This window comes from Prinia subflava, chromosome 7 (genome assembly GCF_021018805.1).
Source record: "Prinia subflava isolate CZ2003 ecotype Zambia chromosome 7, Cam_Psub_1.2, whole genome shotgun sequence".
Lineage (NCBI taxonomy): Eukaryota > Metazoa > Chordata > Aves > Passeriformes > Cisticolidae > Prinia > Prinia subflava.
In genome coordinates, this window is record NC_086253.1 from 13,867,972 (window position 1) to 13,940,060 (window position 72,089).

General features: G+C 39.4%; 1 protein-coding gene across 2 annotated transcripts; it reads right to left on the reverse strand.

Moving 5' to 3' along the window:
- Window positions 1-7,722: 7,722 nt before the first annotated feature.
- On the reverse strand, window positions 7,723-44,429 carry BOD1L1 (biorientation of chromosomes in cell division 1 like 1). 2 transcript variants are annotated; one of them, XM_063401630.1, is made up of 25 exons: window positions 43,889-44,429; window positions 43,392-43,516; window positions 41,928-42,118; window positions 40,156-40,767; window positions 39,569-39,715; window positions 38,089-38,258; window positions 37,084-37,207; window positions 36,564-36,708; window positions 35,832-35,907; window positions 29,191-34,930; window positions 26,603-26,664; window positions 25,155-25,224; window positions 22,625-22,662; window positions 21,652-21,739; window positions 20,493-20,572; window positions 19,778-19,862; window positions 18,714-18,787; window positions 17,313-17,388; window positions 17,198-17,232; window positions 15,280-15,325; window positions 12,423-12,457; window positions 12,233-12,317; window positions 11,631-11,784; window positions 9,829-9,972; window positions 7,723-8,862 (listed from the first exon to the last, which is right to left on the reverse strand). In XM_063401630.1, the coding sequence occupies exons 1-25, from the start codon at window positions 44,081-44,083 to the stop codon at window positions 8,754-8,756; spliced, it is 8,706 nt and encodes a 2,901-aa protein (XP_063257700.1). In that variant the 5' UTR covers window positions 44,084-44,429; the 3' UTR covers window positions 7,723-8,753. The 2 variants fall into 2 exon arrangements, with proteins under 2 accessions (XP_063257700.1, XP_063257699.1); XM_063401629.1 differs by having other exon boundaries at window positions 28,801-34,930; window positions 43,889-44,428.
- Between the last annotated feature and the right edge of the window lie 27,660 nt (window positions 44,430-72,089).

Genomic DNA, 72,089 nt, shown 5'->3' on the forward strand with positions numbered 1-72,089 from the left:
ACAGTAGGAGAAGGCTGGGAAAATCCCCAAAGCAGCCGAATGAGACCTCAGCCCTGCTGGGCTGGCTCCCAAACTGGCAAACGGGAGCTCAGCAAGGCAGTGTGAAGATCTCACCTCTCACTTTTGATGATTCTGGCCAGATTATTGGAATAGGCTGCAAGTTTTTTGTCAGTATATTTTAGTATGTTCACCCTCGCTAGATACCAGCTGGACCAAGACAAAATACTCTAGCAGTTGGGCAAGCACAGAGCAAATACTGGTTCAATGGGTATGCTGCACTGGCTCCAGTGAGAACTGAAGACATGGTGCAGATGCACAGTTAAAGACTGATGCCCTTGAGTGAAAACAAAAATAATGGGACTCCTTATCCTTTTAGAGCTGCCAGTATCTTTCCATTTTTTTTCCCTGAAGAAAAGAGATTATAAAAGCTGAGAAAATTTAGAAAGGTAGGAAAAGGAGAGGAGTGAAGGAATGAGATCTGTGAAGCATGCCCTCTGTTCACTGGTGTCTTTGAAAAATCCCATTACCAAAAAGAAAAGAATTAGGAGAACTTACTTGGAAAAGTGGAGTATTTCCCTTGTCCATTATACTACTTTCTTGAAAGGGAGACCACTATGAAGGAATGGAAGAATTTTTCTTCTTTGTCCCATAGAGTGCCTCAGTACAGAACATCCCCACACCCTTTGCTGTGGTAGCATCCACTTGTCTTTGTGTTCACTTGTGATGGATTATTCAGGTTTGGGTTATTGCCACTGTGATGCATAATGATCACAGCAAATAATAACCAATTGTACTTTGAGTACTTATCACTTACACACTGAGCTTATGGTTGTTTTCAGAAGAAAAACTTCCCCAATTCTGGAAATAAAACAAAACTGTATGAACATCCGTCACGAGGTGACAGTGGTAACTGGACAGTATTTTGTTCATGCAAGAAAAATGAAGCTGACAATAAGTCTGTAACAGCAAAGCTTTGTGCATGTGTTACACAGCACAGCTGCCCTTCCTCTTTCTTGGATGCACTTGAAGAGGATCCTTGTGTCTGGTAGCTCCAGGCTAAGGCAAACCAATGTATTCCTGCAATGTATGACTGCAGGGCAAAAATCTGAAGCTGTTGGATGAAGCCCACCCCCACCATAGATGTTTTATAATGAAAAAAATCCCCAACCTTCTTTTCTTGGTGCAGAATTCTGTCCTTTTTAATATGTTTATTTCAAAACAGAAGAAACCTTTGCTGTATGCTTCTGCCTAAATTGAGGGTTTCATGCTGTTCTGTCTATTCTTTTTTTTCACATTGGAAAAGAAGGAAGGAAAATATGTGAGCCACTGAAAGTTGAGAACAAATACTGCTTTGGTTTTTGAAAACAGAAAAGTAACAAAACTTGACCAAGCAAAGTGCAGCTCTTAAGGGAGTGGAATCCTGCTGTAAAGAGATACAGTCATACAGGGAATAAAATGCAGAAATTGCAACAGAGAATTTCAGGTTAGAAATAAATTATTTCAATCTAATCAGCAACAAGGGCTGAATGACATGGGGTGGTGTGTGTTTTACCATCACTGGGTACCTGTGGGATCTGGTTGGACATCATGTACTTGGAACAACCTGGAGCCACCTGCCCAGTGGATCAGGCAGTCTTTTCCTCCCCCCATGACAGTGGCTGTCCCGTGGCTGACTTCCAGAGGTGCCAAAACTTCATAAACAAATGGAGCAGCTTCTCACAGCTTCCAGCCCCCTCTCTGGTGGTCCTGTTCCACCCAGCACTGTTGGCAGCAGCGTGTGGAAAGGGCACAACCTCCAGGGCCTCCCTGGGCTCAGTGGCCCCTCTTGTTTATATCTGGTGGCTCTTTTGCACTTTCATGCCAGTCTCTGTCCCCAGGCCCTCCTCTGATCCGGAAAAGGAGGTGGCATCTTACTGGGAGTGAATGACTACCCTTGTACTTTGATTAGAGCTTCCCCAAGGGGATATTTCCTATCAGTGAGGGCCACATAGAGTTCTAAGTTCAAAATTAGTTGAAAGACGTTTTACCATGTTTTATTTTTTTTTTTTAAGTGGCCTTATATTGCCTATTTACTTAGCCTGAAAAATCCTGAATAAATAGAGTTAAATAAGCACTATATTACTGAGCAATTCTTAGCTCTTGTTGATATAAAAGGAGCAGAGTGAACCTATCGTTGTCTGAAAGGAAACTCACATTCCAAATCTCTGCTTGCTTTGGGCACCAAAGCGGGAATGACTATTTAATTTTAACATTTTCAAGTTTATATACTGGAACTAATGCTGGAGTATCATGAATGTGATCACAGAGCATTTTTCTTTCATGTATTCCTCTTTATTAATTCATTTTAATGTATGTTGACTTATATAAATCACTGCACAGCATGTGTGACACATTACAATGAAATCTAGAAAAGAACAAGGCATCATTGGAGGGCTGAGTTCTCCAGCTGACCGTAGGACTGATAGCTTGGATACTCCTCTGTTATTCATTCTCAGTTACATCCTCAATACATGTACAGAGGTACAGCCAGTGCTGTCTGGCTCTGTGACCAGCAAAGGAATTGTGTTTAAAAATATGGCTCAATTTTGGTCTATTTGTGGTTTGTGAGGGTGCAAATCATTCTGAAATACATTGTAGACCTTTTTCTACTTTAGCTATATTCCCACCAGCTAGTTAAGATGGATAAGAGCTGCACTTTGTGTATGGCTTAGCTGGAGCCACATGTAAGCATTGTCCTTCCACAAGGAAAAGCCTCAAATGGAGCTCACCAGGGCTGCAACAGGCACTTGATCTCCAAACTGAACTGACAGAAAGGTTTATGTTTCCCCAGTGGAAAGCACAGTTATTTTCAGCATATTTGGTGACATCAGGGACCAGGGCTCTGACACAGCTTTTCTACCTTTCAGGGCACCTGAGCTTGCTGATGAGAGATGTTGATGGTCAGGGCAGAGATGCACGCCTGTCAGTTGCCAGTGTAATTTGTTGTCAACCCTAAACAAATACACGAAATAAAAAAATAAACCCTCACCCTTCATGACGCATAATCCATCCTTCTTTCAAGAAGCCTCTTTGTTTTGTCACTAGAAAGGATAAACCCCACAAATTACCTCACTGTTCACTTATACAGCAATTATTGATAGAGAGGTACCATAAATGCATGGGAGATCTAATGGTGCATCTGGATGATGAACATAGGGGCACTCCAATCCATGGGACTATGGGAAGGTGATTTCACAGACCCCCTCTGCCACATGGACATCTGTGCAGGCAGAAGTATTTGCCAAGTTTCAGCAGCAGCTGGTTTAATAAAATGATCACATTAAAAGCTAATCTGCAGTTTTGTTCTGTAATTTCAAGGTAATTTCAAGCTCCCTGATGCAGCAGTCTGTGACTGTACAACTCAACACTGGCATGGAGAAAGGCACTGGCCAAGGGACAGAAGATGGAAGGTGAAAAGTGCCTTGCAGTCACAGCCTGAGCATGCAACCTCACCCTTTTGACACCCAGTGCCAAAAATCTATTCCTGCCCTACTAAGTTACGGCCATTTCAAATCATATTTTTCTTCCTCAGTTGTTTGGCGAGGGTGTTATGTTCCTAGCTTTAAATACTGCTATCCAGGGACTCCCAGCAAGACATTTATTTTTATTATGTTTTTCTTTTGGACTTGATTCACAAAGCCAGCAAGGATAACTAAAAAACTGAGATTTGAAAGAGGAAGGGGGTTTAAGTGAGAAATACCCTTTCAAAGAATTTTGGTGAAACATCTTGAAATGGAGATTAAAATGGAGATAGAATTTCCTTGGTGTTTAAACTTTCATGTTTTAGTAGAAAAAAAACCCATCCTGTTTGAAACAACCTCCAGACTTTTGAGAAGCTGATGGAAGTAATGGAGTGTGACGTACATAGTTGGGACAAGGAATATACTGGAAGAAGCGAGCACAGTATCTTTAAGAAGTTGCCAAGACCTGCAGAAGGCTGACATGGGCAATTTCCTCCAAACTGAAGCTACAAGCAAATGAAATAGATGGAAGGTTATTGAAACTGAAGGTATGAGTCTTCTGAGCTCTATAGAAAATGAATGAGCAGGCAATTATGAGGATAACGGAGTTATCAAGAATTTGGAGTGGGTGTATGCTGTATGGATGTGCAGTCATCTTTGTCAAGATGGTCCCATTAAACCTTAAAACTGAAAATTTTAATGGGAAGAGAATAAAAGTATACCAGTTACTTTCACTCTTTACAATATAAACTGGTACAGCTTCAAGGAAATCAAATGCTGCTTTGGAAGGATCTGTAAAGGCACTCAGTGCATGCCAGATTCAGGGCAGCAACTCTCTCTCTTCAGACCAGTGACACTCAGTGTTGCAGAGGTCCTGCAACAAAAAGCAAGGGAGTACCATAGGTCTATGGTGGCAAATGATCTTTTCCTAATGCAGAACCTGATATAGGGATCAGACTGAGGCCACTTTTAGGTGTAGACACCCAGGCTGGTGTTGGACTTGCATCCCAGGGGACATCTGCTGATTGTCACTACGACCAGCAGCACCTGGGGCTCCTGGTTGCCAAGTGCTGTGTGACAAGTTTTTACTGAGTTTCTGGAGAGATTAAAGCAGCTCAAGACCTTATGCAGCCTCTGAGGGATCAGGGCCAGAGATTTTTCTGTATAGGATAGTCTTGGAACATTGGTTGAGAGAGAAGGAACAGTAGATATGTATTTGGGATGGATGTCACAGACTAACCCCTGCTTCCCTCAAGAGAGAAGTAGATGTGTTACTAGAGAGGCTGGAACAGAAAACTGAGGCACTCAGAGATCTGCCAACATCAGCAAAACCCTTGCCCCAGCTGCTGAGTGCACCTACTGACTTTGGATCAGGCTCTAGAGGGAAATTTCAGCAGTTGCAAGGCTTACAAGCTTGCCAGACCCCACCTAAAAATGAAAACTGCAAACTTGTAACTGGTGACCCTCTATCTGGTTTAAAAACCCACCACAAAGAAAAACAACCAAAAAAATCCATTTATGTGATTTAAAATCTACATAGTACATAATCCCATAGTATTTCAAGTTGAAGACAGTTCAGTGGAGTAAATAACCTTTAAGAAGGAATGCATTAGAAATATGAAGAGATCCTGGGAACCTGCCAACTGCCAGCTGGTAACACAGGCAGCTGAGGTATGGCAAGGAGGACTCAAGATCCTGTTCTGCAAAACTCTGGGAGAAGTTGAACTCAGTCTTCCACCAGCACATCTCTGCACACTCAGTATTTTATTATTCAGAGAAATGAAGTTGTTCCAAGAGAAGGAAATGGAGGAAGAAATAGCCACTAAGACATAAAAACCAGCCAAGTGGTTTGGAAATTTACTGTGATTGAAGCCTAGCCATGTTTTTGCACCAAACAACCCTGAGCAAATCTCTCCACAAAACACTTTCAGGACATTGTTTCATCACAGTGCAGGACAGTATTTTTCTCCTGATCTCTCTAAATTTGCATGGGCTAGGAAAGTATCATTGCTTTATACATATGTCATGATTCAAGCTGGAGTACAAACCTAACTTCTGAAGAGGATTGGTGTGTGTGATTGTGGCAAAAGATAGTCTTCCTCACATCCTCCATCTCCCACTCTGGGACTGTTTTTGATGGGCAATATGATTTGTCCCAAGATGCAAAACAGGTGAGAATTGCAGGAGGAGCTGTCACATAAGGAGATAAAATCCTAGAGTAGCTGCAGAGATGCTTGTTGCATTGTAATTGTGCATTCTGCAAAGCCAAAGACTGTAAGCACTTCTAGCTCTTCCTGCTTATGTATAAACTCTTTAGACCTGCTTGTCTTACACTGGTGATATTCAGATACTGTATCAGCAATAAATCCAATCATAATCATCCACACAACCAGTATGTGTGAGCCTTCTCTCTGCCACAATGTGACTCCTGCTGCACCCAAGGAAAACTGATTCTTCTTCCCCTCCCTGTCTTGTGCTCTGAAGGGCCCTGGGAGGCAGAAGATACAAAAGAATTGGAAGTTGAGAACGTTCAGTCATAGAATCATGAGGGCTGGAAAAGATCTCCAAGATCATTGAGCCCAACCCTTGATCAAACACCACCATGTGAACTCCACCAGAGCACAGGGCCACGTCCAGTCATTCCTGGAACAGATCCAGGGATTGTGATTCCACCACCTCCCGGGGCAGCCTGCTCCAATGCTTTACCACCCTTCCGGTGAAGAAACTCCTCCTTATGTCCAACCTGAACCTCTCAAGTTTTGCTTAACTACAGCAGATCAGTACTGTCCCTGTAAAGTGAAATAGTAATTTAGATGACACTTTGAAGCTACTAAGCAAAAAAATTAAGAAATTTCCAATATGGATTGGCAATGATGTGGCTTAGCATAAATGTCCATTTCATAGACAAGAAAGATGCTGGCAGCAAGTGGAATATGCATAAGCTGAAAGTTTGTGGAATTGGCAGTTTTTACCCTCTCTTTAAGTAAAAGTGGCTGTCATGCAGAAAGATAATTCCTTTAATGCTTTCATATTATGGAATAATTTAACCAATGACCAAGACACAGACGTGTCCAAATGTTATTCCTCAATGCTATCCATCACTAGAGAGAAGGACAGAAGGCCACTTCCTAGGAGCTTAGCTTTGAGAGACTGACAGATCTTCAGAGCTGTTTATCTACTGAGATACCAGACAAGAACCAGTCAAAATGATTTGACACAAGTCAGGGCTTTGTCAATCACTATAATCCATCAGAAGAGCTCTGTCTGTGAAACAGGCAAATATGAACTGTCCTGGGGCAGGACAGGTGCTACCAGCAGAGAGATTAAATGATAATAAAGTACAGGGCAGTGGCAAGGCTTCCTCAGGAACCTCCTGAGCAAGCTCACCACTGAATCCAGGCTGAAGGAAACAAATGGAACAGGTGCAGGGAAGGACTCCAAATCCCACCTGAAGGCTGGAAAGCACCCATGGAAAAACAAGCAGCTGAGCCTGTTCAGCCTTACAGAACAAAGGCTGAGACAAAATAGACAACTTCGGTTTATGCATACTGCAGGGTGCAAAGAGAAAAAAATGGGAAAAAAAAGCAAAGATTCAACTTATCCTACAACTGTGCAGAAACACCAGTATTAGTAACATACAGGAATATACCAATCAGTATGCCAGCAAGGTATGCATTATTATGGCAGCAGAGTTAAGGTAGAAAGTAAAAGGAATTAATTTCTAGAGCTAAGGTATTTTCTTCTTTCAAACTAATGTGTTAGAGAAGTATTATGTGAGCACTTTTACAGTGTACTAAGGCAGGCAAACAGTTACACACTTTCCCTACTGTTTACATACCTAAAATACAAGCACCTGTGAACATTTTTTGAAGACACAAACCAGGTAAAGCTTATAGACATGACTCCAACAAGACACATTTGTAAAGACAAGTTCCACAGTAAAACAATTAAAGGAAAATAAAATATGGCAACTCAGATTTTTGGCAAACATTTTATATTTTTTATATAAAAATCTCAGTAAGAAACCTAGCAGAATATCTGACTGAAACATCTGCCTTACAACAAGTCAAAAAAAAAACCTCACAAAAAAAAAGAGAAATAAGAAAAAAAAGTAAAATTCCAACCCCCAAAATATTTTTTAATTATAAACCAGAATATCAACAAAACACTTAAAATAATCTCAGATTGTTTGGCAATTCATCACATCATAACAAGAGACACATTTGATCATAAGAAAAGTTTAACTTTATATACAACTTCACTTGAACATTTGCTCTTACCAGAGTTCATATACATTAAAAAAGATTCTGGCAATAATACCAGCTTCTATTTTTAATACCTGTGTATAAAATGTAACATAAAATGCTGAAGCTCTATAGTTAGAAGTGACTTTTCATTTCAATGGGTCCCTCTTTGTTGAAAAAGATAAATACTGAAAGAACAGGTATTTAGTTGCAAAATAAAACTGTTTCATTTTCGGATGATATTGGTTGACTGTGAATAAATCTAACCTAGTACTATTTACTTTTTGAAGTTGGTAGTAAATTTATAAGTGAAAATATAATCTAGTAAGATTACATTTTAAATGTCATACTTTGTCACAAATGTGAACAGAAAGGAGCCAAGTCCCTTTCACTATGCTAAACTACTTTAAAGCATGCGAGAAAAATATTTTACCAACTGTCTGAGCATATTTTAGAGAACTTCAGATTTTAGACAGCCCTGGGGGAGCAGAGGGGAAGTTTCCTACTGACATCTGCATAGAATGTAAAATATATAATTAAAAAACCCTAAGGTATATACTAAAGTTTACAGACCAATGCTTTCCATATAATAAATAAAATGTCCATCATTGATTAGATTCATACACAGAGTAAAATACAACCTATTTTTACAAGTTTATGTACAAAGTGTATTAGTAGGCACATGGGGGTGCCTTATGGGTTGGAAGCATCTGCATTAGCATGTCACATTGGGAAACTCCAACTTTCCAAGTCAGTGATAAAATATATAACTACTTTGTTTTTCATTCAGTTACAAAGTAAACTTATTTTTCATCTGAAATAAATGTACATAATATTCTGTATAAACAATAGTTTATAAAGCTGTTTAAAATGTAACTTAAAAGTACTGCATTGTTTAACTTAGAGCTCCGAAACAAGCACGTGCAAATCCCTTTCCTTTAAAAAAAATAGAAGCACAGATGTTTGTTTTCCTTTTGACTCTTCCAAGAAGAGTACTGGCTGGTAGAGATTATCGTTTTGCTTTCTTCAGTGGCGTCTCCTCTGTTTTCTGCTGGCCTTTTCTCCGTACCACTGTCGGGCTGTCCTCCCTTTTACGCTTGGCAGACTGCACCTTTAACCTGAAAAACATATTAATAATTATTTTCACAATGGCAGAGCCTGTAAAAAAAGAGTGGTCAAACACAATTCTGTTCAGAGGGCTGAACTAAACTGTCTATCTCTGATGAACTGTCCATCTCTGATATTTTATATAAAAGCTTACTACTAAAACACACTTCTTAATAGGATATGGGGTACTAACTCTGTGTGTTGGAGAGTGCTCCATATGCAGAATTTGGGGCTAGAATTTTCCTTCTTCCTTCTCTTTCTCTGGAAAGATTTGTGGATTCATAACAGAACATAATGGACTTCACTACCCTGTCCCCTGGCTCACAAAGACAGAACAGCAATCTCAAGCCCTGCATACACAAGAGGGAGTAAAGGGCAGACATCACACACTCTTACCCTGTGCATTCACACACCCATCCATATGCTCACCATATCTCAGCTCTAAGTAACTGTAAATGGGCTTAAACTCCTGGCCATTCACCACCACACACAAAAACGGAGCTTTACAAATTAAAAAGTGTACCAGGAAAGGTGGGAGAGGGAAATACATTCCAAACTTGGTATGAGGGCTCTCAGAATTTACTCTCTTTTTATCAGCTGATCTTAGCTCTTCGAAGCATTAGAATCATGTCATCATATTTAGCTTTAACCCAAACTGCCAATGCTCTTACCCCCTATCCAGGAAAGTATCACAGCTGAAGTTAAAATACTACATAAACAGCATTTTCAGATTCTCCCAAGAGGTTTCCAAGGATATAAAGAAAAAAAAATCTAGTCTTCCAAATGTCAAATAAAGGAAGAAAAAGAAAAAAATGTAAACAGAAGAAAATCCTTTAAAAGCTTTTATATATCACACAAGAACAGAACAAAACTAGTCTGCTGTTCAGATTTTGAAGTGGTATGTTACATATAAGGAAAGGATCACTGCAGCAGCTTCCAAAACAAATACTCAAAGTAGATTCAACTTTAATACTTACTGTGTCAATGGATGAGATTTATTCATTTTTGTATCACTTGGAGATCTTTTTTTAGCTGCTAGTTTCTGTCGTTTTCTAGGAGAAACTGAACTTGGACTGCTGCCTTTAGAAGTTGCACGTGTGGTTGGCTTGCTGGACTGTTTTCTGTAACACAAAAGAATGATGAATTTATATATAACAAAATACTTTTACCAAGTCAATTTCTTCTTGCATTCCAAGTGCAGATAATTAAGACTGCACAGTATTTGCAACAAGTAAATGAAAGTTGCCAAAATAAACAGTGAAAAAAACGTGTTTGCCTGCTTCAAGACACACAGTGATGCCAAGCTGTGTATTTTTTATCAAACGTAGAATCAAAACGCTGCTTTACTGACAACATTTGGTATTTACAAAAAACCCCACCAAACCAATCCATTCCAAATCTTGCAATAATTTTTGTAAGCATCTATGTTTAATAGAATATCTTGTAGTCTGAATTCACTCATGTAAGCCTTGGTATCCACAAGTTCAGAAACATGAAAAACTGGTTATTGGTGATTAATTTCATAGTTTAGAAAACAGGTGACTCAAGTCACAGAAATCCAGCAACGTTGAATATGAAGAAGCATCCTCTTCCACAGAATTATTCCCAAATGCTACTTATAAAATGCAGACTGTATGCAGCACCTTAAGGCAGAGATGCTTTGTTCCAATCAGAGCTAGAAAGGTAGCACTGGGAAATCTGAGACACAACCCCAAATCTATAAAAAATTAGATGCTTCCACAAGCAAGCACAACAAACCCACAAATACTTAAACCTTTATTGTAATTTTAGAGTTAATAACTATGTGAGATTAAAGGAAGTGCCCTTCCTTTTACCAAAACAAAACTGTTGTTTACTAAGTGCTAGTGGTAACTCTTCAATTTTTATGTAAACAAAGAATCATCTAACTACTTTCAGCTTCAGTTCTGAAATTCAGTTCAAGAGCACTGTGGCAACTGTGCTTCAAGTACTGCATACAGTCTAACATGTAATATATACAATATAACATATAATAGCCTTAAGAGGGAAGTAGATATGGTCAATTGAAAGTAATCCCACCACCAGCATAACAACAAGTCTAGACTCCAATTTTTTCCTGGACGACAGCAACACAAATCAAAACTTCCCAAAGCTGCTATGTTTCATTGTTTTCACAGTAAGATCAAGAGGATGAGCTCTGCTAGGATTCAGTGTGCCTACAAAAAGGCAGTGCTAAGGCAGATGAAGAATGGCTTCCTGAAAACAGAACTCTAGCTACCCACACTTGTCTTTAAGAGCAAGATTGCTCTCCAAGCATGCAGATCACCATACCAGAAATTAAATCCTCCAGTACTGCAGATTCATGTATTTAACTTGGACAGTACTTAAAGAAACAGAGAGGAATAACTGTATTTTCATCTTGTTCCAACACCAAATGGTGAATTGTACAGTCAACCCCCATGTCCCATTTCACCCATGAGAACCAACTGTCCTTACTCTCAAACTCTGAGGCATCATTAGGGTGAAGAATGCCAACAGGATCAATTCTCACCCTGTTACATATTCAAGTATGCCTTTTGAGACCCCAACAGTTTCCCTTAGCCTCACCTTTTGTCTCTTCGTTCCTAGAAGAGGGGTACTAGAATTAGAATCAAAATTATTTGGGAAGCTCTTATCAACTTAAAACAAACAAATAGAAAAAGGCAAAAAGAGGAAGTAACAACCTCTTCCTGCAACAAACTCCACAACAACCGAGAACAATATAGAAAAAAGCTTGTTATTGGAGTCTCTACACAGTTACCTTTGAGCCTCTAATCTTGTAGCTGATCTAGTCGTGGCCCCAGAATGTGCATCATCATCTTCCTCTCCATCCTCTTCCTCACATTCCTCTTGCTCTTTTAGTTCATCTTCAGAAGATGTTAATTTCCGACGTTTCTTCTCTGGCTCCGGTGTTTCTGTCCATTTAAAATTTTACACATATGCTATAATTTTCCAAAAGGCCTCCAAAAGGACAGGAACACTTAATTTAGAAAAGGTATTCTAGTCACAAGTCCCACTTTCAGTAAGTAATTTTCCACTTCCTTCGTATTTCAACATTTTTAATTCACACTTGTTTAACTTAATCTTGCTAACACATTCACCACAGTTTACTTACACAGCTCATAGCTAGAATTCACAGAAAATTCATGAGGCTTTATAGAAGCATCTGGGATGTCGCAATTCTGACATGAGATTACAGCAATTTACACATATTTACATAATATTTACACTAGCTGTAACTCAATGATTTTTACTCAAGAAAGGAAAATTGAATAAAGCTTATCTTGGTGCTGTTAGTAAACAGAAAGGCACAGCAGTATTTTGCTATTCTGTTAGGAGCAGCACAGTTTCTCATGCTTTTACCCGTTTCCTCTGACTGAGGCAGAGAACGCCTGGGCTTTCTTCCCCTTTTACGCACAACCATTTCTGCTTTCTCAGCTTCATCTTCCTGAAGAAACAAAATGGAACCATGTAAGTCAAGAACTATTTACTTTACATAGAAGACAGACATTTTTCATTACATACTGCTCGTAAATTTACAAATTACACTTACATTTGTTGTCTCTTTCTTATTAGATATATCTGTACCTAAAAAGAAAGGAAAAAACAAGATTTGATCCTCAACTTCAATTCTTTCACCAAGCAACTTAAAGGGAGCTCCTTCATACTCTCTCAACTTTGCATAAACATCACAGTAGCTCAAAAAACATTTAAAGTCTCTTTCCAATTTAGAAGACAGCTTTGCTGTATTTTGTTATATACAGAGACTGGGACAATGATTATTTTTTTTTAAGTACTAAGGCTTTATATGACTGACAGTACTTATTGCTTTGTTGCATACGCTGTTTTGTTTTAATGGAAAAGCAGAAGTTATTTACCCCTTTAACTATTGTCAACCAATTACAGAATCATAGAAAAATTTGGCTTAGAGGGGGTCTCTAGAGATCATCTAGTCCAATCTCCCGTTCAAAGAATGGCTAAATTAACTGATCTACTCATACTGCACAATTGTTCAGTCCAATTTTGAAACTCTCCAACAACATGGTCCCTCCAGGTGATCTGTTCTCATGCTTAACCTTGGTGCTCATGCTAAAGGACCAAGATGACTGAGATGAAACTCGAAAGGACACTACTTAAAAACTTTCTGGTATGCAAATTACATGACTTCCTCTGCTGAAATACTTCTTACTTCCAACTCAGTAATTTTTACAGGCTAGCTTATACATGTTAAAGCAGATTTTTAACTCTACATCCCATGTCTCAAGTTGGCTTCTCTCCATGGTTACTACTTCTACCCTAACTCTGTGATGAGAGATTTTTCTACAAATCTTTTGAACTCTCTCAAACAGAATTATCTCTAGCACTGCAAGAATAAAAAATCCTTAGCAATAGAAAAGAGAAAAAAACTAAAAAAAAGTAAGATTTTGATCTTTTTTTCCCTGCCATGAAATTGCTGTCTAATTTTTGAAAGCTAAATAAAAGAAGACACAAACTCTAAAACCCTCACCAATTAGACTGAGAGAACAAACAAAAGAATGTCAATGGACAGGATCTAAAATAGATCTCAGAGAGCAGAAATATAGTCTAAAACTCACATGTAAGGTTATGGGGAAAACTATACAAAAGTAAATGAAGTAAAACACAAATACATTTAAGTATTCAAAAATAAGTGAAATAAAACATAGGACTGTCCAGGGTATTAAGTTCTTCACACAACATAAGCACATACATAATACAACCATCATGAATTAATTCTCTTGTGTTCAAAAGAGATACTTCATAATTCTGGTACATTTTGGCAAATTTGTAGCAAAAGGGGTTTTGACTGAAGAATAATCCCATCTAGATCCATGACATGCCTTTAACAGACAACCCTCTGCAAGACATGAAAATGCAGTGCTTTTGCCTAAAGGTAAGTATAAAAATAGTATCTGAGAACAGTACTAATTTCAGAGCAGCAACTGTTGATTAGTGCTAAGTAGTTAGTTTCAAGTTCAGTGTCAGTGTTACGGGAGGATGACACTTTCAGAAAATGTATGTCTCTTAACTGCATGTGCTGTAGTGACTAAAAATAAAACTCTGCATCCCACTCCACATGTGGATTTGTCCCTACTGCAAATCCTTCCGAAGAACACCCAGAAACTACCAGAGTAAGTGAACGGCACAGAGGGTTTCAACTTGGTTTCCTTTTCATTGCCAGGGGTTCTCAACCCCTTCATGCCCACGAATGTTAATACAGGATGAAAAATGTAACAGTACATTCCACTTTACACACTGCTCTTGACATTGCTGTGATATCAACAGCCTTTTACCTGGAACACAGAAATGTTACACAATACTCTCAAACTTTAGGGACACAGTCAGGTGTCTGTCCTTTCGAATAAAAAGCAAAGCAGAATGCACTTTTATTATTGCACATTCTTGTCTGTTCTCTTTGCAGTTCACAGAAGTACCACACAACGAGCTAACCCTCCAGAGACAGTTCTGAACCATATGGATTAAAGCTGACATTTTAACAAATGTGGAGAAAATAGGAAATAGACCATATGTGCAGTGCAGCCAGATTAGTGCATCTGTAGAAACCTAAACTTTTGGAAACTCCAGATTTTTTTTTGAAGATTTGGGTTTTCATATTTTTTGCATGTTTGTTTGCATTTATTTACAAGCCATTTTTTAACCTACTCTTCAGTTCACCTGCTTCCTAAAATGGGTTTTAAAAGTTTTTTTAATGAAAGGACATAATCAAAAAGACACATTTAAACAACCAGTACAGTACAGAATCTATACACAAGAAAAATTATGAAAAAGAAATAGGTATTTCACTTAATTCTATTTTAGTTTGAAGCACTTCAAAGTACATTTTTGAGTCAAGCTAAGCAACCATGTTCCAAAGATCTTACAGCAGTTGTGAAACGGGGAAGAAATATCCCCTCAAGATCTCTCTAAGATCTCTAGATATATATCCACAGATAAAACAAGTAACTGGACAAAAGTTGAAATGTAACGTAGTAAGTGTGATTGATAGTCCCTGTATGAAACAAAACAAGCAGAAATGGAAAAGAGTCACTGAGAGCCAGTCTGATGGGGCACCCACCTTCCTCCGAAGCTCTGCCATGTACTTAGCCCACTCAATCATTTGGTATAGTCTGCAATGCATTATTCAGCACTGAGCAGTGCTGCTGCATCTTTGAACTAAGTTCTTATCAAGCTGCTCTTTTTTGGAAAGAAAAACTTGGTAGCAATTAGGGACAAGTCTTCACTTCATCTCTTTCTTCAGATGTTTTCATTCATTAATAACACTGCCAGTGATGATGTCAGGACTAAGAAGAACCCATGTGATTTTTGTGAAAACCTTCTTCTATTTCTTCCATCATCCATTTTGTAAGTTGAAGCAGGTATCATTTGCTTACCTGTTTGAGGTGTTTTCCCTCTACTTGCAGAGGTAGGAGTTTGCAGCTGAAATTAAAAAAAAGTGGTTTTTTAATTTAAAGAAAATCAGAAAAATTCAGCATTGTGTTTGTTACATAATCGCAGCATTGTAGAATGAATCTGTAAATCTAGAAAACATGAACACTAACGAGTACACAAAATTTGTACTGAGTTTAAGAGTAGGATGCATTTTTCCATTTTGATAAATGACTGACACAAGTCAAATCAGCCCATAAACAAATCACAGCACTTTCAGTAACCTGACACTAAAGTCATTGCAATAAGACATGAAAGATAACAGCAGTTTCAGTCAAACACATTTCTGAGTATTTAATTATCAACAAAGAAGTTTAGTACAGTCACTTTAAGTAATCCCACATACAGATCTACGGAACTACAAGTCACCAGAAATTGTTTATTTACTCACAATGCAGAAAAAGCTATATACAATGACACAATGTCCTACCATGACAGTCCAAAAACTTCAGTGCTTTCACCACTGAATGACTACACCAGGATGCCAATGGTTCCTCTAAAGTAGCACATGTTCCCAAAGCAGCCCTGGGGAAAGTGTCATGCAAAGGCATCTCACCCTAGAGAACCCTGTCTCAGCTGGAGGGCAGGTATCACTCCTCCCTGAGCCAGCCTGCAGCTGACACCAACCACTCACTCATCACTAGAAAGTACCAGACCTTTAAACACTTGAACCAGAATAAGATGATTCTGTTCTACCACACATCTATTTCTGAGCGTGATTTTAAAATTAATTTTAATCCTGAACTGGACAAAAAAAACGCCCCAAAAAACAACCAAACAAAAAACAATCCATAACACCAAAACAGAAAAACCAAATACCAAAATCCACACCAGTTCAAATTATGTTTCATTAAATTAATATTGAAAAAAAAATAAATAGGAAAGACTAGGAATTCTGACACAGAATTCCAGACAACCTGTAAAAAGGGACAGGACTCAAAGGGCTGCCTGAAATATGAGGACAGAACAAGCAGAGACAATAATTCCTTTTATCCATAAACTGGGTAAATTCCCAAGATGTCCAATAGCCATGCCAGCTGGTGCCTCACCAGGCAAGCAGGAAGAAAACCTGTTTCAACACAACTTCATTTTTAAAATCCTCCCTTTTCTATGCAGTAACATTGATTCTGAAATAGAGGAATTCCCTAGAGAGAAGCCTTTAACCAGAATGAATCCAACTGGCTGTACTCTACAAACATGCCTGATCCATCACTGCCCTGTGCTGTAATCCAACTGCATTGCAGAAACAACACCACCACACCACTCTCTTAGCTGTGAATAACCTTCACAGGTGTCAGGAAATAAAACTACCCCTGAGCTTTAAAAGACAGACATTTTTCATGAGCTCCTTACTCACCAGTGTCTCTATCTCTTGCATGAACTGCCATGTTGCAATATATATATAATACAACTGCTTTACGTAATATTTTATTTTACAGCTATGAGGAGATTCTATGTGCTACTATTATGATACATTCAGTAGAGGGGAAAAATTCTTTTTGAAATAAAGTCACCCTTGCTCTTCAGGTCAAAATTACTCTCAGCACAAGCTAAAAGACACATATGCACACCACCAAAAATTCACCCTGCACACAGGTATATATTGCTAGCATAACACTTAGATTTGTATTAAGTGAACCAACTGTGAAGCTGATAGGTAATTTGCTATGTTCTGACTTAACACTACATTTTGATTAAAAAGTTCAGCTTTATTAAGAGATACTATTAATAATTTTTATTGGCTTAGACTGCACTCAATTAGGTTTCCTTAAGATGTTTCTGAAATGCTTTTAACTGTTAAACAGATAAATGGCTCTTGAAATACTGTGTTTAAATGCACCCAAACAAAATAAAGGCACTTACATTCCCAGTGCTCATATCAGCTTTTGACTCCCCACCTGAGGGAAGAAATATGAGTTCAGAACTTGAATGTCACTATTATCCTTGTTTTTGCACACAGCTGTTATGAACTACTTACCACCAGGCTGTACTGCTTCAAGAGGGTATTTACGAGGCCGTCCCCTTTTGCGTTTCACTACTACAGGCTGATTTTCCTATTAAAAATAAAAGACAAAAGTATTTCAAATATTGTAACTGACATTTGGCATTTGAGCAATACAATACAAAGAGCTAACTGAATTCATAATATGACAGTGGCAGAAGTAATGCTTTTCAGTTAAAAAATAGATGAGGCAAGTTTAATAGCAGGAGACACTGCCTGTTACGAAATCGACTAATACAGCTGAAAAGCAACACGACAACTCCCAAATATACACAATTCTCAGTGGTTTGACTCAGGCACAGTGTATCTGAGAATGGAGTGTCTTCTGCTCCCTCAGCCCCAAAATCTCTATCACTAGGTCTCACAAATGCTGCTGGCTTACCCCATACAAGAACTCCAGACTTTACATCCCATGAGCCCCTTTCCCTAATGCCACCTAGCACAGGCTACATCCTGTATGTTAAGCACATGCTTCAAACAGTTAATATCCTAATTATCCCAACACACAGATTGCTGATATTCTTTATATAAACAAGATCTTCAGCAAAAAAGGCCCCTTCCTTTGAAGTTTTAAGCTTTGAAAGAGAACTTTTAAGTAACAAATACGGTCAGATGCTCAGATTGCTCAAATCCCCAGTAACAGACTTTCTCTTACATACAAGGAAAGATTAAATGCCTCATTCAGCATTTACTGAAGTTTAGCAGTACCTCCCCCATATTGGTTCTTAGAGACTAAAGCCTTGAGTGAACAAATATAAAAACATATTCTTAAATTTTCTTCTACTTCCAAATTTGAGGCAAAACCCCCCAAATTATGAAATCCAAGACCTTTCTGAGAACAGTGTCTATTTCTAGAGGCTAGCATCAATTTTAATCTTGAAGGTTAAGACAATTGTTTACAACCCATACTGTAGAATATCTCCAATATGTGCCCAGGAGATAATATAAAGAACAATTAAAATTTCATTAAATAATAAAAACTGTTGAAAGGTAGTATTTTTTTAAAGGCAAGTTGAATTTGTTAATTACTAAACTTCCATATCAAATACAGAGTTTTCAGAAAACATGATTTCTATACAGTACAACTCTATGTAATTGCTTTCTAGACATTCTGTAAGCACTATCAAGCCTAGGAAGGGAGTTAGTCCTACTTCGGTAATGAGACATTGATGCCTCATGGTCTTGTGAGTTTATACTTTGTGACAGAGCTACATAAATCCTTGATATTTTACAGTACCAAACAAATCTTCACAACTATTTCCTAGTAGGTAAAGACAATTTTAATATTAATATTGATGTCAACAAAATACAAAGTAGCAAAAACAGAGTACTGTGAACCTGCACTATCTCAGTGAGTTAATATTTAAGACCACTCACCTCTGGAGAATTTTCATTTGATTCTAGACTGTGCTTTTTCTTTTCAGACATTTCCTGTTCAACGTTAAATTCATCTTCACACATACAAAAGAAATAAAAAAGAAAAAAAAAAAAAAGAAATTGTATACCTTTGTTTTGTTAGGCAAAAGAAATAGTAAAAGCCACAACCTTCACACCAAAAATGTTATTTCATTCTTTAGCCCAAAATTCCCTAAAACACCCATCAGAAATCAACACTGTTTGCCTTGCGGTGACAGTGCATTTGTCTGCCAAAATGCTTCCCCCTAGCACCAGATGAGTTAGGGAGGTCTTCTATTTTTAAGGTAAAAACTAAAGCTCACAATTGTGACATAGTATAAAATGGTAGGACAAATACAAGCCCCTATTCCATTTTCTCACATGTTCCACAAAACAGGAAGCTGAGGATATAAGCACACTGCAGAACAGATTCAGACTTGTCAACTTGCTCACATGAGAAACAAAACTAATAATAGATCAAACTAAGATCAAGCAACATTCTCAGACTGTTCCCACAAAGACAGACTGAAGTAACATCAAAGCCACACTAATAATGTGGACACACCATCTTCTATTATTTATTTTAGTGCAATTAAGTCAATTACAACAGTGCAACTTGCACTCTTTTCTGGTTGGTTACTCTACACAAACAAAATTGATTTGATAGTCATGTCATGGATTTTTTACACAGGACAGCTCTTGCTTGTGGTCAGAGTCAGGAGATGTTATCAGATAATGCTGATTGCTCTGTTTTCCCCACTTACCTCTTTATTTCCCATTAGCTTTCCTACCCAAGATACATACTGAAGCAATAATGGTGCAAATGGGTGGTAACAGCAGAAACACCAAAACTTTTCTCACCATTAAAGAAACTAAGATTAATGCGTTATTTGATAGCAGTAATAGAGCAGAAATCAACTAGACAATACATTCAAATATATTTCCTGGGATCAAGTCCCCAGTTTCTCTCAGAAGTCATTCAAATGAAAAGAAATGAACATTCAGCACGGGTTCAGAAAACCTGCCATAATGGGCGGTTTAATTACCTTTTTCTTCTACAGTACTTCTAGGAGGTGTTTGTGTTACATCAATTTCTTTGGATGCTTCTGCTGCATCACCTGAAGTAACTTCCTACATTATTTTGAAACAAGAGAGGAAAGATGTTTTACTATACATTAAAAATCGCCAGTTACACTAAAAAATCACCTCACCCTGATATATGAGCACTTATTCTACTCAGCAAGATTTTGTACTGTCTCTTAAAAACTCTGATGCTGAGAAGCTTCATCACAAATCAGTGGGTGAGATGGTCCCAAATACACTGCATGTATTCCTAAAAAGAACATCTGTTTTGTCTTAATTCCTGTTTTGATTTAGCAGGAATCAGCACAAAGTCAGAACTCAGGTGAAGTGCAATATACTCTCTTGAAGATCTCAGATCAGCATGTCCATGCAGATGCTGAACTGACTGGAGATCCAACAATGCTCCATCAGATCCCAAGCTCCTAACTATTGTGCAACTCAGTCCTCTTAGTCTTCCACACCTCAAAGAGGTTCAACACAGACCTCTGCCTTTTAAATATGTTTTAACTGTCTCCCCCACTGAAAAGTATCATCTGCTGGTCAGTTCTTTTGTACTCAATACAATGCAAAAGTAGCTTTATTATGGAAACACCTCCCAAAATAACCTGCTGAGGAAATAATGACTAAAATTTTAATCTTATTTACAACTGCGGAACATAAAAGAGTTCTTGAAAATACCTTGACGTTACCAGGTTTCATTTTGAAACATTGACTTTGTTCATCATCTTTTAGCACATCCTGAGCAATCAGCTGGTTGCCTGCAAAAGCAAGTGACAATCAAAGTGTTTAAAAAGTGTCTTCTGCATTTGTCACACCTTCGTGTCACTTTCATACCAGCTCACCACTACCGAGATTCAAAAGTCTGTAAAGCAGCCTCTTACAACAATATAAACAGAAAGTTATTCTAACACTCTCTGAAATGGGAAAACAATACAATAACAAAAGTAAATTACATGTTTCTTGTACATTACAGGTGTAGTTTGGTTTGTTTGCTTCTTTGTTTTTAAAGATAAGCTCAAAATTGAAATTTGGTAGGTAACACATCAAGAAATGTTATCAAGAATCAAAACATCAACTTCAGCTCACCCAGAGACAGGGAAAGCAGTTAATGCAACATGGGATACTAATGATTACACGACTTTTATTCACTCACTTCATCAAATCAAAATTCTTAGAAGAGAAATAAAAGCTTTCATAAAAACATGTTATTAATGATACTAACTTTTTTCTAAATTGTTCTGATATTGAAAAGACAAAAGAAGTTGAATCCAGAGTTTGAAGAGATACTACACTGTCAGACTTGTAATTACTGTATCAACAAAATGCCCAACTTATTTTCATGTTACCTGGGTCTAAATTTAATTTAGAAATGTTTATGCCATTCAATGCCATTCATTCCTTCACACTTTTTGCTTCCAGACAAATAAAAGGCTACACTAAAACTTATTTCTTTCCAATCTAAGAAAAGGACACATCCATCCCCACAAAGTCTATTGAATGTTTATATTTTCCTGATGATTAGCTTCTTTATCTTTTATTTTAAAAGGATAAAATTAGTAATTATTTTATAGACTAAACAAAAAATGTTTTTTCACTTATGATTGAAAAAATGACTATAATGCTATCCTGTGTAGTAATTAAATCCATTATAATATTTTTATCAAATACATTAACTGTAATATTAGAAGTTGTTTTGGGAATATAAATTGCTTTGGTGTTTAGGATTCCCCTATTCCGTTCTTTTCTCAAAAATACCATTTTAAGGCCTAACCACAGTAGAACCTGGTTTTGCCCCAGAAAAGCTTTGCACAAATTCGTGTACTTCTGTATCACCTACATTTTTCTTTATCCATTGTTTCTGAAGATTTACATTGCGTTCCTCTAGATCTATGTTCTTCAGTTATCTGGGTAGCCAAGTTTTCCACCTACACACAAAACACAAAGAAAGAACTTTTTTCTCCATGAAGCTTATAAACACAGAAGAGAGAACCTTTTCCCTTCCAACTACAACATACATTAAAATGGAAAGCAGCTGTTACAAAAGGAATTTATTCCTAGAATTCGAATAACATTCCTACTACACAACAGCATTACCAAAGAACTTCAAACTTGCAGTATTTTCAGAATTTTTGACTGATATTTTTATTGAAAAAAGTCTCAGAATTAAGCGCTCTACTACATGTTTTAAAAGTAGTTCATCACAGTAAATCACACAGAATATCTCTGGATTTAAAGAGACATGCAGGAAAACCAGAATTATCTCATTAGCATCAGAAATGTGGCCAACCAGCATTTCAATATAGTAATAACTAAATTTACTACCAAAGTTTAAGCAACCAAAACACAATTTCAGCCTGCTACTTGTACTAAATGTCTTGGTTTTGCTCCTTAAGATAAACTTCACATTTGCAAGTTTCCCAGTTATCCCTCTTATAAATTCTTGTGAAAGACAACAAACTGCATTAAAGTAGGTTTCTAATTGTGATCAAAACCTCCAAGAATAATCCCTATTTTTTTTCCTCTACTCTCATGGAGATCAGTCAAGCTTCTTTTTTTTTTACTGTCAGTTAACAGTCTTGAAATAGTCATAGACTATGGAACAACAATACAAGATTTTATTTATTTACTGGCAGATTTGAAAGAATAATTAGACATCAACATACACAGCTGCAGAGTCTCAATAAATGTAGGCTCTGCATTTACAAAAATAATATTTTCCTTTAGAGAATATTTAATGTAAATAGAAGTAAATTCAAGTATGAGAAAAGCAGCACAGATTTAGAGAATAAATTTAAAAAACAAGTACTTACATGAGAAGTTTCTAAAGGAATATTCCTCTGCAGCACATCTATCAAAAGAAATTTTAAAACAGTTAGAAGAACTAAGCAAGCACCAAGTATCACAAAACCCTCTACTTCACCTCCCTGAAGATTCCAGAGAACCTGAAACTATGTAAAACTTATTTTCAATGCTGGAAGGAAGAGACATCCAACCTTCTCTTTAACAATACACCCACAAAACAAGAATATGAACTTCTGAGCACAGGATAACTAAAAATCACATTATGTTTGAAATACAGGCAATGAAGGGGCTGTCATCTTTGAAATTCATGGTGATTTTGACATTTCAAATATACTTCTACAATTGGAATCAGAATTTCATCCATCACAATCTTAGATACTGGATCATGGGATGAACTAAAACCTGATTAAGCTTATTAGGCTTCCAGAGAACTAAAGTTTGCATAATTGTACTACTGAGACCTGGAGCTGATAGAATGCATGTAAAGAAATTGTCCAGTTGCTAAACTCTACTATACTCTAAACTCTGATGAAGTAGAGCCTCAGCCTTCCATATCACAAAAAAAAGGAAAATAATTATCAGAGTTGATGAGTGGTCTGGAGCTTTGAAAGAATTAAGTAACTTTCAATACACCCAGAGAATTATAAAGAAGCTGCTCCATCAAGTGTTCTTAAAATCTGATTCATAAAAGCACCAAATTAATACCTTGATTTAAAAGAGCTGCTAAAACATTCCAAGCAACTTTCCTTTTAGCTACAGTAAAAACATAAACCTAAAATCAAACAAATCCTTTTTTTTTTTACACAGCATTTTATGTATTTTGTAGCTTGTTTCTTAAAACTCCACATTTTTGCAATGATTCTCCCACAGCTACTGCTGAGTTGCACATCTTTCAATTTTTAAAGCAGTGTCAAATGAAGAGCTAGTTCCTACCCATTCAAACAGCAATGATTTGTTTACATTCCAAAGAATCTTGGACTACTAAACTAGTGTGTCTGCTGTTCATACTCGTGACAGGACACACATTTGTCTTTTAAACAACTTCCTTTTACGTATGTTGAGCTGTATGTATATATGCACGCATATATACATACAAGAGAGATTATTGTGGGGGAGAAAAAACCTCTCTACCAAGATCTACAAAGCATTAGTCTTTAGAATGTCATATCCAACATGATTTACACAACAAATGGACTTTTGTTAAACATTTTACAAGAAACAAGATTATCTCAGCTAGTTCAATCTGCACATTTAAAATTATAAGTATGGTCTGTCTGTGTGACTGAGTGATGGGAAGTGGCAGAGTTTTAAAGACACTTCAAAGAAACCTCACAGTACAGAAAAACCTGTTCAGATTTTAGATCTAGTGTTCTGAAGTCTACATTCTTCCAACCAATTCTCAGGGTTTCCATTTGCTTTCTTGTGAGCAGAGCATGTCTCTTACCACTCAGCTGAATATACATCAGCTGATAACCAGGCATATGAATCTGACCTACCTGAGAATAAAAACAGAATTCTAAAGTTTTATAGCAATGCTCATTTCTCACCTTACTGCTGTTTTTGTTTTCTATTTGGTATGTCTAAAAGCTTAGAAGTGAGCTTAACAGTGTGTCCCTTCATAGCATGCAGGCTTTCAGCTGCAACTTTCTGTTAGAGGAAAAGTTTCTTTAACCTCCCTGGACAATATAAGCAGCGGTGACACTGGTACCTCTTGGGATTCATTTTAGTTCTGCTTGTTATTCCAATAACTGAGGATTAGCTCTCATCTGGTAGTGCTGTAAACATCTTTGTAATGCATCTGGAGCACAAAATCCATCAAGATGGGCACAAAGCAGGCATTTGTTTCTGCTTTAACAGAAAAGCCAAACAATTGCAATGCATAATTTGGGTTTGGGAAGAATGGATTTTTTTTCAGTTTTGGTCCTACTGACGATTAGTTTAAGTTCATGGAAAAGGAATTACTGATCAAAGATCCAAGTTGACTAACTGAGGTTTCTAACTACATGATTACCTACTTAAAACTGCTCTTCAAATTTGAGTGGATGGCCACAATTATTTTAATCTTTTGGCAAGTAAGAAGAAAAAAAAACCCAGAAATTTTCTGTAAAGTCTCTGTGACTTGTCATATAATACTTACTATTTTCTTATCCTCACAAGGCCTGTCACAGCACTCTAAAACCAGGATGTTCTAAACCTATAAGCAAGAAAGCCATTCCTTGGGGAAGTTTCTGTATCTGTCCTGGACAAATGTTTTTCTTTATTTATTGATTTTAAGTAGAACATTAGCAGCCTACTTTTTTTAAAATCTCAAATTTAAAAATCCTTTCCTACTTTCAGCATATCATGTTGAAAGAAAAGTCTGACCCTCCTTTCCCATAAACCAAATTCAAGGCCCCCTGAACTCCCAAATACATTTAAAGACTTCTGAAGGCTTTCTTTAATTCCTTTATGTGTCATATACAACAAATCTGCAACCCTCCCATTATAAGTAGTAGTCCCCTCAGCATGAAAGTAAGTTGCTATCAATACAAAAATCACCTTTTTGCAATTCCTTAGTTTGAAGATCCACACATCCCTCTTCCCTTCTTGCACTTTCAGGCTGTTGTGACTAAATGCAAAATCAAAAGAAACAAATATTGCAGATATTCAGAACAAGTACGTCTCACTCCGCGCCTTCATGTCATGATGAACATTGTCTTACCATGAACTATAAAAGTCTTCAAAAGCTTTCTTATTAAGACATCATTATATATATTAAGAAGGAACAGTCAGAGCTAAGTTCAACAGTATAGTATTTAGATTTGACCTTAGAGTTAACATTAGTACCAGAGATGAGCTTAAAAAAGCAGATTTCAGAAATTCATAGTGCAACACCTACTCTGAGTTCCAAATACAAACAATAGCCGAGAAATGTTCATCTATACAAGGAAGAAAAGATCTGCTATGTGCAACAAAGTACAGTGATCTGTCTTCAACTTGTGTTTTGGGTGGATTTTTTAGGTTTTCTTGCTTAAAAAAAAAAAAAAAAAGGTGCCTATCAGCTCAAAGTTACCATTGCATAAATAATGCTATATGGAGCTAAGTGAATTAATTCTGATCTGAACATTGTAAACTCAGCTACAGATTCCACATTATGGCTATACTGATCTAGAACTATGTTATGCTGGTGAACAGTGCAGCTGTTTGCAGATGGAATTATCAATAATTCCCACCAGACTGAAGCTGACTTCCACTTTTCTGAAGTCCACCCCTTCGTAGATGCTTGAATCCCTGAACCATATTATCCCTCAAAAAACTATTCTCAGACCTTGGGAAGATACATAGATGGACTCCTGTGTCTGAATGAAGAAGAATTAAACCGTGTGGAATCCTGCCTACTATGGAACACAGCCCAGCCACACAGACTCAGCTTTGGTCCTACACAAGCTGACCATGAGCCCAAACACCCTGGATTATCCAGGGCACCCAGTCTTGTGTGACAGCAGATAACGGGCTGCAGTTATCAGCACACAACAGCAGCAAGCATTGCTCAAACACACACGGATGTGAGAGTCTCAAGACTGGCCAGGATGCAATGCAATGAACAGCACTGTAGGTTTGCTTACTGGTTCAGAGGTTTACTGGTTCAATACTTGCCAGCTCAAAGAGCTGGGGTGTGGGTGACTATTTTACAAGCACTATCAAGCAACATGCACAGAGTATGACCAATTTTTAAAAAAATCAAACTTCAATGTCTCAGTCACAGAAGGAGTATGGGTGAAGGAGGGAATTATTCCTAACACAGAATAACACACAGCTCACAATTTAAAAGCCAGCTGCTTAGAAAACTACAGCTGAATAATCTGAAAAAGTACTCTATCAAAATTCTCCAGTTTAAGTTTTTAAATCTACATTTTTGCTGTACAAAAAGGTACAGGAAGAAACCCTAGCAAGTTGTATGAATAAGCAAGAAACAGTGCAGTAAAAATTTTCAAAATAACAAATACCTTGTCAGTTCTCACGGTACTTTCCAGGTCTTCTGCCAACTTTGGTACGGCTGCATTATTGCCTAACGAAATACAAATATGTTAAAATTATCAGATTATATTATGCATTTATCTCATGCTACAGGAGAATGTTATTTCTCAGTACTACCTCATGAATTCAGCACATGAATTTAAATCCTTCTTGTGGACAGCAGAAACAATCGCCAGTCTGTTTACAGCAAACCAGCTCAACAAAACCCAAACTTGGCATTTGCAAGAACACAAGTACTGCTGTATTTTCCTTAAATACAAAAGGCTTGGAAAATATGGGCTATCAGGATTTACCACAGCTTACTTATGAATTCTGACTTATGCTTTTTTTTCTTGCTTGTTTATGAATTCTAACATTGTTTTTTCTTCTTGCTTAGCCTTCAAAAAAGAAACCATCAACAGATTTTTTAGACTAAATTCCAAACAGCAAACTACCTCTGTATTAATATATGCAGAGCCAAGAGTTAATGCTAAGGATACATTTTGCTTTAAGTGACAGTTATGTCTGAATCTGTCAGCTCTAGAACCATAACCACTGCAAATGTCCAATTTCTACAGAGACTGAAAGCTCAGTAGCTCCTGTTAGTATCCATGTGGTTTCAGAAAATCATAACACCCCTTCCCATTTCATTCCCCAAGGAATCAAGTGTATACTTATAACATCTTAAAAACAGGCCATGGCAACACCACTGTCATGTGACTTCCACAGCATTTTTGGAAACCTATTTCAGAAGTCTGTTTAGACAGCTTTTCTAAACAAAAAGAAGTAGTTACAACACGGTAATTGATGAATTATGCACGTGAAGTGATTAAATTATGATTGCAGTTCACAGAATAAGTACCATTACCATTTACAAAAGCTAACTCAATGGACAAGGATTGAGGCAAGCACTGAGATAGGAACACTTTTACTGTATAGCATTTTACACTTTCAGGGCTCATTTGCCTCTTGTATAAACAGCAAGTAACACTTTTCAAGCTTACTAAGCCAGCATCTTTCCTAGAAAAATTCCTTAAATCCCAAAATGTGCAGAGACAAGTTTCTAAACCCAAATGTCAAATAAAACTAGAGAATAAAGTTAGTCTTTGAGAAACTGGACTTAAACCTACATTATAACATGTTTTTTGAAATTATAGCAAAGACAGACCTGAGAAGGAAAAGACTTAAAAAATAGTACTTGATGAACATCATTCCACTTTCTGTGGCATAAACAGATTTTTCTACAGTTTAATTTCTCAAAAATTTATAATGAAGTCACAATCTTGACTTCATTATAGCATCTACACAAATTCATTTATTTTCAACAAAATTGGTGCTTCAGCTACTTCAGAGGATCAAAGAGATGCAAGGTCAAAAATAGCAGGATGTTCATTACACCGTATTTTAGGAACCAATAACCATGCAGATTCACTTCAAATATTAGCATAGAAAAACAGATCTGGATATAGAGTATGATATCCTTAATGCGATATAATTTTCTATTTAAAATAGATATTTTAAATATCATTTATCATTTTCTCTTTAAAATAGATATCTACCGCATACTTAAAATACTTATTTAGGATAACAGGCTGATTCCTTTGTAACACAAAGCAGAACCATTTCAAGTGTATTCACAAGACAAAAACTAAGTGTAATACAGTGAATCTGAACATGACCACTAAATAATGACCCAGAGAAAATCTGCAGTTATGATTAAGGATGGCCAATCTTAACCTCCAAAATCACTATGACGTTACCTTTCTAAAATGATGAACATAGGTCAAAATGAAATGCATCCTCTTTCTTAAAAAGCTTTTTGAATTTTGTAACACATTAGTAACAAAACCCACGTGTACCTCCACAATAATAACCTTTTGCAAGTAACTTTATATATTAGCTGACAACTTTAAGTCAATGTATTTTAATAATTTTTTGCACTCTAATATTTGTTTTTCAACACAACGTAGGTAATTGTGCTCACTTGGTCTTGTTCACACAGAATCACAAGCTTTTTTATTTGTCACCAATTCTGAAGTGTATTAATAGCCATTTTGCAATTAATGAAGAAGTGAGGTATATTTGAACAGTTATTATTTGAAGTTATTTCTAACTGTAATGGTAAAATGCATCTGCTTATAACAAATTATAAACTGAAGAATTAAAAAAAAAAAAAAGAAATCCTCACCTGATTTAAAGGTTGCATTACTTTTCTGAAAAGTAACTTCAATGCCAGTATCATCTGTTTTAACCAAGTTGGTTTTGTCATCACTGTCATTTAGCTTTTCTACATGCAACAAAGTGAGGTCCCTTTTTTTCCCTAGTCCTGCTTCTATTGTTACTTCACCATGGCTGGTGTTTACAGTCACTTCATTTGCAGAAACTAAGGAAAGATCCTGTGTCTTAGGCAGGGGAGTTCTTATTTCAGAAAAGTCACTTTCTGAAAGTGTGTTTGAATTTAATTTATCGTTTACATTCTTTACAGCTTCGCTGTCTCTCACTGCTTCTGAAATCCTACTAGAGGGTTCCGAGGAAACATCCTCATGCAAAACATCTTCAGCTTGCTCACTGTCCTCACCTGCCTCTGGGGAAGGGCTCTCAGCAGTTTCTGTACTAATCTCCACGCAAAGGGCCTCATCTACACTCATGAGGTTGACTGCATTTTCATCTGTTTCTGTGATTTCACTGTCTGCTGTGGCCTGAGATGCTGCCGATTCAGTCCTCACCCCACTCTCATGTGTCTCATTCTCTCTACCAACAACAAGCAAAGAATTCCCACTTTTTTCTGGGTCTGGAGTTGAAAGGATGCATTCAATCTGGTTCGAAGTATTAAAAATTTCTTCACTTTTGTCTTTTACTTCTGTACTTTCAGTAGCAAGTTGACTTTCTTCTATGACTGTAAAGGTGAAGAGACTATCACATTCTTCCATTGTGCTCAGAGTGATCACTGCCCCCTCCTCCTTCTCTTCTATATTTGAAGCAGTGTGTTGATCTTCACTGTCAGTTGCAACTCCTAGCACAGGAGCTCCACATTTTCCCACAAAAATCACAGAACCTTTGCTTTTCCCATCTGCATTGAAAGCAGTTAGTCCAAACTGTTCATCTACAGTTGCAGTGGTCTCCACCACCCTACATTCCTCTGATGCATTTGGTGAGAGAATAGCACCTTCATCTCCTGCTACAATGAGCTGACTTTCAGCTTGTGGTGCTGCACTGATCAGGACTATCTCACATTCTTCTGTCATGCTTGTAGTGATCATAGCAGCTTCATATCTCCCTTCTGTTTCTGAAGCAGTGAGTTTGTTTTCATCTTGCATAGCTACACTAGACATAGGAGCTTCAAAACATTCTGCTGTACTTGTAGAGATCATTAGCGTTTCATTCTTCGACTCAGTGTCTGAGATACTTTGAATCACCTCTTCTGTGACTTCACTTGACATCAGGATTACTTGCTCTTCCACAACACTTGTGGAAATCATAGCACACTCATCCTTTTCTTCCTTACCACTAGCAGTTGGGTGACTTCCATCACCACTGTTATCATCTCCTCCTGTGCTGGGTTCACTAGGCATGGGAACCTCATACACCTCCATATCTATGGAAACCATAGCATTCCCATCTGTTTCTTCTGTTTTCACAGAGGGGAGCTGACCATCATACTCAACAGCTGCACTTGACATAGGAGCCTCAAATTCCTCCACAATACTGGTGGAAATCATAGTGCACTCATCTTTATCCTGCTTACTGCTAGAAGTATTCACACACTCTTTAAACTCTGTAGCTGTGCTGGGCATAGGCACTGTGTCTTCAGTGTCTACTAAGATCATAGAGCTTTCCCCACTTTCATTTACTCTTGCAACAGCAAGTGGACCTTCCTCAGCATCTGTGGCTGAATGTAAAGGAGCATCTTCCACTGTGCTGGTAGAGATGACATCACCTTTTACTTTTACTTCTCTGTCAGCAGGAGCAAGAGTAGTCTCATCTTTCTTTGGAACTGCACTACTTATAGAGGCATCAAGTTCTCTGCTGTCAAAGGAAGTCATGGCATTCTCATGTTTGTCTTCAGCACCAAACTGTGTCTTATCTTGCACTGCCATAGCACTAGTCATGGGACCCTCACATTCCTCAGCATCTGAGGGAAGCAAGCTACCTTCGTGCTTTCCTTTCTGTGCGGCTAAGGCACCCTCATCTGCAGCACTCACACTGGTCACACTGCTTTCAACAATGCCTTTATCATTTTTGTAGTCTGTTCCACAATTAGCTTCTTTCTCTGCACTTGTCATGCTGTCGACAGTAAGCTTATTCATATCTGTGCCAGCCACTCCTGACTCAGCTTCCATTTGTTCAGCAACTATGCAGATAATGGAACTTTCTCCTTCTTCTGCACCTATACAAATTAGGGCACTTTCACTTTCCACTCCTGTACAAGTAGAAGCATGCTCATTTTCTTCATTTCCTCTTCCTGTACTGGTCACAATATCCTCTCCTTCTTCATCCTCTTCTTTTGAGCCTGTACTAGTCACAAAACCCTCATCATCACACAGACCTACACTGACTGTAGTGATACTGGCTTCTTCCTTTGCTCTTGTACTGTCCATTAGACTTTCACATTTTTCAGCTTCTAAACAAACTACAAATCCCTCGCTGCTGTCTTCTAGCCCTGTGCAGACTGCTGAAATTTCAGCATCATCTTCTGGGGTTATGCCTGTGCTGGTAACTGCACTTTCACCAGTTACAGTATCCTCAGATTTGTCACTGCTAGTTCCAGCCGAAGCACTGTTGTTTGCGACCACTGCAATACATGCACCTGTAACAGTGTTTTCTCCTTGGGTGTCTGTTCCAGTCACAGAGCAGATGATGAAGTTACGACCTCTTTCTTCTGCTCCTGTGCAAGTCACAGTACCTTCATGTTCTTTTACTTGGCCAGCTGTTACATTGCCCCTAAATTCACCTGAATTATCACCACTGGTTGACCCTTCACCTGTTTCTGTCCCTGCACTAGTTACAGCTCCATCGCTCTCCATTTCAGCTAAGCAGGACACAGAACTTTCAAATTTGCCTGTATCTACACAAGTTGAGGTCTTTTGCTTTTCTTCAGAGCCTGCACTAGTCACAGCATCATCTTTTTCTTCTGTCCCAGCACTATTCACACTGTCTTCAATTTCGACTCCACTTGGGTTCACTGAATCCTTACCATCTTCTTCTGCATCAACCATGGTACTATCACCATTTTCTTCTCCTTCTGTACTTGTTAGGAAGCTTTCACTTTGTGCTAATCCTTCAGTGACAACACTGCCACCACCTTCTTCAGCTGCTGCAACAGTACAATCACCAATATCTGCTCCCGTGACAGAACTGCAGCCCTCACTGTGTTTTACCCATGTGCCTGTTGTGAAACCTTCATCAGCCTCTATGCTTGTGCAGATTACTGTCACCTCACTTTCTTCTTCTGAGCAAGTGGTTGTAGCAACACTGTCCTTCCCAGAATGTGATGCACCCTCAGCTCTTTCTCCTCCTGTGCTAGTTGCCATTGCAGTGCTTTCAGTGATATTTTCTGTGCTAGTTCCTATCACACTGGCTGGATTTTTTTGTAGGCTGCTGTACAATGAACTGAGTTTACTACTTCCTGCACTGGTACCTACAGCATTACTTTCATTTTTGTCTTCCATGCCAACCACATTAGTCCCTTCTTGCCCATTGGCTATAGCAGAGCCTTTGAAACTTTCCTCAGGAATTCTTTCAGGCACTAAAACAGAGGAAGACTGGATCGTATCATCAGTGTCCTGCACCTTGTTCTTTTCCACATTATCCATCACGGTGCTTCTTTCTCCCTTTGTGGAAGGCTCTACATTCAAGCACTCTCTTCCTTTTCTTCTTAGGATATGTTCTTTTGTTGTTACATCTCCATGATCTTCAGTTATGTCAGACACCAAGTTTTCCTCTTTTCTTTTTAACTCCCTGTATTGAGAGCTTTCTAACATTGCTGCTTCATTGTAATCCTCTCGTCTACATGGCCCAGCTGTACGGTCTTCCATTGCCTGTTCATCAGCCCGGGACACCTCATTAACTTTTTCCAGACTGTTTGCCATGCTGGTGTTGTCACCATCACCTTTCATGACAGAACTTGGCACTGCACTATCTTGCTCCATGTCTACAACCTGTCCTGTATCATTCTTCAAAATGAAAGCATCTTCCAATAAGGATGTCCCATCTGAATTGTGGCATTCTTTAGACATGGTACCTAAAGAATCTGTAAAATCTGAGATATCCGTATCCATGGACTTTGCATCAGCAGCATCTTCTCTTGAAGAATTAACTGCTAAAGGAACATCATCTGAATTAGAATTTATCACAGTTTTTAAGTTCTTTGGTCTTCTGCTATCTTTTGAAGCCTGATCCTTACTGGACACATTCTTTAAGGTTCTACTACTTGCTTCATACACAATACTTGTTTTATGAGCCCCTTGTTTACTGGGTCCTTGAGCCATGGAAGCTTTTTTGGACAAAGGGTCTAAGGCACCAACTTGTTTATTTGAACTATCTTCTTGTTCAACAGTCTTTTCAGCTGCAGGCAGAAACGGTGATTCACAAGCTTCAGGATCTGCCAAGCTGTGTTTTAACTCCTTGTTTGAAATAGAACGAGATCCTTTTTGTTTTACTGCACACTTGCCATCTGTGGCTTGGAGAGAGTTTTGAATGTTTTTTCCACCAATGTTAGATGCTTCCTGTGCTTTTGTTTTTTTCAAATCGAGTTCCATCAGCTCTTCCCCATGACCAGCATGCAAGTCATCATTATTCATAGTTGCCTTTTGAGGGGGTAGAACCTGGCTGCCTTCAGTTGTGCTAGCTGATTGCTTTTCTTCCTTAAGCAAATCTTGGTTTGATATACTGCCTTTTCTGTTTTCACAGGATACCTTCTTGCTTTGTTTTTTATCCGCTGCCATTGTGACATTAGATAATCTTTCATGCCCACTATCCACTTCTTTAGTATCTTTATCTTCCAATTTGACACTCTCCTCCTTCCTCTTTATTTCCTTATTGCTGTGCTTTAAGTTTCTGCTTTTATGACCTTCAGCAGAGAATCTTCTTTCTAGTTTGGAATTACTTAAATCTTTATCACCTCTGTGTTTCTCTTTCACAGCCCCTTTTTCTCCAGAATGTAACTTAACTCTGTGACTAAGGTCTTTTTGCGATCCCTGAGCTGACTGTGGGCCACTTGCAAGCTGAATCTCAGCACCACTCTCCTCCAAACCTTTATCTTCATTCCTGGATTTGTGTTGTTTATCTGAATCATTGTCTTCCAGGCTCTTCTCTTTGTCCAGTTTCTGTCCAGTGTCTTTTGTTAATTCCTGTAATTCTGTTTCAGATGCTTTGAACTGTTTATTATGACCCTTTGACTTGGACTTTAACGAAATCTTGTCTTCTGCAAGGCTCTTAGATCTTCGCCTATCTTTATGAACACCATCCTCAAGTTTTACATTACTATCAGAGTTAGTTGATTCTATTTCATGTTTATCCTCTGAGTAGCTCTCGCTCCTTCTGTGTGATGCTGAACCAGGTTGCTTTGAGGCACTTAGGGAATCCTTCTGTGGCTTAGAATCACTCAAGGACCTTTTGGTCTTGCATTCTGCCCTTGGTTTGTCTGTCGAGAGATGTCTGTCTTTCTTGTTGTCTTTCCTCAGCAATTCTTCACCTTTTAAGGTTGATTCAGAAGGGGTTTTTCCATCTTTTCCTGTTACTGATACTTTCCTTTCACTTCGGTGCTTACTTTTTCTTTCACATTTGTCATCTGAGGAAACCTTTATTTGTTGATTATGTTTCTGGCCACCATCCTCTCCTTTCAAACTTCGCTCAGATGAATGAAGTTCAGCATCTTCACCTGACTTGTGAATACCATCTCCTCTATATTTGTGCTTTAAAGAAAGTTTATCTTCTAAAGCAGTTCTTTCTTTTTCATTTTTATCTCTGTAAGACTTGGCTTCTTTTTTGGCAGAATTTCTCATATGTTGAATTTCTGCGTCAGTATCTTTTTTGGGATGTTTTTCATTCTTATATATGGATTTCTGCTTCTGTGGTTCTTCAGCATTGACTTCTACTTTATCCAGTTGTTTTTTCAGATCCCTTGTTTCACTGTCCTGCTGAGCTCCTTCAGCCTGAAGAGAAGTGGAGGTTTTTCTTTTATGTTCTTTTTCTGCTTTAGAATCATTTTTGCTTTCCTCAGCTGAATGCCCCCATTCTGAAAGTCTTCTAAGTTGTTTAGAGATTTCATTTTTTCCATGATTGTGCTTCAATTCTTTGGAAGAATTTTTTTCACAAGTCTACAAAAGAGATTTTTAAAATATATCTCAGTACATATTACACAGTTCCTTCACTTATGTGCCTGAACATAACTGGCAAGCACAAATTCTAGAAAAAGACCCCAATACACTAGGGAATACACTTGACATTTGAATAAAAAATTGTCTAAAATATAGTCAGTCAGGAAATGAAAACTGCAATTTTCAATTTTCATTTCAGCTATCTGCTGTAGTGGAAAAATCTAAATCAGAAGAAGTTATCCTTACGCTGTCTGAACTTTATCTTTTCTTCATAAGGTAATTTTTCTAAAATGACTTAAAAAGATTTTTGAATAGACAATTGCAACTTCAAGTGCTCTGTAAGCTACTTTAAATAGCTATTATGCTGTCTGGTAAAACAAAACGGTAACTAAAATCCAAAACTAAAACCACACCAAAACCTAAAAAGATACATCTAGACTTCAACTTTCTCCCCAACTTTCTTTAATTTAAACAATGTCATTCATGAAATTCTCACCATAAAAATTTTCTTTCCTTTTCTGTTTGGAGCACAGTCCAAAGTTAAAGTTCCTTTAAGTTTCCAGTGACAAATTTAAACAAATCAAGCTCAAGTTTTTGCACATAAGAGACACTGCTCTTTTTAAAAACCTGGCATGATTCACTGATGAGGGCTGAAACTGCATCCTAGGTTCTACTACAACATGCATCAGCATGGAGTACACAAACCACATTTCAGTGGCTATTAGAATTCAGGAAACCTTAGCACAGTGATGTCAGATCACTAATACAACTGAAGGAACAGGTAGGAAAAAACTTATGAGTGAGAATGCATGCAATTATATGCAGTTTGGTGTGGACACATGAAAGAGTACTATCAGAATTAAAAGGAAGATTTTAAGATTTATACTTAAGAGACACCTACCTCATTTGTCTTTTGCATTTCTTTAGAATCTTCTTCAGATGGCTCATTTTTCTTTCTGTAACTATCTTCAGCATGCCTGAAACAGGTATTTGGACAATTTAGCAAAGAACAATCGGTACCAGCCTAACATTCCTTTGTAAACTTTCTGCTAAGCTGAACACAAGACAGAAATACCCACTAAAAATATAGAAACAGAACATGATCACCGAATTTCTGACTAACCAATTCTCCCAGGCTTTTTTCTCTTGTAAAATGATATGTATCAGTTTCAAAAATACCCTGAATACCAGTGCTTTTAAGCAGTATTGGTATGACATTAGTACTGCTGCTGTCCTTGTAAAATGGGTAAGAGTTCTCCTTGCCCATATTTACCTATATGTAGACAGTTATGTACACAGGTACATATCAACATGAAACATTAATCCAAAAATGAAGCCAATGTGACTTGCCCATTAGCACAAACATATAAAAGCTCTCCATTTTCATACCTTTATTACCATTCTGTGAAAAGCCACATAAGGACTGCTACTGCAGTCTTTGTTGCAGCATATTAGATCAGCTGTAGTTTTTCTGCCTGAATTTCATGTTTATTATTTCATGATTATTAGCAATAATATTATGCAAATATTAAGAGAAACTGTTTAAATGGCTAAGACTAAGTACAAAGTTGGAAAGAATCTGCAAAAATGAATATTCAAAACACTAACTCCTTTTGAGCAAATATATGAATACCTTGAATCTCTTTTTCTTTTTCTGCTCAGGGCCACTTTTTTCTCCAAAAATTTCTGTTCTTTAAGCACATCCTTAATGCTGGTACCAGTAGTTTTTGACTCTAGATTTTTTGATGAAGATTCTTCTAATTGCAAGCCACTTTTTCCTAAAATAATACACAAATGGTGAAACACATACACATCCTTATGGTAGCGTTTCAGCTATAAACATGACAGAAAGCAGTATAGAGAGTACTAAGGTGTAGCAGAGAATAGAAGTTAGATAGGTATTAACTGAGCTTAAGCAATATAATGGATATATGAAAAAGCAAAGAAGAAATTCCATATAATACTTTGCATTTTAATTTTTTCTGTTACATCACTGTTGAGATGTTGGGTTATTAATGGAAGGAAATAACTACAGACCTATATGACCATTATTCTTAGCTGCATTTTCTTAAGCAAAATGCTTGTTTTGCATTTTTATGAAGAGTAAGTGAGAGCAGGGTGGTGTGGGCTACTCACAGCTTTTCTTCTCATACCTTTAGCATTCTGATTTCCAGTTTTTAGGGATTTTGTCTTTTCTGCGGCCTTCTGTTTACGTTTTTCTTCAAGTCTCTCTCTGTTAATTCGTCTTCTAAGGAGTCTCTCTTCTTTTTCTTTGGCCTAGAGATAGAAAAACAAGGAAAACAATTTATCATTAGGACAAAGAAAATTCTTTGACTACAAATGTAAGGCTAAATCCCATAGAAAACAGAACACTGTAGCTTAAGGCACTCTAAATCATAAATATACCTTAGAAATCATACAAAAGTTAATGGAATCGTCTAATATTTTTGTGAAGTTAAATTAGCTGAGTTCCAGAATTTCCTTTCTGCTCAACACTGGAGACTGAAGCTACACAACCTTCTCAAAGAACATAGGTTTTATTTGTATGTATATACAAAATACACATAACATATTTATTACGTGTGTAACTCTAAATAGATGTATCTGGCCAATGGAGAAAATCTGAAAGTACTGCTGCTCCCTCTTCTCTGTGCTAGCCCTTCTGCTACAGAACAGAGTGCACATGCTTAAATCTCTGTTTCCATTCTCAGTGGCTGCACTTGCTACAAATTAATTGATTTCGTGGTCAGCAAGGACTACATTTGTAAAGAGTCGGGGTAATGAAGTAACCTGCAAGCCTGATCTACTAAGAAACCCCACCGAAGGCAGGCTGCGGGTAGATATGGGCTACCTTTTTCATCGAAAATGTCACTGTATTTTGGGGGGAAGGGAGGGAGACAAAGCTCTGTCACTGCTTTCACTGCCAGGAGCCTTCAAACTATAACCAGCAGAGCAGAATGCTGCGCTGGAGAGCAGATCACACCATCCTGCTGGAAACCTGAAGAAAGGGCAGCTGTTGTACAAGGGGAATAAAAACCCTGAAGGCAGAAGAAACTGAAGACTTCTCCTCACACAAATCACAACCAAACCAGAAGCAGAATTTCTGCTTTGAAAGGTTCTGGGGGCAGAATGTGAGCAGCAGCAAGACGTGCGCTTACAATGGACTGACGGCGCTGCTCCACGGTGCGCTCGTCGTCAGAGTCGCTGAAGTACTTGGAGTACAGGAAAGGCTTGCGGACGTACGCGTGGCGAACGGGCTTGGCCTTCCCATCGCTCACCTCGTTCGCCTGGGCCTTCGTCTTACTGTGACTGCTCTTCTCCTCTTCATCTGCAGAAAGGTTGGTGAGTGCAGAGATATATTGATAAATCAGGGCAGCGCTTTCGACATAACTTCTGAGAAGGCAGAGCTACTCAAAATGTATCAACAATTATTTGCTCAAACCATAAACAGTCAAAAAATTTAAATCCTTTTAGTATCAAAATATCACTAGATTATGAAAAAATCAAAAGTGCATCGATGTGTCTGTGTACATCATTCAGTCAAAAAATTGCACAACACAAACCTGGTAATAAACCAGGACACAAAAACTGGGCTTACCCCTCTAGCCTGTAGTCCTGTTGCCCTTTTGCATGTATTATTTAGTAGCTAGCTATGCATGAGAAGTCAATATAATTTCTGCTATGTATTAAATTATAATTCTCCCCACACCAAAAATATCAGTACAGTATTTGAGTACATAAAAACTAGCTGGCTTGCTAAAATACATATACAAAACACACTGTTGGTTACGCACATCTAAGTATTAATCAAATAAAGATAAATCTATTTCAGTTTTATCAGGATTACTAGAAATAGTGCAATACTGTACAAATTATTTGCATTCCTGAAACATACTTAAAGCTTGCTTTCATTTCATAAATATTTAGTCATAACTGAACACAATCTGTCATGTTTCAAAGTAAGACCAAAGCAAGAGAATACAAAAGTGATTCAGTGCTTCTAAATTATATTTTTAGAGCAGAAAAGGTAAGCTGTGAGCATACTAGAGAGAGCTCATTCAGGTACTAATGTATTCCGCATTATAAAGTGGACAGTTTTATTAACAGCAGAAATCAGAGTCTGAAGTCTGTACTAGACAGGGAGAACACAGAAAGGCAACACAGTCAGAGAAATGACTTGGTGTTTCTGAACTTATAAAGCTAGATCCATTCCTGTTCTTTCTAATCCTAAATCCTAAAGCTCTAAACCAAATCTGATCTACACAGTCGGCTACAACCACTACTCTGGGATCACAAAGCACTCCAGTGTTATACCAAGTTCACAGCAGACAGAAGGAAAGAAACCCCACAGAACACTGACATTCTCCATTAAGTGCTTTTGTCATATATGTAATACTGTACCATAAAAAAAGATTTACCATGTTTTAAACACACCAAACTATATTATATGAATAAATATATACTTCAAAAAGTAAATCCACTATTCATTTTTTGCAACTGCACAAATACCAGTTCACATTCAAAGTCTCTCTCATAAGTAGGTACAATATTGCAAACCCTCAAATTTATGACATGGTACACTCAATAAAAGCACTACATACTCCTTATTGCCAGTTAAAAAGGTAATTATTTTACAACCTGATGTGATCTCCCCCTCTTCAGTACTGTCAGAAATGACAGGCTCCTCTTCGCTCTCCTCTTCAAAGGAAGAAAGGTCACTGGTATGGACAGAGCTGACCGTGATGTCACTGAGTACATCCGTATCTGAATCTATTAACATATTTTCTTGCAAAGGAAAAAGTAAAAACAAAGAGTGGTAAGGCAGCACACTGAGTTTGTGAAACTTTTCCTACCATAACATCAGTTTTGTTACTAATAACAGAAGTATGCTAAGAATTAGAAATAACAAAATTATAACACAGTAATGAAATAATCAGGTGAACTCTGGTTTATTCCAAACAAAAATCACTCAGAGGTAGAACTATAAACCCTCAATGAGGACTGAAATTGTTGAGAGAACAGATTAAGATGACCAATTACACACGTGAAGAGTCAAAGGTCATCTGACTGCTAATTCAGGTACCTGAGTTAAGAGACACTAGAAGACCAGTTTGCCAGAACTAGCAGAAAATTTACATTCCAAACATGCTGATTCAACTCCTGCATAAACTTAAAAATCTCACTCCTTATCCATATTTTGAGGAAGAGCACTGCCCACACCATACCTTCTTTAGTGCTTTCAGCTGTTTTATGTTTATTGCTATTTTTTTCCGGAACTAACTGTTTCCCTGATTCCAACTCTTTTGCTTGCTTTTCTTCTTTTGACTTTGTAGTATCATCGCTTTTCCTTGAATGATCAGACTTCTTGTCAAGCTTTTCCTTCTTTTCTTTTCTTCTTTCACTTTTTTCACTGCTCTCTTGTTTCCTGTCAGATTTCTCCAATAATTTACTCTTTATGTCTTCACTTTCCTGTTGAATATCTTTACTTGTAAAAGTCAAAATATTAGTATCCTTTGCTGAATTTTTTATTTCTTCATTTTGGCAAGGAAGCTCATTTAAATCTTCATACTTTGCAAGTGTTTCAGCCCCTTCTCCAGAAAGGTCACAAATTGCTTTCTCTCTGTCCGGCAAGTCCTCTGCATTTCTTTCTTTATCAGTGCTACCATCCACACTCTGCTGAGATGAGAGTTTTTTTGCAACTTTGTCATTGTTCTTGGGATTTGAGGTCTCTGTGGAAGCCCTGGCAGCACTTGCTTCTTGGTTAAGAGAAGTTATTGTTTCCAAAATGGACATTGCATCACTAGCTACATTAGCACTTGGAGTTGTAGCAGAGACACCTTTAAGAGTAAGAAAGAATAGTTTTACTTCACCCTAGTTTCTGCAATTCTGTTCAGACAAAAGATTAAACAAGTGAAAAGAAACAGAATAAGCACTCTCTACAAAATGCGTATAGTTAAGTAAAATATTTGACTAATATTGCCTTGAGAGATTTTGGTTGAAAAAAAGACTCAAACAAAAATCTCCAAGACGCTGCATTCTTGCAGCAAGCACTGTATGATTACTAGATTCACTTTGCTCTGTGACACACCACTGCTCCTGAGGTCAGCCCAGAGAAAGTGAGGATTGTCAATGGGAAGGACATCTAACACAGCCCTGTTCAACTTTACCAACATCCTAAGCAGGATGACAACTCTGGATAAAATATGTACGTATATAATATATATTCTATGCATATATATATACACTGCAGGAAAAAGCTGGTAGCTGACACCTCTGGTATTTCCATAAATGTCATGGAAAATCGACTCAGCATTTTGACTATATAACAACAGGACTATCAGAAATATCTTATCATTTTTCCATCATTTTAGAACCAGCTCTGAAGATGGACGACTAAGAGTTAACTGGACTAGCACTAAGAACTGTAGTTGGCTTGTTAACCCATTTTAAAGGAAGTGGGCCTCACAGGAAAAAGGCTTGGATTTAAATAAAAGTTACAAATAGATGGATGGCTGTGGAATCTCTTAGAACAGGAAAGAATGGACAGCTACCTGCAGAAGTGTTTAGAAAGTGATAAAGGTAATATTTAAGACTGCAGCCATCCAAATTTTATGGCCCACAGCAACTGCACAGGTAACTGTCTCTTAAGTAGTTTTTTTCATCTCTATTAACAGACAAAAAAGTTGCATCACTCTTCCCCTACAGCTATGTCTTATCTGACCCTATAATACTGAGGCCAATTTTTCTCCCCACAGTAAACCAATCCCTCATAATCTCAAGCAGAAGTGAAAGAGTGATATGATTGTAACAGCGTGATATCTCTTTTACTTTCTACCTTTAAACATAGAGTAAGTGACAAGTGTTCTGGTATGCTGCCTGGAGCTCAGCTTGCTCACACTAACAATGGTATGGCACCAGAAATCATCACTAGTCATGATTCTGCTCTCTCAAACCCCATTTTTTTGTTAACAGATTGCTCAGCTAAATGATAGAGTACCTTGTACTGTAACAGAAGCATCTGCTCTCTCCTCACTTGGAGATGTACTGGGGCCTGCCTCCTCTTTGTGATTCAATGTAGCTAAAAATTCATGGACAGCTTTTTCCACCTGAGGTCTGAACGTGTGGTTGATCTTTGGGTCCACAACCTGAGAAATAATTCTGTCAATTCCCGATTCCAACATTCCAGACCTGGAACAAAGTTACATAAACTAGTAAGAAAAATTGGTTTTCAAGAACATATTAATGAAATGTAATCATTTAGCTGTGCTCCAATGAAGCACCAATGTTTTTCAAGTATTCCCACAGCTATGCATTTAGCCTGTGCCTTACCTGCAAGAAAAAAACAAAACAATCCAAGCAAAGGGAATTAATATAATAAACAGCCTATTGTTACATCATTAGTGGTTACACTTACACTGGATCTAACCGCAAAAAACGTATTTTGGAAAAAATTTAGAAGAATCCTTGTATTATCAATTACCATAGCAAAAAAAAAAAAACCACAACAACAACAAAATCCAAAAAACCCAAAAAAAACCCCAAAACAAACAAACAAACAAAATTATAGAAGGCATGAGGCATAAATAAACACTAAACCACTCATCATTACCCTATGTTACCTTCTGCCCACTACAAGGTAGTAAGTTCTGTAGCTGTATAGAACACACTTAATCTTCAATAAAATAAAAAAGAAAATCACAGCTATAAAGCTTCTCTTTAGACCCTGGAGTCTTTTGTGGGACATAAATTACCTCGTCATTGCTTTTTTAACAAGAAAGAACAACTGCTCCCCTCCCTACAAACCAACCAGCACTCAGTACAAGTTATCAATGGTACCATCACAGCATAACTGGTTAAGTTTACTCTTAAATCCGTAGTTTGACTCAACTTAATGACCAAACTCATGGTACTTCAAAGAAATTTCCTGATGTTTCTTATGAGGCTAAGATTTGAGAATAAAGACTGGAGGAACCTTCATGAACTAATGTAATACCAGGTTAAAGCATCTGATATAACTTTAACGTAACAGCAGTTCCTAAAACCTCTTCTCTGTCCACCTAGTTTTATTTTGCGACTTTAGTTTTATACTCTGCAGAGTTTAGTTTGTGAAATGCTTCTCATTACCTCTAAACATGATAACTGCAAATTTATTAATACTCCCCTGAAAAGAAAAAGTAAAGGCAGCCTTTAGCTAGGAGGTTACACCCCAAGTCAAAATCGAGGCTCCACCCCTGCATAAACCTGGACCAGATCAAAGAACATCTGCAGCCTAATTCTGACTTATACCGATGGTGAGTTACTGTCTCAAATAACAGCACATTTTAAACACTGAGAGGTGGAAACAACCCAACCTCTTCAGAAGCTGCATTGAAGAAAGCAGCCACTTTATACCGACCCAGAGCCTTTGTCACCTATCACAGTACACAAACATGTTCAGAGAAACCCCAAGGCTGTCACTTACTTGAGAACCTGCTGTCTAATGTTATTTCTCAGCTGGTTCTTGTTGAGATGAGGACTCCAGGTATGAGTTGCCAAATGATTGGAAACAAAGTTGTCAACGCGCTGTCTCAAATTCTGGTACGCAGGCTAGAAAGCAACAGCAGAGAGGTTGGACGGGAGGGATGGTGTAAGAGGCTGGTTATCCTCCCGGAGGCCAGGCCGCTACAGCTGGGAGCCCCGTCGGACCCCGCGGGGCTCCGCAGGCGCTGCGTTAACGCTGCCCGCAGACCCTGCGCGAACCGGGCGTGTGTGACCGTGCGTGCGCGGCCGCCAGCCCGCGCTCCCCTGGAGCGGGGGGCTCCGGATTCGAACCCGCCGCCGCGAGCGGAGCCGGAGCCCCGCGCGGGCCCTGTGGCCGCTCCGCACCGCCCAGCGCTGCCCCGGGCCGGGCCCGTCCCCGACCCGCCACAGCCCGGGGCGCCGGGATTCCCCCGAGCCGCCGGTCCCGCCCGCCCGCACCTTGGTGTCCACGTCGGCCAAGCAGTCGCGGCGGAACTGGTCGAAGAGCCCCTGGCTCTTGAGGTGGTTAACGATCATGGAGACCAGCTCGGGCTCGGCCGCGCCGCCCCCCGCGCCGGCCCCGGCCCCCGGCAGCGGCGGCGGCTGCTGAGGGGGCGGCGGCGGGGGCGGCGGGGGCTGGGGGTTGGTGGCCATGGGGGCGGCGGGGCGGCGGCTGCTGCCGGCGGTGCCGGCCGGGCCCCGGGACGGGGCTGCTCAGCGAGCAGCGGCGGCGCTGACCCCGGAAGCGGAAGGGGACGGCGGGAGGAAGCGGCGCGCGGCGCGGGGGGAGGCGGAGGCGCCGCCGCCGAGAGCGGCGCCATCGGCGCGGGACGAGCACTGGCGGGGCCGCGCGCAGCCGCCGCGGGCCCCGCACGGGGGCGAAGGGGACGGAGCCGCTCGCGGGCCCCGGGCCGGTGCGGCCCCGATCCGCCGGGCCCGGGGGGAGGGGAGGGGAGAGGAGCGGCCGCGGCGGCGCTCGGCCCCCGCCCGCCGCGCCCACGGTCCCCCGCGCCGCGCGGCCGCCGCTGGGCGCTGCGGGCACCGCGGGCGCGCCCCTCTCCCCGGCCCGCCCCGCGCCGCTACTGCGCTCCCGGCGGCGGCCCGCGGCCCCGCCCTGCGGCCCGCCCCTTCCTGCGCCCGCCGCCATCACCGTGCGGCGGCGCCGCGCGCTTCCTCCCTCCTGCGCGGGGCGGGCCGGGGCGCGGGGCGGGGCCGCGCAGGGAAACCGGCGGCGGACCGGGACCAGTATCGGGATCGCGATCGGGATCGGGGTGGCGCCCGCCGCTCGGGAAGCCCCGCGGCTGTTCCTGCCTGATAACGGGCACTGCCTCCCCTCCCGCCCCGTCCGGCCTCTGCCGCCGCACCCCTGCGGGAGGCGGCTAGAAGATGATACTTAAATTACTTGAATTTAAGCTTGCCACTCTTACATATCAGTACATTCTCATGTGTTCTTGTAAAAGAAATGTTTTCAGCCCATTTCTTGTTTCCTGGTTACCTTGTTTGCCGATTTTTTTTCAAGTGTCAGTGTTACGGTCACAACTGCCCAATGTGCTGAGGCAAGGAAGATTCAGATAGATACTAGAAAAGATATTTTCACTGTTTGAGTGGTCAGGCAGTGCAATGGATTGCCCAGCAATGTAGTGGAGTCACCATCCCTGGAGCTGTTTGAGGTATCTGGACCTGGCGCTGTGTGATACAAGTAAACCTCTAGGCCCTGCCATGTGTGTTTAGAAACTGGTTATGACTGCAGTTGCTTTTGCATTCCCTTTTAGGATAGTCTAATATTTTAATATTTTTGACATACATTTAATAATACAAGGAGTGTCAGCAAGTCTCCTAGTATCTTCTAAATAATGTAGATAACAGATATTTTTTAGTGCCAGATGCAGTTCCTAAACTTCAGGCAGTACTTAAATTGCTGAAGAAATAGTAAGATATGAGACAAACAGGAGATGTATATGATATTGTGGGAACAAAAGGTTTACGTGGCTGCAGGAGGCTGGACAAGTACATGAACGTGCAAATCACAAAATTCAGGGAAGGTGCTTGTTGTCCAGGATGTGCCTGCTCTGTGGGCTACTGGAGACTGGGAAAGTATTTTTCTCTCTTTCTAGCTCTAGGCTTGCTTTTTGTCTCTAAATATGAGAACGACTCTAAGGCTGGGCAGACCCATTTCAGCCATTGCTGTCACATCAACAAGCCATGCAACTTGTGATTTCAGATTAACATATTTTTGTCTCAGGTTTTGTCTCATTTTTGACTAACTGGGGGAATAAATGGCCTGAATTTGGAAATGCTGTGACTTGTAGTAGCATAAGTGTGATAAATGCCAATAACTCGCTTTTTGAAATTTATGAAAATTTAATAAAGAATAAAAATTGGTTACAAAAAATTAATACAATAATAAAAGTTTAAAAAGTTTTCAGAGACAGGACAAATAATGAGGCAATAAGAGCAAAGAAAGGTAGCCCAGGTCTACCATCCCCTCTCCTCTCAGACAAAAGCTGCGAGAAAGAAGGGCCCCGTTAGAGAGAAGCATCTCTATTTTTGAGGACAAACTTTAATGATTATGCATACTTTATCTAAGAAAAGCCCGTTTGCCAAGAGCCTTTTGCAAAACCCCTGGCGTCCTGGAGTCTGGCTTAACCAGGTAGCTTTGTGGATTCAAGGAGATATGCAATGGTCTCGCTTGACCAGGGTGGATTCAAGGAGATATGCATGGTCTGGAGTGGTCAGGGTGGTTTCAAGGAGATATGCATCTTTCCCTCTGAAACATCCAAGAGGGGTTTTTAGTCTGGCTTGTTGTAATTGTTCTCTCTGTGTAGAAACCTCTGGGTTATCTTCTCTTTGCTCTTGAGCTAAGGACAATACCTTACACAAAATTCTTACTTAGATTCAATGTTAAAAACTACATTTACTATATTATTTAAAATGTTAATATTGCATAACTTTTCTACCTAGCATATTACATATAGTAAATATCTGCGTAGAGCCACACACACAATATGCCTTTTTTCACAATAAGTAAAAAGAAAGCACTGGCAATAGCCCACTCTTTCTTTTTTAGACATGTTGCAGAAATCTTGTTCTGTGGATGCCTACCACAGGCATTTGGAGTGGCCAACATGCCCAACTGATTCTGTGAGTGTTCGCAGACTTAAACTCTCTTGAGGTCAGTTCGTACCACAGCTGATAACACTGGTAACTTGACAAGTAAGGTGATGTTTTCTGGTTGTTTTTTTTTCAGTGAAGTGCTTTCTTTGTGTAGTTTTTTTCCTCAAAAAACTTTGTTCATGGTATGTAGGCTGATAATGAATCTGAATTTAAAAAGTATCTCAAATCCAGGTGACAGCTAGATTAAGAAAGTAAAAAAGAAGGTAAAAGTCCTTCACTTTGCATGGGAGTCAAGGATTAATCTGAAGAAGTTTGATAGTAAAAGGAGAAGCTTTTCCTCTGTGATGAGCTCTGTTGCAAAATTCTGTGCTCTCCAAAGAAAAAGTATTGCTGTCAGTATTGAGCTTACAAAAGTGATGTTCCTCTGAAGTCTTTTATATACAAGGGTACACAGAAAGGGGAGCTCTTTAGGAACATTTTGAGTTTTCTAGTAAAAATAAAGACTTCACCAGGAATTACTGAAATGCCTAAGCAGATTCTTGGATAGTAAAAGCTCTAAGGCTGCCCAACACTAACGAGATCTGTCCTGGATGAATTGCTCACTTCTTCCTCTACATATGTGGTAACATGTCTGTGCCTTGCACCATCTGTGTTACTGCTGTGGCTCCATTCTCTGAGGTTTATTATCTATTCGTGTGTAGCTTGTTGGTATGTTATTTGTTATAAACCCCAGAACTGTGTGTGCTGAAGTTATTTGTTAATAAATGTGCATTGCCTGATGCATATTTCATTTTTGTTTCTCCCTGTGCATAAACAGTATACTTTTATGATTGTCTCTAGTTAAAAGAAGCCTCAGATTTTCTGGTGCTTACTGTTACGGTATTTTTCTAAAAAAGGCAAAATGATTATGCCTAGGAGCAGCACTAGTAATCACAATCTAGCCCACTCTGTTTGGAGAAGCAGAGAAATGGTGCCAGCATTGCTGAGGTTTTATGCTTCATCAATAACAGCATATGTGGCTTCAGCTAAGCTGCAGCATGAGATGCTGCAGTTGCAAGACTGAAATGTAGCCAAGGCACAGACTGTACCTTCAGCTGAGATGTGACTGGAGTGATGTCCATATCCTTACATGGGAATAGTTGTTGTAGATAAAATGTTCCTGGACTGCCATGAATGGAGGAGATGATTCTGTCATCCTTTTTTTGGTATGTAAATAAGATCATTTGTATAAACTGTTGTTTAGCAGTGCCTGTTTGAAGTGCTCTTTCTGGCTTTATAACATGTTTCCTTCCAGGTGCCAGTCATTTTATTTGTTCAAACAGGTATATACATGTATTTATATTTTTTATTTGGGTGGCAAGTAGGCCCTGTGTAAAATGTGAAGCTTGGTGGCTTAAGCAGAACAGAGAATGTACTTTGCTTCAATGGGAGGCTGCCTGTCCTAGGTGTTTCCCACAGGCAAGCCTTTGACAAGTGCACAAATGAAAACAGTGACTAGACAACACATTTTAAAGGGATGAAAGCTTTTATTTGGAGTAGGCTGTCATGACCTTGCACTGACACCTCTAAAAGTTTTTGGTCACTTCTAAAAAGATTCTTTGAACAAAAGTAAAACTACCATGAGACCCTGGTTCCCTCACTGCAACTGAGCAGGATAACTGTTTTCAGGATAACTGTTTTCAGGATAACTGCTTTAGTGCAGTAGAGGCAGACATTTGGTGCCTTCTCAAATTGTCTAGTTAAATAGATAGAGTGAAGTACTTTGTAAAAATACTAAAGTTTTTATGTTCAGTAGCTAATATAACTAGTTGTATTTGCTGGGAAGATTGTCTGATTAAAGTTTGAGAATAAATTGTGAAGTCTTCTAAGTCACATTTCATCAACCTGTGGTTTTTAATACTTTTTTATCAAGTATGCAGAGACATTAAATAATTTTATTTTATGCAGCTTAACATGCTACAATCATTTAAAGTTACAGATCTGAGTATAACTTTATTTGAAAGGTTAGGATTATTTTTCCCAATTTCAGAACTTCAGCGTGACACCAAACTTGGACATACTGCTTTTTAAAGTACATTATTTTGAAGGTACAGCTATGCCTCTTCTCGCTTTTTTTTTTTTAATGTCTCTGTCAAGGCCAAGAAATTGAGTTTCTGGATGCCCAAGTTTTGTGAGATGAATAGAGCCTGTTTAGAGGGTGACATTTGAGAGCAAAAAAAGATTATTGTCACAAATAACTTTAATACACAGCGTTGCAAGATTTGTTGGTTTTTTTTTTTTTGTTGTTGTAACCAAGAAAGGAATCTTCAAGGGCAGATGGAGCCTTGACCTGCCTGTGAGAGGAAAGCCCATCTATGTGGCCTTGGCTGTTCCTGGTGATGCAACGTTTGTGCTGTTCCCCTTCATGGCATTGAGAGAAGGGACAGGCACACTACAGCTTTCTTACCTCTTCATAACCAAACAGTGACTAATGATGTAATATTGTTGAGATTGTTATCAGCATCTAGGGAATTGGACATCTAATTCTTGCAAATGTAATTGATTATCTCAGTATAGCGCTTTTTTTTTTTTATTTATTTTTTTTATTTATTTATTTTTTTTTTTTTTTTTTTTTTAAATTTAATGTAGGTTCCTGCATGCTGGAGAAATACAACTTTATTTCTCCATTCTGGTGAAAAAGGTTAGAATGAATTACTGTGCTCCCTTTAATAGAGTTTTTACTTTGGTGTTTGTTTTTGACTGAAAAAATACATGTTTTTGCTATTTGTGTACAGGGAGACAGAGAAAAACTTAATGGAAGCTTGTTCTCCAGAGAGAGCACAAGAGATTATACACCTTCTACACTCTTTCACTTTTCCCTAAATGTAACTTTAACGTTAAGGTAAAATGGTACAGCTTAAACATGAAAGCAGAGTGAGTGGATACACAAAAGCATGGCACCTTTTATATCAGCATTCTTTGCTGACTACAGCAAGGTGAAATCAAGGTGGAGGCATTGCTTAAATGGAATGCATGAAGCTTAAAGTAGAGCTGATGGACTGAATTTTGCTTTAATTTATACCTAGTGTAGTTCCATTGAAGTCAGCAGGGAGATGGATCAAAGCAGGACTTTGCTACTAAATAATAGGGTGCTCAAAATTGCTCATGCCATCATTTCTGCAACCTTGGTTGTAATCCTCAAGTAAAAATGAGAGTTATTGTATCTAGTGCAAAAATAGTATTTTCTGTGGAAATTTTTTAAAGTGTTATTTAGGAAAATAACAAAAATAAAAAATAATAATTTGAGCTCTTGTCTTATTCTCTTGTGTTGGGGGTGCCAAAGGTCTGGAGGAATAGGAATGGTGAGTCACATTCCACTGCACTCTTTTAGGAGAGGCGGGGTGGAGGGAGGGAGATGGGTCGTTTTGTTGCTGTTGACCACGCTTGGTTCCCAGTACTGCTGAGCATTAAGAGAATGTGTCTGAAGTCACGAGTGAGGTGGGGCTGTGTGGAAGGGGATGGGGGAAGGTGTTGGAGGTGAAAGCCCACCCTGCTGGGTCTGGCTGCAGATGGAGGCAGTGGCTCAGGAGCGGACAAGTTGCACCCATTGCCAGTCTGCTGCAGATCCCCCTGGATACCCCAGCAGCAGGACAAGGTGCACCCATTGCCAGTCTGCTGCGGATCCCCCTGGATACCCCAGCAGCAGGACAAGGTGCACCCATTGCCAGTCTGCTGCGGATCCCCCTGGATGCCCCAGCAGCAGGACAAGGTGCACCCATTGCCAGTCTGCTGCGGATCCCCCTGGATGCCCCAGCAGCAGGACAAGGTGCACCCATTGCCAGTCTGCTGCGGATCCCCCTGGATGCCCCAGCAGCATTGCCTGCAGCCCGGCGTCTCTGCTGAGGGGACAGAGAGGAGTGTGTTGCCCACCCGAGGCTGCCACCGCTGTAAATTCAGGTGCAGTGTCTGAACAGGGAGCTGAGATTTGCTGCCTACCCAGAGGAGTACCCCTAAGCTATTGCATTTCAAGGACAGCCCTTGGGACTTGTTCTGAAGAATGTCGAAAATGTGAGGGAAAAAATCTTCAGTGAAACAGTAGAAATAATAATGCTTGCTCAAAATCTTTCCTCCTCACCTATTGATTTGCACAAAGATGATAAGAATTTAATGTCTTTAAGATTTGTGCTTTTTTGCCAGATTTCATTAAAATTGGCCAACCGTTTCAAAAGTTATGGGGCAAGGGTTGGAGAAAGACTGACAAATAGTGAAATAATTGTTTCCTGGGGAAAAAATATAATTGAAGCCTGGATCGACTATGATATATTGTGTGTGGAGATAACCAGCTCTGAATCTATTCAGAGACCAGCTGCTTTCTGAATAGGAACTGATATAGGAGTCAGACAAGGGGAAACAATCCTGGACTCATGCTGAGGAGTGTGAGAAATGCAAGGTTTTCTATTTAATTTGTTTAACCAAAGGAGAATGGAAATTCAAGAAAAAGTATTAACAGTATTACCACACTAAGCCCCAACATTCACGCATCCTAATTTTGATCCTACAGTAGGAAGAGAGCATTTTTTAAAATTTATTCTCATGAATGTCTTGGGGTTTTACCTTTTTTTTTTTGCTCTTAGCAAGGTTTTAAACCTTCCTGAAATGGAGAAGTGTCATGTTCGCATTGGGATTAGTAAAAACACATTTGTGCTCAGTAAAAAAGAGCTGGTGAGGCTGTAAAGGAAGAAGACAACTTTGCAAGTGCCTTTTTTCCTGTTTTAAGGATATGCTGGCTGGAAGGAGGATGGGTGGCTGAAACAGCTCTGCTGTGACAGAACTGCTGGGTCCAGCCACCTTGGCTGCAGCCCCTTCTGAGAGGAGAGGGCAGGACTGCTCTGTGTGCAGCCTTTTCTGTGCCTTGGCTATCACAAACAGGTCCTTTATATATTTTGTCCCATTGTCTTTGTTGCTGTGCATTAGTGATCATCTCTTGATTGGCTTTGTTAATGTCATAGAGCTTGTTTAGTAAAAGGAATTCTTAAGAGAGCAGTGTTGCACTTCAGTGGATTTAATTTGTTAATTTGTAATTTTTAGAATTGTAGGTGCTTTGGTGGAGGGAGGGGAATGCTTCTGCACGCTGCAGGGGGACAAGGTGGTTTTTGGCTTGCTGAACACATGTGTGTCAGGTTCAGAGGCTGGTAGCTGAGGTGTCTAACCTGGGAAACGAGGACAACTCTCACTGGACCTCAGGCTGCCCTGCTACCCTCAGGTGATAACACACAGTGGGATGTTTTGCTGTGTTTATCACTGATAACCAGATATTCTTGTCCTGCCAGCTGCTGGCATCAAAGGAAATGATCTAAAGTGCTGACAGTTTTCTCATTCTGGGTGTTGATAATAGATGAAAATTTGTTTCTTTGACTCTCCATAAGTCTGAATTCCTTTCTTACGACGGTTTGTTTTCTCTTGTGAGAAAACAGCTTGAAGTTTTCCAGAGTTTTGATTGTATTTACTTCTGTCCATTAATGAAAAATGCACTAGCTTCCAACTCTTCTTCCAAGGAGACAGAATGAGCAATTTCCCACATAAGACACATTATACTTTAGTCTTCCTTTCCTGATTTCTGAAGTAAAAAGGAGTGAGAACATGAAGCTGTGTAGCCATTGAGAAAGCTAAAGAGGAAAGCAGCTTCTCAGGACTGCTGCCTCCAAATCAGTCTGTTAGATTGTCCCAAAATTTGCCTATTCATATGAATAGAACAACTCTCTTTATCCCGGTTTTGTGCCTCTCCTGGCATGAGCTTGGAAGGTATTTTTTTCAACTTTTATTACTGAGTGGTTGTTAATATCAGTTTTATTTAAGAACTAATACAAAGATCTCCCTGGCAAAATTTGGGTTTTTTTTTTTCTATTTAAAATGTCTGTACTTGCTTGTTTTAGCCAAATGTATGATTTACCTCTGAAGAGGTAAGACTCTGAAGAGACAAGATTATAAAAAATATGATTACTCCCCATAAACTAAAATCCTATGCAGCATAACAGAACTTTCTTTACAAGCCTGCAAGAAAGGATTTCAAGACAGAAAGGGAGTCAGGAGAAAGATACATGAAATTTCAGAACTCAATAAAAGCTGGTAATAGTGAAAGTTTGTGAAATCTACCATTCCTGAAAAACATCTGCAGCACTAGATTATGCCTTGACTTTTCCTGACACGGTTTCATTAGTTGTGGTGGTAGAATACTGCATGTAAATCAGAGTGGGATTTTGCCTTTACGTAGCAGAGGAGGGAATGACAGAGTTGCCATATGCCAAATTTCTCACTTTGCCTGAGGGAAGGATTAAAATAACTTATTAGACAGGTAATCCAAAACTCTGGGACAGGTGAAAGTATTTCTAGATTCTCCTGGGATTGTATATTATAGATTACTCCTCTGCTATTAAACCAGGCAGAGTGAATGGGGAAGGGCAGGCCTCCAAAATCTGTTTCCTCTATAAAGCTAATCTTAAATTCTTATCCTGTCACAAAATAACAAAGAGAGCCTGCTAAGAATTTCATTGAACCAACTTTCCTTCCTTTCCTTCCTTTCCTTCCTTCCTTTCCTTCCTTTCCTTCCTTCCTTCCTTCCTTCCTTCCTTCCTTCCTTCCTTCCTTCCTTCCTTCCTTCCTTCCTTCCTTCCTTCCTTCCTTCCTTCCTTCCTTCCTTCCTTCCTTCCTTCCTTCCTTCCTTCCTTCCTTCCTTCCTTCCTTCCTTCCTTCCTTCCTTCCTTCCTTCCTTCCTTCCTTCCTTCCTTCCTTCCTTCCTTCCTTCCTTCCTTCCTTCCTTCCTTCCTTCCTTCCTTCCTTCCTTCCTTTCCTTCCTTTCCTTCCTTTCCTTCCTTTCCTTCCTTTCCTTCCTTTCCTTCCTTTCCTTCCTTTCCTTCCTTTCCTTCCTTTCCTTCCTTTCCTTCCTTTCCTTCCTTTCCTTCCTTTCCTTCCTTTCCTTCCTTTCCTTCCTTTCCTTCCTTTCCTTCCTTCCTGCCTCCATATTCTTTTTTCTCTCTCTCCCCCCACACCCTATCTTTTTAAAGCTAGGATTTGCTTCTCACAATTACATTCTGTTGAGATACCGCTCTGTGTACTTGCGATGCTATTTAAGATGGCTGTTTGCACTAGCATATGAGCAAGCTAGGAAAATGCAAATAGTGTATTAAATGAACAGGGATTTTGGTAATTTAAAAATATTAATTTTATGCTTTTTTGGATCCTTTTGCTCCTGGGCAGACAAAGGAAACTTAAATTATGGTTACCAAATTTATTCTATATATTCATCTAGGCTTATTCTATTCTTTATATGAGCTCCCCAAACACACATTTGTATAAACAGAAGCATCTTAATTAAAATTGCTAGGGAGTCATGATCTATTTAAAGTCTCAAAGCACAATTTTACTTTTAGCCTTCATATTGTGATAGTGTACAAGAGCAAAGTTTCTCTTTGAGCTTTAAACATAATGAGGTGAAAATTTTCGTTAAGTATTTGCTATATGGCTGCATGCTGCTCTTATCTCCGCTACCATGCACCTGATTTCCTTTTCTATCTTGCCTTTGTTCATTTGTAAATCTCCAGCGGTCTTTCATGTTTTTTAAAGGACTGCAAAACTCATTAAAACTTTCCAATTGTTTATTTCCTTGTGCTTTCTCATTTAACCCTCTTTTCACAGTTCCTGCAGTTTGACATAAAGTAACAAACTTTAAACAGTTCAGGCATACTACTGTCTCTGCCAAAAGTATTTGCAGGTCTGTTTATTGCCAATATTTATTTCTTTTGCTGATGTACAGGCTTAGTTCTGTTGATTTTTTTTCAACCTAGTGTCTTTATTTCCCAAACAAGGGCCATATAATTCCATTACTCCCAATTCATAACAAAGGTCTCCCCATTTTTTTTGCAGGATGACAGTTCTCTTAGGTTTTTCTCTCCAAGATGCTGTGTCAAAGTGTTCCATTGAGGACAGTTGTGTAACTCAATAGCTATATGTATTTGAACCTCGTGTTTAGTGAAAGAAACTTTCCAATGTTTATACAAAGGGGCACATTCCCTCCAGTATCCAGAAAATTTAAATGTATTGTTGAGGAACACGTTCCCCCATTCTCTGCAAGAAGAGATAGGCAGTAATCCACTGAGCTCATACAACATTCCTCAGCCCTAAATTCACCTTTACAACAAATCACTTTGTTTGTGCATTGGTGTGTGACTTACAAATTTTGGCAAGTGTCTGAAGCAGATGGAATTCTTATGCCCTCATCAAAACATGTATAATAGCTAGTTTGGGATTTGTGTGCCAATTGCTGCAAAATGAGAACTCTGAGGCAAACATCAACAGCTTCTTTAAGGGTGATCAGTCTGTTGGCTAGGAAGGAGAGTAGGAGGGAGCAAAAGAGTAGTTGAGTGAATGGCCGATATGTACCTGTATGAAATAATGTACTTACAAAATAAAGAACTTGCTTAGAAGTCGTGAATACAAGTTAGCAGTGAGAGTCTGTTAGCAGGTTCAGTATATATGCTTGTACCTGCAGCACAGAAAAGTTCTTTTCACTTTGAGCATTATTGCAGCAACATTTTTTTCACAATAATAAATTATTTTCTGACAATTTGGGAACTCCTGGTTTTGCTTAATATAAGTTTGCTTAATATAAGTTTTGAATAGAATAGTCTACACTAGACTAGAATACTACAGTTGGAAGGAACCAGCAAAAAACCTGTTCTCAAACTGTCTTACCAGTTCAGGGCTGAACAAAAGTTTTTAAGCATGTTGTTTAGGGCACTGTCCAGAAGCCATTTAAACCCTGACGGGCTTCTGGCATTGACCACCACTCTGAGAAGCCTGTTCCAGTGTTTGGGCACTCTCTTGTTAAAGAAATGCTGGCTAATGTCCGCTCTGAACCTCCCCTGGCCCAGCTTTGAGCCATTCCCACACGTCTTGTCACTGCATACCAGGGAGAAGAGATCAGCATCTCCCTTCCCCTCTCCCCTCCTCAGGAAGCTGCAGAGAGCAATGAGGTTGCCCCTCACTGTCTTTTTCTCCAATCTAGAGAAAGGGTCCTCAGTCTCTCCTCACAGGACATTCCTTCCAGCCTGTCACCAGCTTCGTTCCCCTCCTCTGGAAGCATTCAGAGACTGACCATCCTCTCAGGTGGCACACACGCAGCCCTCCAGGTGAGGCCCCCCCAGCGCTGGGCACAGCAGCACAGTCACTGCTCTGCCTGCCTGGGCTGTGTTTGAGGCACCCCAGGGTGGGGTTTGCCCTCGGGGCTGCCAGGGCACCCTGCAGGCTCACACTGAGGTGCTGCTGGCCAGCACCCCCAGACCCTTCTGCAGGGCTGATCCCCAGCTGCTCCTGAGTTCTGGGGGAGAGAGAGAGGGACAACTTAGGAGAGTTGGGAGTTCAGTGTGGTTCCTGCACTGTGGTTTAATGCAGAGATTGGGTGCTGGTGACATGATACTTGTCCACACGAGGTCTTTTTGGACAATACAAAAGTAATCTCTCTCCAGATGTGCTTTAACTTTCTTTGTGTGGTTTCTCTGTGTTCTCAGAGCCAAATGAGGCCAGATCCAGTGTCCAGTGGCCTCTTGCAATTGTCCCTGAGCACATCAGGCTGCGTTTTCAGGTTAGAAAAATGTGACATTTTGCTTTCAATTCAGCCATGAATGAAGAAGTCCAAAACTGAAAAACGGGGCGGGGGGTGGGGGGGGGGGGAAGGGAGGGAAGAGGAAAATAAAAAAGAAAAGATAGCAAAATTTATATTTTAGGTCTTATATTTTTACATGTTTCTAGAAGCGTGTACAATGCATGTCTTGTTGAAATATACTGTTTTGTTTCAGAAAGAAAACAAAGCAAGTATTTCCTTGGGTATTTATTCTCTCTTGGCAGTATGGAAAGGAATTAGCTGCATAACTTAATGCTGCCTGGTCTCCCTGTTGAAGTATAAGGTACTGCTCCGGTGTAGCTCGATTTCCTTCGGATTATCCAGCAGTGATTAGCTTGGGTATATTTAAGAGCTCTGGTTTGAAGCCTGCCTCTGTGGCTGAGGCATTTATAAGGTCCCCATACATATTTTCGGCCGAGCCTGGGTGTCTCTGCGTTCGGCCAGGAGGTGGCAATCTCTGCTTTCTGTGCGAACTTTGGGAAAGTTGTGCCCCACAGCACCAGCTCGGTGTTCAGAGCTGCCCCTGCTCTGCGTCCCGTGTTCTGACTGGCAGCGGGGCCACAGCTCATTCCAAATCTCCCTTAACATTTCAACGTTCACTTAGCCGCCAAAGTATTTCTAAAAGAACTTAGAAAGCCTGCTTTATAAATCATAGCTTTCCTTTCCCATTTCCAGCTCTCAATTACAGACAGAAACTCCCACAATTCAAAACTCAGCAGTATAAATCGAGTTGTGTATCATATCTTTTACTCTGAACCACAGACATTAATTAATATGCCAGGACTCAGACCTCATAAACTTCATGTTCCAACATCCAGAACTAATGTTACTTATTAATATTTTAAATTAATCTTGTAAACAATGGTAATGGAATGAGAAAAAAAGAAGCAGGTATTTTCCATGCCTGTTGTTAAGCGTTTGCCTTGCTTATTAGGTCCAAGCAATGTAAAGTCCTTTCCTTGTGGAACGATTGGCCAGTGACTGTACCCAAGGTCAGCAAGCCCTTGAGCTCTCTGCTGTGTAAGTGTGGTGTTGCAAAGCAGCTCTAAGGTTCTTTCAGTACTGACATTCCCTCTCCCTGCCCCATTCTGAGACCTCCTCTGCATACCAAAATGTTACAGCAGTCGTAGTTTCATATGAAAATGAAGGAAAACTGATTTTTTTCCCTTAGCTTTGTGGAATATTTGAATTTCTCTTTGAAATTGGGAGACACAAATGTATAAGCCTTTTCACAACAGGTATTTTGATCTTGGCCTTTCTGTCTGAGATACATAAGCAAACTAAAATACTGTGATTGCTTGTCTATTGGTAGTGCCAAGAAAAAAAAATAGATTTTTCATTGTTTAACTGGCATTTGCTCTGGACTATTAATACCTAGAATTTGCTATTTAAATACAGTCTGTATTCTGGCAGCTTGAGGAAATTTGATGAGGATTATTAGGAAATGAAGTTAAGTTACAGTTAAGTTAAATAACTATGCTGAGGGCATGCAGTCCACCCGAAAAAAAGAACCTGTACAGATTTGTTCTGGTGGTTAAAAGCAGAGTATGAGACTTTATTTTTGTTCAATTAAAGACTTATGGTGAGGGCTTTATGCAGTTTGTAGCTGCAGCAGCAGATAAGGAAAAAATGCAGGTCATTATGTTTTCTAGTGTACGTCTCAAAGAGAGCTGCTTTTCTTAAGAACCTCACCTGCTTTTTTTATGACCTGCCTTGTTGCTCCCCCTACACTTGAGTGTATGTGAATGGTGATGATGAAGGAGCATCTGCTGGCAGCCTGGGAAGCGCTGCTGGCTTTCACCACAGGCAGGCAGCTGGAGGTTTCATGCAGGAGCGGGGTCACCCATTTTTAGAGAGAAATGAGAGCATCCTGTTAGCCCTTGGCAGCCTGCAAATGCATTGGGCATTGTGTTGTCCTTGAGTTCTCACAGCTGTGCTGGGAGCTACCTTGCAATAAGGTATTATTCCTTAGGCAGTTGTTTCAGGTGCTTGGATGCCATGGTGATGACTCCTGTCAAGACAGATAAGTAGGAAGGGTTGCTGACTTAAAACCAGGGGGATATTCAGCCCTGGTATAACTGCTGTTCTGAGGCAGCACTTGAACAACAGATGTTTTAAATACACATTTTGGCTAGAGAGCTTCTACAGTCTCTGTCCTTGGAGGTTTTCAAGACCCGAGTAGCTAAATTTCTGAGCAACCTGGTCTGATCTCACAGATGACCCAGCTTTGATAGGGAGGTTGGTCTGGAGCCTGCTGGAGGCCCCTTCCAACCTGAGTTGTGATCATGCACACAGACCTCTGCAATGCCTCAAGCCTTGAACCCTGCCGTGCCTCTACCAGTCCTGGCCACAAGACATCTGCAAGTGCTAGTCATTTCCAAGTTGTGCTTCAGACAACACTTAACCTTCAGTCGTTCTGTGAGCTGTTATCTGTATTACTGTTAGGAAAACCATGAAATAAGTGACCCTGGCTGAAGTCTCAGGGAGGCCTCCATGAGGGCTGAGATCGGGATTTGGTAATGCAGCTGGAGAAGGAGCCATTTTTGCACTCCAAATTAATTTCTTGTTTTGTACTAGGCTGAAATTGGGACATTTCAAAGACAAGATAAAGGCACCCTTTTAAAATTTATTTATTTATTTATTTATTTATTTATTTTATTCACATCCAAGAATAACCAATAACTGAGAGGTGCAATGACAGAACATAACAAGGTTACCATCCCTGGGTCAGTGAGAAACACCATGGATTTTTTGACCTTTATTTTGACCTTTAGATATTCTGGATTTGCCTAGTCTTTCTCTAGTGGTTACCAGGAGCTTTTACAGCTTCTACAAACCTACTCGACTTTGTCCATCTTCCTCCCTTAAAAAAATAATCTATCTATCTATCTATCTATCTATCTATCTATCTATCTATCTATCTATCTATCTATCTATCTATCTATCTGTCTGTCTGTCTGTCTGTCTGTCTGTCTATCTATCTGTCTATCTATTTGTCTGTCTGTCTAGTCCTATTACATTTTTCCCTTACTGCTAATCTGGCTTTTTATCAAACCATACCTTTTGTTCAATTCCATAACCTCATCTAGCTGGGAAACACCAGCTCCTGATTGTGAGCTGAAAGCATTAGATGACATTGTCTCTTTTGCAATTGACATTGTCTGAACTGAGAGGTTAATGCAGGTGGAAATCACAGTTCACTTGAACTAGGAACTCTGGTTATCAGTGAATGAAATCCAGACTCCACAGAGTCTAGCAGAATTTGCATTCAGTTGAGTTAACAATCCTTAAACTCTTGTTCTATTTGCAGCTGCTTACAGACATTTAGGGCTGTAATCATTTCCTCTGAGAGTAAAAAACAAAACATCCCTCCTCTTATTGGAGCAATTTGCCTGTAATGCAAAGCAGAACTATCCCAAAACAACCTTCGACTTTTATGCTTTATGTTTTTCTTCCTAATTTTGTATTTTCCTTTTAAATGTCATCCTCAGACAAGAAATCGTCTTCAAAAAATTTAATAATCATTGTCCTCATCCTCGTCATCATTCTGTCATCATCTTTTTTTTCCCATATGTTCAGGCACATATTCTGTCTAAGCAATAGATTGGATTCAAAATCTAAGTCACAACATTGTTTCACTTTTGAGACAGTGTCAGGCTCCACAAAGATGTTTCAGAGTGTTGTGAGTTCCAACTAAATGTGCAATAAATGGCCACAGGTTTTTCTCTGGTATTGCGACCTAAGAAAGGCAAGTGAGGTATAATAAAAGAGGCTCACAAAGAATAGATTGTGCTGGACTTCTCTCATGTCGCCCTTTGACAAAAGCAAACTTTTAGTATGGTCTTTAAGTGGAAGCTGCTGGAGTAGTGGCTACCTGAAGAAACTGGAAGGCAGAGACCATGGCAACAGTCATCAGTGCTGGAGAAAGAAGTATCAGAGAGATAATCAAATATTGTTCATAGGGTCATTTCTATTTCTTCCCTCCATTAATGCTTTCTTTGAAACATAGGGAATCATGCTGGCTGGCTGGAGTTGAGCAACACTGTTGATACAGAAAAAAGCTGGGATACAGGATAGAAATGAGGACTGGAGTAAAAGGAGATGGCATTCATTAGTTCAAGATGAAATATTATTCAAGTCTACTGTACCTGAAGCAGCTGTCATGAGGAAATGCCTGAAGGAGAGAAATATCTAGGCATACTACCTGAATGGATCATGAATCCAGTTTTCTAATATGATTAATCTGTAAAAAACCCCACATGTTGTGTATTGAAAATGGTGCTTCCAAGTAAGACAGGGAATTCTGCAGAAGAATTAAATCCTGAAAATGAATATGATTGTTCTCTATAGCTACATGGTCATAATAATTCTGTAACTGGTTCAAAACACTGCTGTAGCTTCCTTTTAGAAATAATGCCATTAAGAACTCAAGCTCCATGTTTTTGCAGAAATCTTAATGGAGCCAGTTGCCTGTGAAAAGGAGACAGATTTGCTCCATGACTTACTAAATATTCTTTTTTTAGAGTGTATTCAGGAAACTTTGCAAGATGAGCCTTGCAGAGTTTCATGAAAATTTCTGTCCCACTGGAGAAGAGCAGCTTGGCTAAGCATGAGGTTCATTAACTTTTGGGTGACCTTTTCACAGTAGATACATGGCTGTTGCAGAAGCAGGTAATGAAATGCTGATAATTTTGCAGAAAACATTCCATAAATGTGGCTAGAGGCAGCAATATGAAATCTGAAGAAATAGGTTTCCTGCTTCGAACTTGGAGTTAAAAATGAAGCTGAATTCAAAGACAAATCAAATTGTGCAAGATTATTAATGTGATTTAAAGAGAACCAGTGTTGTTGGAGGTTTTGTTTTGTTCTTAGCATGGAGACATGGTATTTTCATTAAATGGATGAATAATAAACGGATTAACCTGTCAGGGAGGAAAATGCCATACTATGCTTAAATTCTGCAGCTATTTTGGGGAAGTTGACAAATGTGTGAGTGGAGATTAGGCTGTTTTTCTTTTAACTCTTTCTTTTCCCTCCAGAAAATGCATGTAGCTGCAAGTAGAAAAGACAAAACAGGTGCTTGCAGAAGGGCAGGTTAACTGTGGATGTTTGTATTTTCTTTTAGTCAGAGCACTTGCTTTTAAATAGGAGGTAATTTATAGAGAAACTAGGGATTCCAGGGCTACAGGAACAGAGCATTCTGTGCTATGGCACATCTGATTATGTCCTCCTTGGGAAAATGTGCTCAGGTTTCATTTTTAGGGCTTACCAGTTGTATGTATCTATCAGTGCACACCAAGGGTTAGTTTTTGTCAAAAACTTAAAAATCCAAAGGATGTCTCTTAGTTTGTGTGATCACAAAATGAGCACAAATGAACCAGAAATCATTAAAATACACCAATTCTGCTGCAAACTGTATTTTTTAAATGAGAGGGTTTTTTACATGTTGAAGAAATGAGACCTCCAGCCCACTTTTTCTTTGTGGTGGGACTGGGAGAGGGCTGAGAAATTCCAGTCTGGCTCATGAACATTTTTGTATACAGCTTCTCAGGAGTTAAAGCAAAGAAGCACCTTTGTCATCTTCTGGTCCTACAACAAGTTTTGAAAAGCTATCCTTTATCAGTGAAATTCCATTAAAGACATCATAAGTGCATGTGAAGACTTAGTGGGTTTCAAGTTTTAGTGTTCTAACATTTGGTGAAGAGATTCACAGGTCCTTGGGGAATGGATCTTTCTCTCTAAATTCCACAGAATTATCATAATGAAAGCTTAGTATTTCCACCGCCGTAAAATGAAATACCTACAGCCTGATTAGAATCAAATTGCTGCAATCAAAATATTGATATTTCTACTTTTTAAAGTTAGTCTATTATATATAGCTGATATCTGAGTTCTAAAATAGATATGGGACTGAGCCCACCCTGACCTCTGGAGAGAATTGAGTTGAAGCTCTGTGGATCAGCCTCTTCAGCAGATGTTTTCAAGCATGAAAACAAGGCTTTTAAGATGGGAAGGAGAGGAAAGGGGATTATGGAAATCCCAGTGAGCTATCCTAGCTTTCACATTAGTTATTTGCTTTACTTTTCTAGAGTGTTTTTGAGGAGAAAATGGCTAAGAAGCATTGCAGGTGTCATCTTTTGTGACCAGACCATTATCTGTAACTTGAATTAATTTAAGAATGAGTTATATAGTGATAATTGGCCTTTTATAACGTTTTATCTGACTTGCTACTCTCCTAGGAACATTTTGGGTTGAATTGGTTGCTAAGTGTTAGTAGCCTTACAGGGGGGAGCTTAAAGCTTCCACTATCTACTTCAGAAGGATTTTTCTTGTTCTATTGAAGACTCATAAATTTTATAACCTCCTAATTCTAAACTGCCATCTCAGAATATGGGAAACAAACTGAACTACATCCAGTGCCTGATTAAATGTGCTCAGCCATAATTTAAGTAATTTGAGTTTTCTTTGTGAAGTACAGCAAGGGCAAGTCTGTGTAGATGAATTCAGTCAGCCTGAGCCTCTCTGCCCTCACAGGTGGGCCATATGGCAATGTCAGGGCTTGGCAGTTGGCTGCAGTGCTTTAAGCTTTGTCAGGATGCTCTGAAGAGCATAGGTAGTTCATGTTCACACATTTCACAGCTTTGTAAATGAGTTTTGGGGACTGGAAGGTAGACATGGGCCAGGTATTTACTTTGGGTTGTGTTGGTACTGTGTGTTGGACTTCAGTCTGGGCTCTGGACATTGGTGTAGCACTGATATTAAAGCACTGGTATTTACATCCTCAGCTGGGAGGGAACAGGTACCTATAACACATATGATGCAGATGTAGCTTTTAATATGGTAGAAAACTGGCTCTATACTGATTGTTGGTGCATATTTGTAGATCTGAAATTTGTTGTTTGCATTTTACTTCTTTTTCCTTTCTTGCAACAAAACCCAATTATAGCCAAGGAGGGTATTTAATGAAACTAAGCTGAATTAGGCCTGTATTGAGTTATTTGCCAGATTAGATCTCAGGGCAAGGATATTGTCTCTAGTGCAATGATAAGTACATGTTCACCTTTTTCTTATTGCCTTGGTTGTTTTATAAAATAATTCCTAGTTATTATCAGAATGAAATTCTGTAAGGATACTCATTGTTAAACACCTTCCTTAAAAGTTAGGAAAAAGGTGCATAGGAGATGTTAATATGATGGGTGCTATAAGCATATTTTATAAATGCTTTGTGATGACATATCAAATGTCATTTGTGCATGGTGGCAGATGCTTCTTCTTTATTTTTAGGATATACCTGGAATTGATTATAGACTCCTTAATATGCCACAGCAGTGAAATGGAATTGAACTAGAAGTATAGATGAATAAATAGAGAATAGAAACTCATCTAATACTGTGATGTCCTAATGGACAGGAGCTGGAGAAGACAGAAAATATACAAATCCTATTTAGAAAAGGATTGTGGAGCTCTGCCATGTGTAAAGGGGTACACGTGTGTTTTACAGTACTTGATTATAGCAAAGAATGGAGGATATTTTCTCTTTACCATCCATTACTCATTTTAGGAACTGAGAGAATGAAGTTCATTTTCCTTTTGGAACTTGCTTCTTCACAGCTGAAAATCCACCCTATGGCTCCCTCTTTGTTTCTGTTGCCCTCTGATTCTTGTGCTCCAGACTGCAGTCTAGTTGCCTGGCTGAAACTGGAATTAGTCTTCTAACCACAAATAATGTCAGAGAGAATGAGGTTTCACAGTGTAGTAAACTTACAGAGGCAGTGCCAGATGGCTTTTACAGTCCAGTTTGGCCCATGAGCGTTTGCTCGTGTGAGTGCATGTGTGTATTTAAAAAACAAAAACAAAATCTAGTAGCTGCTGGTAACTGGACCATCTGGTAGCTGTTCCATCCAGTATAATGTAATTTACTTTTTTGCTTTTCAGGCAGGTCTGTTTTTAAATGGCTTATTTTAATCACCAGAAAGCACATATGTGCCAGTCAGTCGTCTAGTAGTTCCCAGCACTCTTCCCTCTGTGCAGCCTCCTTCTGTCAGCTGGGGTTTTCCCCAAGATGCCACTCACACTGATATCAACTTTGTCTTTTCCCCTAGGCATCTTCCAGCTTTGCATATGCAGTGCATTTTTTTTTCCAGCAGAAAGCAGTTTCTGCCTCTATCATTTCCTCTTTGTAAGGACAAAGTCTGTTCTTCCTAAATACTCTTATCTTGTTCAGTCTTACCATTGTTCACTCTCATTCTCTCTTAGGATGAGATCTGATCTCACCTGACCCCAATGAATGCTTAAAAAATTTAAACTATGGAACCCAGGTTTCTTATAGCCTTCTCCCTGTGTAGCTGAACTGCTTATAGAGCTGTGCAAGTCCCCAAAGCAGGTGCATGGAAAATAATGCTTAACTGCCTTTATCAGTGGGGAAAAAACATTTCAGTAAGCAGATCAGGAGGAAGGCGTAAATGGCCATTGGCTAGATAGCTTGTTCTAGGTCACCCCAGATCAAGCTGAGCACCTGAGGCTTCAAAGGGTGCTGTTATTTAACCATTTATGCCCTTTCTTAATGGATTGCATGGGATCCAGAGTCAGGGAAACAACTGCTAAAGTCAGTGTGCTTTCCTACATGAACTCTTTTCTCTAACTTCTTCCCATGTCCTGTGTGCACTTAGTGTCCATGAGATAGTGTTATTACACACTTCATTGTGATGGGAAAAGCTTCCAAATTGGGGATTCTGCTATTAATACTTATGTTATGTTTTTCCTAAATATCTGTTGGGAAAGGGACTGAAACTAGCTACCTGCTGTATGTGTGCAGATACCTTAGCTGTTTCTCATCTTTTAAAAACACGTCAGATTTCACATTCTGCTTACCCTTCAAAAAAACCTGGCTATAAGAAATTTTGTTAATGTGGCAGAGGGTAATCTACGTTATCTTTTCTGTCTCATTTCTGTAATTGGTATCAGTGAAGTACTGTGAAGGGCTTTCTGTAGCTTTGGTGTGCTCGCACCCTGCAGCATCCCTGCAGTCTCGGCGCTGGGCTCAGTGGTGCAGAGGTTGTAATGCGCAGTGTTGCTCCTAAGATTTAACTGCTCTGCATTACAGCTCACCCATAGGTTTGTGTGAACTGTATCTGCCACCCCAGTACATCTTTCTCAAAACAAAAGTGATTTCTAACTGTGAGTGAGGTGGATGGTCAATTTAAGTGGAAAAACAAGAATAAAGAATCCTTCATTTTTAGGCAATCTCTGTAGGACAGCAGGTAATAATAATCTGAATTTGCTACACTGCCAATATTTTCTCTGTTGTAATGTATGTGGTTTTGTTTTAATATATTAAATTAATTCTTTAGCTTAGTCAAGTGGTGAAACTGCCATTTTGACATTTGTTCACATGAAATGCATTGCATAATATGCATTTTTAATTTGTGCTTCCTCTGAAAAGCTAGCATGACTGTATATTCTGGCACTGCAAGCAAAAGTAAAATATGTGGTTGCAGTTTCACGTTTTATTTAAAACTGAATAATATTGTATCTTTTTGTATGAAGAAAAAGTTCATGTTGAATGAATGCATGATTAGACAATCATGACTTGAAAAACATATCCTAAGATAGAGCTGTTTGAAGTCAGTGTTATAAAGAGGATTCTCAGCAACAATCTTCACTGTCATTAAAGAACCATGGCATTACTATGAAATAGGAATGCTTTGTTTTCTTACTCCTCACAGCATTGTCCAAGACAGTCAGCTGTGATCAAGAAATTGGATTGGCAAGGTATTTTATCTATCACATTGTACCACTATTGAGGCTGAAAATTATACCTCATCGATTTACAGACAGGATTCATAGATATTTCCATTTATGAAACATAGAATATCAGTGACTCCGAGAAAAATACACACAGACTGGTGCATTTACTGGCATCTGGAACAAATCTATGGACACATGTCCACTGCTTTGTACAGATGCGAGCTCTTGTCTAGCAACTGCAGAAGTGCCTCTCTTTCATCAGAAGTTCATTCCAGTGTTAAAAGAGAAATCCAGTGGTGTGAGAAGCCACCACTTTAAAAATGTGCTTCTACTGGTTTTGTAGTATTCATGAGCAAACTAGAAATGGTGTTTGCCCTCAATGTATTGTCAATAACAAGACATAAACCCAAATTTTCAACATCCACTTTAATAGGGAGAACTGAAAGGGAACAGATGAGATTTTGACTGCCTCTTTTTGCAAAACATGCAGACAAAGGAGTCAACTACAGATCCTAAATTCATTCTTATGTAAACTTACAGCTCTCAAATGAAATAAAAGGTCCTAAAGTAATAATCACATCTATATTTGTTCTTCAAATACAACTTTTCCAGAACGTGAAGAAGAAAACTGTTTGGCAGATATAGCTGTACTTCCTTGCTGCTGTTTATTTCATTGCATACAGGATAAAATAATCAGAATAAAAGAAGCACTGTGTAGCAGGATGTTATCTCTGATAAATATATAGAAAGCATGGAGAAGGTTGGTGGTCTGACCATTCCAGCACATTGCAGAAAACAACATGAATCCACTCAACACAATATCTTTTATTTTCCCCAAACCAACCTGCAGAAGTCCAAATAAAATTCAAGGCTTTGGACCTCATGTTTCTGACCTCTGATGGCTGAGGTTCAGTTTACACACAGTGCTAACAGAAGCTTTGGGATAAGGACTGCAGGCAAAGTTTCTGTGTCTGCAGCAAAACAGAACTTCCTACAGATAAAGTTTATGTTGACTGTGTTGAGAACAGAGGTTCTTGGCAACCTGTAAGATCAGACCAGGCACCCACAGCAGATGAGGATAACCCCAAACCTACTATCTTCCTCCTCAAGTGCAAGTCTTTCTACTTGTCTAAGAGGCATAATTAAACATACAGATGTTGTATAAACTCCTAGCAAAACCAAACACTGAACACATATACGTGTATGTGTATAGGGTATTTCAGGGGATGTGTGACTACTGTCTGTCATGTCACCCAGGACCTCAGCTAGAACAGCTGGAACAACACTGGCCCAGCCCAGCTGTAAAGCAAGACTACAGGGACATAGCAAAGAGCACTGTCAGTAATAAACAGCATGAGAAAAATTGCTAAGGAAGAGAGACTGTAAGGACTTGGCTGTACTTAGAATATAAGAGAGTAATGCAGTCTAGAAAAGAACACAGAGCAAACGAGGCAGAAAACTCAGCTCCAGTCCTCAGGGAGCTGTTTCTTTTCCCACAATGAAGCATGCAATCCTTTTGAAGACTACATATTGAGTATAATAAGGACAGGTCCAACAGAATGCTCAGATATACCAGTATGACTGGGATATAAAAAGAAATAAGTGTGGGCAGTTTAATAAAGACTGAACAGTGTGAGACATCAGTGGATGTGACACCTGAAACAGCCTCTTTTGGTAATGACACTCAGTAGCTAAATTTTGTTTTATTTTGCATGGCAGAGTGTTGCTGGTGGCAGTATCCCTGCTTTTTCCTGTATGCACAGCAGATTCCTTCTCTTTCATCTCAGACTCCTACCTCTCAGACACTTCATGCAGAGTCCTGTTTTCCCACTGAGCTCCCATGTTTGCTGCAGGTTTCCAGACGTGGCTTTCCTCCCTCAAGACCATACACCCATGCCTCTCTGCTCTTATGCTCCTTCCAGCCTGGCTTCCACTCTGCAACCCCAGTGCTGCTGCTTTCCCTCACCCATGCTCTACAATGCCCCTTTCCCTCCATTCCCTCTGTCCCCAAGCTGGGATCTCTCTGCTTTCCCTGAGCCTCCTCCCTGGGGTGTGCACCCCTGTAGATCATACAGAAACCCAGGGCACTGCTCATGTCAGCAGATACATGGGAAAAACAGTAAACTGCTGAAGAAGGAGGTAGAAAGTAGCACATATTATCTTCTATCCAGAGCTGCCCCCATGCAGGCTCTTGGCACAACCACGGGATAGTGGTGATTTTAAATTATTTTGTATTTCCAGAAGAGTTTCTATCATAACACAGATGGCTAACCTGTTGTTAGCCATCTCATAGAAAAGCTTTAATATTCAGATGATAAAAATGCTGGAACAATTTATGACATTTCTATAATGAGGTGTCATTCTGTTTCACATCCTAAGGCAGTTTGAAAGAGGCAGACTATCAGTTATCTTCTGGGAAAATCCTTCAGATAGTAGTTCAGGAATTTGTGTAACCATTTTACATTTTTTTACATAGTCTTATGAGATTTTTTTTCTGCTGAATCCCTCCTTGCAGCTTCATGAGGACTGTGCTTTGCCTAGTCTTCTCCTTTCTGTTGTTTTTTTAATCAACAGAAAGAAATGAAAAAAAGAGGCTAGCCCAAAAGAAATGTAAAATTTCTTTATCCCTTTTTGTGTAAACAATACCACACTTTAGAAAATTCTTAGTTTGAATTATTCAAGAAAGGGTTGATCTCCTCACATCCCTATTTCATCCATTCTGTGGGTGGTTAGAACAAGGGGAGCTGAAATCAAGCATTTCTTCCAGTGAATTACAAAGAATGTCGGTTCTGAGCCAGCAAGCTATAAAAATGAGCAAAATGATGTAAGAACCTATTAGAGGTAGCAAGAGATAATGATGATAATGTCTATAATGTACTGTTTCTGCCACTTCATTCTGCATTAGAGTCTATTGTTGAGAATGATCTGCCTCACCAGGTTCCTGTCTGTCGTGCTTCTCGCCTGGCTGCAGAGCCGTGCCCGGCTCAGGGTATTGTTCACTGGCCAGACACGGTAAATCAGAACCACTCCACTGAACCCACAGCAGCATGTGCTCCAGGTAGATGGTACAAAACTATATTTTTTCATACAGCATCTGCCAGACAAAGGTTCCAAGAGATGAACTAATATCGGGACCAGTCCAGGTGCTGGACTACAGCACTGTTTCGTGGTTTCATCCCCAGAAGAGAAAATGTTATCTTAAAACTACAGTGGCAGCAGATAAACCTATTTTGTTTATTTTCTTGAGCTCTAGAACCAATTGTATTCCTATCTGATTGTTTCAAAGTCAGCGTTTTCTAAAGGGCTCACTTCCATAGCAGCTAGGCTTCTCTATTTCTCCTGCGTGTGTGTATGTGCCATGTAGCATTCACAAAATGATTAATGTTAATAAGAGAGGTGTTACACCTATGTGTCGAGCACAGTAATGGTGTGATCCAGGTATGTGTGCAGAATGTCCAGCAAAGACAAATATAACAACAAACAAAAAGTGTTGAGCTCTCTCTACAGACATGCAGACACTGTAGAGTCAATCCATCCAGCAGAAATTTGCATTTATCCAGGATTTCCACATAGCTACAACTACCACTTCTGACTGAATTTCCTAGGCACTTTGTCAAAATTATTCTTTTCCTTCCTTTTTTTTTTTTTTTTTTTTTTTTTTTTTTTTTTTTTTTTTTTTTTTTTTTTTTTTCCCCAAGGAGAGTGGCACTTCTATTCATTAATGGCTAGGTGTTTCTGGAGGAGACCATACAGCCCAAAGGTGTCACCAGCTCCCCAAAATAGTCAAGAAAAGGGCAGAAATAAGGGAGAGAGTCTTCCCCTGCTGCCCAATTTTTCTCAAAAGGTAAACACAGAAAAACTCATTCTCTTGACAAACCTAGTATGAAATTCCTATAGGTTCTGTCTGCTAGGAAAGTGTTTTGGTTGACACTGACCAGGAGGTTATCTGAGATCAAGAACTCACTGCATCTATGAAATTGGCTGGATTAAGGAGTTCCATAAATGCTTCAGCTCTCTAAGAGGCCACCAAAGTCCTAACTTGTTTTAGTAAGATAAATTTGGATCAGAAAAGACAGTTCCAGGAGAAGTTTTTTAAATTTGCTTGCAACATACTATTTTTCAGGTTATATTTCAATGTTTCTTTTATGTCAGACATCCATTAGTTTTATCTTACATGCTTATAAAACAAAGCAGGTTAGTTAAATACCTGTTTTGCAACAATATAGCTATTCCAGTAGCATTTCCTTTAACAAGAATTTCTAAGTGAAAATAATACTTTTTGATGGTGCACGTGTCCCCTCTCATCTTCTCTGTGTTATGCAGGTATCTCCATGCACAAGCTCATAAATCCTGCAGGAACTTGAGACTATTCAAAAGAGACGTGTGACAACTTGAGAATAAATGCACTTGGTTAATAACCTAGCCTTCATCTAGTCCACCTATATGCTCAGTAGAAATATAATATGCAAAATACTTTCATGCAGGCTCCCCAAAGCATCAGGGTAGCCCAATGTTGAAGACTTAATCCTGGCAAACAAAGTGCTGCTAAAAGGTATCTCAACACTGTAATGTTAAATGCTACCAATGTTATACCACGCTTTTGAAGGCAGCTTGTGCTTACTTCTAGTGTGAGCATAATTTCATATCATTGCTCTGAAAAGTAACCCCAGTTAAGACCTTATCTTTAGAAGAGAGTAAAACAGAATGGAAAAGAAACTTCTTTTAATTGCTGACCTGGCTAATTTTAGTTGAAGAAAGAAGAGAAAAGTTTGACCAAATATGACCAGATTTTTTAAAATTTATTTATTTCATTTAAGTGAAATTTCAATGAATATTTATTTTTGACACAGTTATTTCAAATCTAGTCCTGTCTTTGTACAAAATCTACTGTAATAAATTAAAGAGAAATGTCATTAACATTAAAATGTATTTAACATTGGTATCCAGTCTGAAAGATAGAGAGAGATGTTCATGTTTCCTTCTGGTGTTGTTTCATAAGGACCATTAAAAGTATCATTAAGATATGTATCATTAAATTCTGGATTTATGCCTCCTATTCGTCTGGCTAAAAGGGTCCTCACCTAAGCTGTGAATAAAGGCTGTGTTTGTATTACAACATGTAGTACTGCAATACACTCCATGTTGCTCATCCTCAGATGTCTACTCCAGCTGTAATCCACCTACAGCTGAGGCCAAAGCCAGAGTTCCTCCTGCCCCTCTGCCTACCCTGGCTGTTCCTGCAGGAAAACCTCAGGAAGGGAGAGCCCCAGGATTCCTCTGGGCTGATGACAGAGTGCCCTGGACTGCAGGACAGCAGGGATTGCACTGTGCTGCTGAACAGACATACCCCAAATCCCCAGGAGAGACTCCTGCAGACAGCGAAATGTCAGACCTAAGCTGTGTGTCTGAGAAGCACGGGATAAATTGTGCCTTGCAAGTGTCTCTCCTTATGTTAGCAACATCTCCTTGAACAGGCATTTCACTTTCAGGCAGTTGAAATTAGAGAAGGTGAAGCCCACCCTGGCTGACTGTGTTTGTTCAGTGGCCCACTGAAAGCATGAAAGAGGCAAGCTTGAAATATATGACTCTGCTAAGGGTTTATTTGTATTCCCTGTGACTCACCTCTGGGTATCCAGGGCCTGGATGGTCCTGCTCTGAGAAATGGGCTGTGTAAGTGTCAGGGGTTTGAGTGCATTTCTCCTGACAGCCCCTGTGAATGATCCAGTGTCTGCTGTATTTGGGATACATATTGCCAGGATGTGTGGCCTTGTGGGGCTGAACCACAGAGACAGACAAGGGACTTTACTGTGCCAGTCCTGTGGGGAACTGGGTGTGAGCTCAGTGCTGAGCTCTTCATTTCTGAGCATAGCTTTTCACCTAGAAGCAAAATGTAGCATGCCCTGAGGATTTTACTATTTGTTTGCAGCTAAAATGCCTCAGGACTAGATAAAAACTTTGAAAATCTGTATTTTGGATGTGTACAGTTCTCAGGGGCTGAAGCCCTCAGATGCTTTCTGGGAAGCTCATGCAAGGGCAGTTTTTCTCAGTCTCTTGTGTTTCTGCTCCATCCCTGTAGTACCTGGCATGATTATCTTCTCCCAGATCAGACCTGCAGAAACTTGTTGGAGTCCTTATAATAACCTC

Bases quoted from the DNA above. Each gene is read 5' to 3' on its own strand.
- BOD1L1 (XM_063401629.1), bottom strand. From the start codon at position 44,083: ATGGCCACCAACCCCCAGCCCCCGCCGCCCCCGCCGCCGCCCCCTCAG. The intron at 43,517-43,888 runs GTGCGGGCGGGC...GTTGCTTTCTAG, and splicing joins TGGCCGACGTGGACACCAAG to CCTGCGTACCAGAATTTGAG. The intron at 18,788-19,777 runs GTAATTAAACCG...GTATGTGTGAAG, and splicing joins AAGTACTGTAGAAGAAAAAG to ATGAATTTAACGTTGAACAG.